At 34.8% G+C, this 72,089-nt stretch overlaps 5 protein-coding genes and 2 long non-coding RNA genes across 7 annotated transcripts; 5 read left to right on the top strand and 2 right to left on the bottom strand.

The window, feature by feature from the left end:
• Window positions 1-19,903: 19,903 nt before the first annotated feature.
• LOC110898819 lies at window positions 19,904-20,683 on the top strand. Its single transcript, XM_022145661.2, has one exon. The coding sequence runs from the start codon at window positions 20,201-20,203 to the stop codon at window positions 20,537-20,539; it is 339 nt and encodes a 112-aa protein (XP_022001353.1). The 5' UTR covers window positions 19,904-20,200; the 3' UTR covers window positions 20,540-20,683.
• A 3,801-nt stretch (window positions 20,684-24,484) lies between these two features.
• Window positions 24,485-26,156, top strand: LOC110903047. Its single transcript, XM_022149262.2, has one exon. The coding sequence runs from the start codon at window positions 24,627-24,629 to the stop codon at window positions 24,963-24,965; it is 339 nt and encodes a 112-aa protein (XP_022004954.1). The 5' UTR covers window positions 24,485-24,626; the 3' UTR covers window positions 24,966-26,156.
• Window positions 26,157-30,202: 4,046 nt separating this feature from the next.
• On the top strand, window positions 30,203-30,791 carry LOC110903049. Its single transcript, XM_022149263.2, has one exon. It carries the CDS (start codon window positions 30,237-30,239, stop codon window positions 30,552-30,554), a length of 318 nt encoding a protein of 105 aa, XP_022004955.1. The 5' UTR covers window positions 30,203-30,236; the 3' UTR covers window positions 30,555-30,791.
• A 4,373-nt stretch (window positions 30,792-35,164) lies between these two features.
• On the top strand, window positions 35,165-36,904 carry LOC118485825. Its single transcript, XM_035982303.1, has 9 exons — window positions 35,165-35,177; window positions 35,235-35,371; window positions 35,483-35,698; window positions 35,741-35,809; window positions 35,889-35,945; window positions 36,068-36,139; window positions 36,204-36,332; window positions 36,442-36,573; window positions 36,653-36,904. Exons 1-9 carry the CDS (start codon window positions 35,165-35,167, stop codon window positions 36,902-36,904), a joined length of 1,077 nt encoding a protein of 358 aa, XP_035838196.1.
• A 526-nt stretch (window positions 36,905-37,430) lies between these two features.
• LOC110903050 lies at window positions 37,431-39,225 on the bottom strand. The gene is made up of 3 exons (XR_002571626.2): window positions 38,918-39,225; window positions 38,044-38,124; window positions 37,431-37,579 (listed from the first exon to the last, which is right to left on the bottom strand). It is a non-coding gene; the product is annotated as an uncharacterized LOC110903050 (long non-coding RNA).
• A 2,040-nt stretch (window positions 39,226-41,265) lies between these two features.
• LOC110903051 lies at window positions 41,266-43,088 on the bottom strand. Its single transcript, XR_002571627.2, has 3 exons — window positions 42,756-43,088; window positions 41,879-41,959; window positions 41,266-41,414 (listed from the first exon to the last, which is right to left on the bottom strand). It is a non-coding gene; the product is annotated as an uncharacterized LOC110903051 (long non-coding RNA).
• Window positions 43,089-60,947: 17,859 nt separating this feature from the next.
• On the top strand, window positions 60,948-61,271 carry LOC110901403. The gene has a single exon (XM_022148234.1). It carries the CDS (start codon window positions 60,948-60,950, stop codon window positions 61,269-61,271), a length of 324 nt encoding a protein of 107 aa, XP_022003926.1.
• Window positions 61,272-72,089: the final 10,818 nt, after the last annotated feature.

Genomic DNA, 72,089 nt, shown 5'->3' on the forward strand with positions numbered 1-72,089 from the left:
GCAGATGACAAAACATCTGCTGTAATGACAACAGTGGTTGAAACACCAGTTGTTTCAACAGCTGTTAGTCAAACACAAACCACTGATCCACCTAAAACAGCATCTGCCCTTCCTAAAATAAAAAGGAAAAGGGTTGTCATATCAGATGATGATTCTCCATCTCCACCACCAAAAGCTTCAAAATCCCAAGCACTTGTCACAGTTTCAAAACCCATTTCTCTCTCTTCGGCTCAACTATACAAACCCTTACCTCCTGCAGGTGTTCAATTTCCTCTTGAACTTGTAACAGTCAGAGAAGAGATTAAGTCCTTCTACTATGAGGATGACCCTGCCAAAAGGAGTTTGCCATCGATTGAAGGATATCCCAGGCCAACCAATATTGAAGAATACTTGAAAATCAAGGCCAAGCAAGCAGAGGATATCTCAATCAAAACCAAACAAGGGAAATCTGATAGAGAGTATCAACAAAACTATCAGTTTCTACTTACACAGGTCAAAGCTTTGGAACAGTTTGCAAAGAATGTATGTCAGCAAATCTCAGAAAAGGCAGATGAGTCCTTGAGAAAAGACTACATTGAAAACATCATGACCTACAAGACATACAAGGGGGAGAAGCACATGTTCAGAAACTGGACTATTCCTGAGCTTGAAAAGGAAGTAGCCAGGATTCATGAAATGATCAAAAATAAAGTCAAGCAGACTCCCCTAGAAAAATTCAAAAGGGTTGAAGCTGATAAAGCTTTAGAGCTGAAGAGAATGAAAGAGGAGCTGATAATTGCTGAATATGGGTCAAAGAACTCTGTGTCTAAGTGGGGAGAAGCGAGGGTCAGGGCCACCTACAAGAGTTTGGAAGAGCTAAGGAAGAAAGATCCAAAAGCTCCACAAAAGCCTGACTACTCCAAAGCAGAGGTTTCGAAAGGATCATCAAAGCCACATCTCAAAAGAACCACTGCTCCTGCTGGTACTGCCATCTACAAAAGAAGGAGACAAAGCCAGTTAGGTTATGAAACAGTTCAAGAAATTCTTACTGGAAAAGCCATTATGCAAACGGGCGCGTTGGTAATGTTGAAAGAAGAATTTGTACTGGAAAAATCTGCACATACTGCTCAGCCAGTTATGAATAGGCCAGCCTCACCAAACTCCTCAACATATAAAAATCTCCCAAGAAACCCATCTCGCCTAAAAATACAAGAGTGGAAAACTGACAAACAGAACCACGTATTGACTATGGTCAGGGCAGATGGCGAAGTGAAGAAGGGAACAAGCTCTTGGCCTAAGACTTGAAGATTTGCAGGATCTCCTTGATCTTCCACTTAGCAGGGATGAAGATGATACAGATTCCTTAACCTTCGAACTACAATTCAAAGGGCAAATAAGGGAACTGTTGTTGAAGCAATAAAAATCTACAATAATGGAGAGTTTTGGCATTGTCTGTTCCAGGGGGAGATTGTTGGGATTGAACCCTACCAAAGGAACAGATAATAAAAGCCAAAATTGGATCACAACAGTAGATTCAAAATAAGCAGATGTTTGGTTGCAAGTCTCTCCCCTTGAAAGTGGTTTCAACATCTGCTGACCTTCTATCCGCTGATCATGCAATCTGCTGACCTACAACTACTGACCAAGACAAAGTCTGATAGAAGAACTAAAGCTCTGCTGCTCAATCTACTGCCTTGGATCAAGCACTGCTGATCATGACAACATCTGCTGGGCTTACAGCAGTGGAAGGATGCAGCAGCAGTTTATATTTGGTTTATGCATTATAATGTAATATCAGTAGTTAGCATAAGCAGTATTTGTATAGATCAGTTGTTAGAGTTTGTTAGGAGGTTAAATGTCACTTTCATGGTGACGTCAGCTTAGATGCTCAGAGGTTTGCAAGTGCCTATAAATAGAACAGTACTCTATACTGTTCTGTTTAGCTCATTCACCATCTTCTTTCTGCACGAACAAACACTGAGCTCAGGCTGAGGGGGAGTTTGCATATCATACACACATTGTAATCAGAGTTTAAAAATAAATTTAATCATTTGATTCAGTGTTAGAAAATGTATGATTGATAGCATTTCTTCTGTTTGATTGTGAAAAGTTTGGTTCCATTAAATTCCGCTGCACTACTCTTTCATTTGTCCATCTAAATTCAAACACAAATCACAATCAATCCAAACTCAGATCCTAACAAGTTGCTCAAGATAATCAGTCGGATCAGAATGATAATCAAGAATATGAGAATATGCCGATATTTGATTGTAGTGATTCAGATTCTGAAGGGGAGCAGATTCATGATTCAAGTCAAACAAACCAAATTAGTGAACAAGGTGCAAATCAAAATGTTACTAATCTGGAAGGCGATGTGGATGTTCTGTAACACCCCAAAATTCGAATTATTAAATTCGTTAGCATGTTGCCATGTTTAATAAAACAAGATACAATAACTAGGTTAATAAACCTAGTTAAATGCCTATTAGATAAGCTAAATGATGAAACTTGTGGCATATATGATAGTAAGTTAAACTTGAGGGACTTGGAGTGCCAAACTTGGAAGTTTGGTTTACTAAAACAAAAATCACACACACACCCACACAAGGGTGCGTGAGATCGAGCAGGAGAAAAGAAAAAGGGGTGAAACCCTAGTTCTCAAGAAAGCTTCAAATTGACAAGGAAATTAGGCTCAAATCCGATGCATGAACTCGTTTTCTTGATGATCTAGCCCTAACAAACATGTGGTAAGTTGTATTTTATGATTTGATGATCTTGCTATGAAGTGGGTTATGGTCAATCCATGAAATTGTATGAAATTGATCATGTAGATGTGTTAGAATCACATTATAGAACATGAACTATGCAAGATTCTAAGTAATTTGATGGTTTTGGATGAAACCCACTTGTGGTAGTGAAGATGATGATATGGATAATCATGCATGTTCATTTGTTGTGTAAGATTGATGTATGATGTTGTATGTAATGAGTGATGGTCAGTTAATTTGGGTATAGTATGAAAATTACATGATTCTAGTGGAATTTGATGATCTTGATATGAGTTAGTAAGAATTTGCAAAGAATGCTTGTACATAATGTTTTGTTAGTAGTACATCCGCCAAGTGTTCGATGAAATGCCTAAGAGAGCAAAATTTGTGAAATTGTATGAAAGTTATGGGTAATTATGTATAGAAGGTGCTTATGGTGTAGCCATTAGCAAAATAATAAGTTAAGTATGCTTAAGGTGGAGTCATTATGAGAATCCGGATTTGAATGTATGGTTTGGTAAAATTATGCATTAGGAACTTGTACCTTATGTCCCAATGAGGTAATGCTCGCCATATACTTTATGCATTTGATTCATGGTGATTGAGAGCAAATGTGTACGAATATGTGATGCGTAGTTTATTGATAAGTGATAATGTTGGAATTATGTCGTGTACATATGTAAGATGATAAATTGATTGTGCGAATGTCGAACAATGCGGTTGTCGAATGTAGAGTTAAGAAAGCATAAGTATGTGTATATTGTGTAAGCGACTAGGCGATCATATAGTTGTATGAGTTATACGACATTATGTATGAAAATTAATATGATGCCATTAATATGATCTAAGTGGTTGACAAATCATGTCGTATGCGTGTTAGTGGAAGTCAATGTAAATAAGAGTTGGAAAAAAAAATGGATGTTAATATGAATAAGTATAAATACTAACATTATTATGGCATGACGGCATGAAAGAATAGGAACCACACTAGCATGGACCAAGCATGGAAGGCTAACGGGTCAAGATGAGGCAAGGAAGCGGTTATGAACACGGATGCACAAGGTAAGTGATTTCCGTAATCACTTCGTAGTACAAGTAAGTAATAAAGTGTTGTAATGAATTAAATATGATGTTTGAGGTCAAATATGTGTTAAAGTCTTTCGTCGTAAATGATGGGTTTAAGGTTGACCAAAATGCCCATGATGGGTATTTTGGGGTAAACGAACTTAAAAGTGGTTTAGAAGCAAGTTATTCGATTAGAGTAATGTTTTGGACAAGTATGGAAGTGGGGATGATGGTTTGGTCAGTCATAGACCAATTAATGCGCGAATACCCTTAACGGGTCAAATAGTTAGAAAATAGTTAAGTCGAATGTATGTAAGTTAAGGATTTCCGTAATCCGGAGGTAAGATTTTAAGTTCATATGATAGAATGTGAATTTACAAGCATGTAGGAAGAAACGGGAGGTCAAACGGGTAAACGGTTCAAAAGTTACGTGCGTTTTAGTGCGTACGGACGACGAAACGAACCTGCAGAAAACTGCAAAAACTAGAGGGCGTCGCCGACGGGTAGGGGGCCTAAAGGTGGGATCCTAAAGAATATGTAGTAATATGGTACCCAAAGGTGGGATCCTAAAGAATATGTAGTAATATGGTACCCAAAGGTGGGATCCTAAAGAATATGTAGTAATATGGTACCTAAATGTGGGATTCTAAGTTAAGAATTTCCTTAAGTAGATACGTATGAAGGTATGTATGTATGTATGTGTGAATATAAGTGGTATGTATGAATGAATGTATGTATGTATGTATATAGGTGTGTATGTAGGTAGTATGTGTATGTGTATATATATATCCAAGTGAGTATGTACGAAAGTGTGTGCACGTATGTAGGGTTGTGAGAAGGCATGTAATAGGTATGTATGTAGACATGTATGCATGTATGTATGTAGGTATGCACGTATGTAGGAACGTACGTATGAATGTAGGTACGTAGGTTTGTAAATAGTTATGTGTGAACGGATGCACATATGTAAGTATGTATGAAAGTATATACGCATGTATTCAATGAAATTGAGTATTGACGATAATAATAGTGTGCCTTGTGAACGAAGTGTAACGCAGGTACAATGAGAAAGTCTCACCACGGAATGTACGATCAGATGGAAAGCTGGGATGTAAAGAATTAACGGAACAAAAGTAAACGTGAATAAATCTTGTATGTTTATAATGCGTACTAATGTTATGAATTTATTGTGGTGAGCGCAGGTAGTACGAGTCATGAGGATCATCAAGGAACAGAGATCGAGGATCGAGTCACTAGTGAGATTGTACGGGAATGTTGATGTATATAATGTAGTAAACATAAGCTATGTTTTTACTTAGTAAATAAGTCGAATGATGGATTTATGTGAAAGAGTTATGTTAAAGTAAATTTTTAAATAAGTTAAGGTGTTTATAATGAAAGAAAGTTTATGACTTGAACTTCCGCTGCGACTTATAGTCAAATACGTATTAGGGTCTTACAAGTTGGTATCAGAGCCCTGGTTTGAGGGAATCAAGTACGAGAAGGTAGGTACTTGAACTCAAACCTATGTGCTCTTGTGATAAGGAACCTGTACAATCCATGACTCGATCAAGATCCAAAGGTAGAAATGGAATGAAAACGTGTAAGTATGTATTCATATGAAGAAGCTAACGGTTTGCTATGTGCAAGGTAAGCTTAAAAGTTTGGAGAGGATGATCCGTGAATGCAGTCTAAGGTGGATGCTAAGGCAGGCAAGGATGCGAATGGACAGACGGACCCCAGGTACACAATGTTGACATGTATGGGTACCGTTGTTAAAAGAAAAAGGAAGAAGTCTCCTTGGGAGGGTAAGTACTAAACGGAAGACAACGATATTGTCTTGGTAAAATTGTAAAAATGTAGCACGAACTGAGACCCACTAATGCGGACATAAGGCGATGATTACCTGAAGGCACGGAATTAGTATGTGAATTGCGCACCTGGCCAGTACGCAAGAAGCATATGACGTTCGTGAGACCGTGGTAATTATCGCAGGTATATCTGTAGAATTGGGTAGCAGGTGGGCGTGCGGGTGAAGTGGGTAGTAAGGCTCTCGGGAAATTGAGAGTACTATGTAGGAATGAAATGCAGAAAATGATATGTTTGAATCTGTGAGACGGATTCAGCACATGTAATGAATGAAAGATGTGAATGGGTAATGTAAATGAAATGTTTGAATCCGCGAAAAGGATTCAAAGCACGAAAGGAAGAAAATGTATGAATAGTGTGTTTGGAACCGCTAGACGGATTCAAAACATGAAAGCAATGAAAGGCATGAATGTGACGTTTGAGTTCGCGGGACGGATTTAAAATATAAAAAGGGATGAAATTAATCCACATCACAATGTGTCGACAGTTTGACCATGGTTGTGTCAAACGAGTCATACGGGTAAATGTAAAGTAATAAACAAAAGAATGATCGTAATGGGCATGCAAACCTAAATTTTAAAGCGAAAGAAAGAAGTTCGAACAAGTTATGTGTTAAATGTGTTAGTAATGGACTCTTAGGAGTCATAATGAATGACGGGCTACGACCCGGACAATGATTTAAATACGAACAGGTAAGTTTTGTTAAGAATACCGAAATGATGTAATGAATGTCTTTGCAAGTAAGCATGAATGGAAAGAAGTACGAAGAGTACCTCAATACATCTATGGTAAGTAAGAAATGACAGTCTGACCTGGAAAGGTCCAACTGCAAAGATTGATGAAATGAGGAACTAGAATAAAAGAATTGCAGGTAAGGAATGAAATGCGGAATGTGTTAAAGTTTGTACGCAGGACGTTGAAAAAGGAAATATAGGTGAGTAATCACCTAGTATAATGAATGCTTGAATGAAATGTGCTAACCGCTAAAATTGTAGATTGTAATGTTAGGAACTCTTGATGTGATGAAACCAAACGAATTGGTGGAAGGATGTGCACGAGCGAAAGCGCATTACGCGGATGAATGAAATCTAGCCTGGTATGGCTAGTACTCGTGAAGAATGCGGATCGATCTGGGTTGCGGATCGTCGATTGATGATATGAGATGAGGTCAGTAAAAAGTTTAACTTATGTTAGATGAGTATGAATTGGTTAATTGGGTACGACCTACGAAATGAATGATGGGATGGGTATGGTATAATATGGGAAGTTTGATTTTTTTTTAGTTGACATAAGAAGAAAACTATGTCATCAAGAAGCGAATCTCAAAGGTTTTGAGTGAAAAGTTCGAGTATTGGTTAAACTCTCATGAAATAAATTGCACGACACGTATGCTTATGCAAAATAAGTAAGACCCGAAATAAGAGGTTAGTAATGTGAAACAAATGAGGTAAGTTGAAGGTAAAGTATGAGAAATATGGACTTACTAGTAGAGAATGGTGTTGAGATTATGTCAAATTTCTAGTTGTTGAATATGATTGTCAACTATAGTGTTTCGAATATGTTAGTATGAGTTGAAATGGTGATACATGTGCATATATGTAATTAGTTGATCATGTACTTATGTATATGAATGTCTTTCACCATGATAATGAAATGTAAATGGTATCATTGGTATGGCCGACTAGGTTTTGATGAGCACATGATCATATGACGAAAGTATGTAGGTAAGCTGATTGACTTTCTGAAAGTCAACAATGTATGAACAGCACGACTAGGTCTTTGGATGCACTTTCGAGAATAGAGACGACAAGTATAGTTAAGAAATACTAACCATGATGCTCGGCTTGTTGGCCATGTTCATTTGAACAAGACATTGTAGAAAAGATACGCATGGCATCAATAACAAAAGTGACCATGGAATTAATGCCTAATTTTCGTGTTAAGTATGGATAAGTGGGTTTAAGAAGGGTGATTATAAGTAAGAATTGGTATATCGAAAGTCTATGATATGCGTATAATGATACGTCGACCTTTTATGAATATGAACGTAAGTAGAAGAAACGTTAGTGATGATATGTGTTAAGAGCTAGTATTATAAAGTAAAAGACACTAATAAGAGCTCTGGAGCAGAGTCTAACATAAGTATAACTATGAAAGTAATATAAGTAATATGAGGGCATAGGAGCGATGTGTACAATTACGTTCATGTATGAATAACACCTTTGCCAAGATCCCGAATGCGTTTAGGTGGTAGTAAGTTTTGTGAATGAAGCAACCTGAAAGGGGTAAGAGTAGAATCGGTCTAGTTTGAATGAGAAAGGTTTCGGGGACGAAACCTTCTTTAAGGGGGGTAGACTTGTAACACCCCAAAATTCGAATTATTAAATTCGTTAGCATGTTGCCATGTTTAATAAAACAAGATACAATAACTAGGTTAATAAACCTAGTTAAATGCCTATTAGATAAGCTAAATGATGAAACTTGTGGCATATATGATAGTAAGTTAAACTTGAGGGACTTGGAGTGCCAAACTTGGAAGTTTGGTTTACTAAAACAAAAATCACACACACACCCACACAAGGGTGCGTGAGATCGAGCAGGAGAAAAGAAAAAGGGGTGAAACCCTAGTTCTCAAGAAAGCTTCAAATTGACAAGGAAATTAGGCTCAAATCCGATGCATGAACTCGTTTTCTTGATGATCTAGCCCTAACAAACATGTGGTAAGTTGTATTTTATGATTTGATGATCTTGCTATGAAGTGGGTTATGGTCAATCCATGAAATTGTATGAAATTGATCATGTAGATGTGTTAGAATCACATTATAGAACATGAACTATGCAAGATTCTAAGTAATTTGATGGTTTTGGATGAAACCCACTTGTGGTAGTGAAGATGATGATATGGATAATCATGCATGTTCATTTGTTGTGTAAGATTGATGTATGATGTTGTATGTAATGAGTGATGGTCAGTTAATTTGGGTATAGTATGAAAATTACATGATTCTAGTGGAATTTGATGATCTTGATATGAGTTAGTAAGAATTTGCAAAGAATGCTTGTACATAATGTTTTGTTAGTAGTACATCCGCCAAGTGTTCGATGAAATGCCTAAGAGAGCAAAATTTGTGAAATTGTATGAAAGTTATGGGTAATTATGTATAGAAGGTGCTTATGGTGTAGCCATTAGCAAAATAATAAGTTAAGTATGCTTAAGGTGGAGTCATTATGAGAATCCGGATTTGAATGTATGGTTTGGTAAAATTATGCATTAGGAACTTGTACCTTATGTCCCAATGAGGTAATGCTCGCCATATACTTTATGCATTTGATTCATGGTGATTGAGAGCAAATGTGTACGAATATGTGATGCGTAGTTTATTGATAAGTGATAATGTTGGAATTATGTCGTGTACATATGTAAGATGATAAATTGATTGTGCGAATGTCGAACAATGCGGTTGTCGAATGTAGAGTTAAGAAAGCATAAGTATGTGTATATTGTGTAAGCGACTAGGCGATCATATAGTTGTATGAGTTATACGACATTATGTATGAAAATTAATATGATGTCATTAATATGATCTAAGTGGTTGACAAATCATGTCGTATGCGTGTTAGTGGAAGTCAATGTAAATAAGAGTTGGAAAAAAAAATGGATGTTAATATGAATAAGTATAAATACTAACATTATTATGGCATGACGGCATGAAAGAATAGGAACCACACTAGCATGGACCAAGCATGGAAGGCTAACGGGTCAAGATGAGGCAAGGAAGCGGTTATGAACACGGATGCACAAGGTAAGTGATTTCCGTAATCACTTCGTAGTACAAGTAAGTAATAAAGTGTTGTAATGAATTAAATATGATGTTTGAGGTCAAATATGTGTTAAAGTCTTTCGTCGTAAATGATGGGTTTAAGGTTGACCAAAATGCCCATGATGGGTATTTTGGGGTAAACGAACTTAAAAGTGGTTTAGAAGCAAGTTATTCGATTAGAGTAATGTTTTGGACAAGTATGGAAGTGGGGATGATGGTTTGGTCAGTCATAGACCAATTAATGCGCGAATACCCTTAACGGGTCAAATAGTTAGAAAATAGTTAAGTCGAATGTATGTAAGTTAAGGATTTCCGTAATCCGGAGGTAAGATTTTAAGTTCATATGATAGAATGTGAATTTACAAGCATGTAGGAAGAAACGGGAGGTCAAACGGGTAAACGGTTCAAAAGTTACGTGCGTTTTAGTGCGTACGGACGACGAAACGAACCTGCAGAAAACTGCAAAAACTAGAGGGCGTCGCCGACGGGTAGGGGGCCTAAAGGTGGGATCCTAAAGAATATGTAGTAATATGGTACCCAAAGGTGGGATCCTAAAGAATATGTAGTAATATGGTACCCAAAGGTGGGATCCTAAAGAATATGTAGTAATATGGTACCTAAATGTGGGATTCTAAGTTAAGAATTTCCTTAAGTAGATACGTATGAAGGTATGTATGTATGTATGTGTGAATATAAGTGGTATGTATGAATGAATGTATGTATGTATGTATGTAGGTGTGTATGTAGGTAGTATGTGTATGTGTATATATATATATCCAAGTGAGTATGTACGAAAGTGTGTGCACGTATGTAGGGTTGTGAGAAGGCATGTAATAGGTATGTATGTAGACATGTATGCATGTATGTATGTAGGTATGCACGTATGTAGGAACGTACGTATGAATGTAGGTACGTAGGTTTGTAAGTAGTTATGTGTGAACGGATGCACATATGTAAGTATGTATGAAAGTATATACGCATGTATTCAATGAAATTGAGTATTGACGATAATAATAGTGTGCCTTGTGAACGAAGTGTAACGCAGGTACAATGAGAAAGTCTCACCACGGAATGTACGATCAGATGGAAAGCTGGGATGTAAAGAATTAACGGAACAAAAGTAAACGTGAATAAATCTTGTATGTTTATAATGCGTACTAATGTTATGAATTTATTGTGGTGAGCGCAGGTAGTACGAGTCATGAGGATCATCAAGGAACAGAGATCGAGGATCGAGTCACTAGTGAGATTGTACGGGAATGTTGATGTATATAATGTAGTAAACATAAGCTATGTTTTTACTTAGTAAATAAGTCGAATGATGGATTTATGTGAAAGAGTTATGTTAAAGTAAATTTTTAAATAAGTTAAGGTGTTTATAATGAAAGAAAGTTTATGACTTGAACTTCCGCTGCGACTTATAGTCAAATACGTATTAGGGTCTTACATGTTCCAAGCGAAGTAATGCCACGAACTCTTTCATACCATCCAGAGGAGTTGATCATTGGAGAGTTACAATCGGGCGTTCGCACGAGACGTCAAATTGACCAGGGCCTTACATGTTTTTACTCTACAGTAGCACCTCTACAAACTGAATTTTCATTAAGTTGTTTTATTTCGCAGATCGAACCAAGAACTTACAAAGAGGCGCTTACTGAAGATTCTTGGGTTAACGCGATGCAAGAAGAGTTGAGTCAGTTTGAGAAATTAGGAGTGTGGAAGCTAGTGGATTTGCCAGATGGTCACAGGAAAATCAATACGAAATGGGTATTTAAATGTAAGAGAGACGACAGAGGAGTTGTTGTACGGAACAAAGCTCGACTCGTTGTTCAGGGCTTTAGTCAACAGGAGGGGATTGATTTTACTGAAGTCTATGCTCCTGTGGCACGACTAGAAGCAATCAGAATTTTCCTCGCGTTTGCATCTTGGAAGAACTTTAAAGTATATCAGTTAGATGTAAAATCGGCGTTTCTTTATGGGAAGGTTAAAGAGGAGGTTTATGTCGGACAGCCGTCGGGCTTTACCGATCCGATCCACAAGAATAAGGTCTACTTGCTGGACAAAGCGCTGTATGGTTTACACTAGGCCCCGAGAGCTTGGTACGAGACTTTGTCTCAACACCTACTAGCCAACAGCTTCATTCGTGGAAAAGTGGATGCCACTTTCTTCACTAAAGAGGTCGACGGACATCTTCTGATCGTACAGATTTATGAGGATGATATAATTTTAGGGTCAACAAATGAGAAATTGTGCAAAGATTTCGAATCAGTGATGAAGCAAAAATTCGAAATGTCATCAATGGGGAAGATGAAATTCTTTTTGGGACTACAAGTTGAACAACTACCTGAGGGAATTTTCATTCACCAGACGAAGTACGTTCGTGATATTCTAGAGAAATTTGGGATGTGAAGTTCTACTCCAGCTGCTACCCCTTTAGCAACAAATCATGGGATTCACCCAGATCTCACCGGAGACAGGGCTGATGAGACGTTCTATCGTGAGGTTCATTGATGTATTTAACTGCTTTGAGACCTGATATAATGTACCCAACGTGCCTCGCAGCAAGATATCAATCAAACCCGAGAGCTTCGCACATGATTATTGTGAAGAGGATATTACGCTACCTGAAGGGAACTCCTACATTGGGGTTGTGGTATCCTAGAAAAGGCGACTTTATGCTCGAAGGGTATTCCGACTCGGATTTCGGATGCTGCAAAGTCAATGCAAAATCAACAACTGCAGGATGCCAGTTCTTTGGACCTCGCTTGGTTACCTGGCAGTGTAAGAAACAAACGTCTGTGGCGCTATCCACATGTGAAGCGGAGTACGTGTCTGCTAGCAGTTGCTGCTCTCAGATCCTGTGGATACAGGAACAGATGCGCGACTACGGTTTGCAGTTTCTTAACACACCTCTTTTTGTTGATAATGAGGCCGCAATAAATATAACAAAGAATCCAGTACATCACGCTAAAACTAAACATATAGAAATTCGACATCACTTCATCCGAGATTGCTTCGAGAAGAAGTTGATTCGAATAGAGAAAATCCACACTGACAATCAGAAAGCTGATTTGCATACCAAAGCTTTTGACAAAACACGTTTTAAATTTCTTTTAAAACTAAATGGTATGAAGCTTTTCTCGGTGTCGGATGGCATTATTGGCGTTGATGAGAGTACTGTTGTAGATGAAGATGAGAAACAATCTGCAATGGTTTGTCGATTTTTTACTTGTTTTGGTATTTAGGGGGAGTAAATATTTTCAGAAAATACAAAAACAGTAAAAATTCAAAAATTCAAAAACATGATAAAATTTCAAAATCCAAAAACAATAGAAAATGAAAATGAGCTTGTGTAAAAAGGGAAAATGATAGTACATCAGTTTGACAGTTACTGTACGCTAAAGATTTGTAAAGAATTAAATGCGTTAAACAGTCTCACTGATGATGTGTCGATAGGTTTTCGCACATTTAGTAGATTTATTCGAGATATAAACCTAAAAATTCAAACTTACTTATTTCGTGGGGAACACTACTTGGATATATAGGTAACCCCTGAAATCTCGCTTGAAAGGTCCCTCTTTCTGAGATACTAGGTCTTTATACTCAGTGATATCTGGGGTATTATTCCGGGATTTATGCTAAATGGAAGTTCTGACCTAGTCCCCGAATAATACTTTCCGCATTGCTTGAAACATAGCACCACCCTCAGCATAAAAAACGATGAAACATTGCAAAATGTTAATCGTGTGCTGTTGAAATTAAAAGATCCTCTAAAGGGGACACACCGAAAAGTCGAAGCCGTCATCTCTCTGCGTATACGGAAGTATCGACCTGAGCTCTCACGGCCCTCGCATTTAACCCCTTACAGATATCATCTGTGGTATACTCACCTGTAAGACTGAATATTGGGATTCTGGATACGGGAGTATATTCAAGAGGTGGGACACATGAATGAGTTTAAGTTCATTAAGACATCTAATTCATATCCTGAATAGATTGAAAATTGTGTGAGAATTTAAGTGGACCAGTATATCGACAGTCGAGGTGAATTGTTTAATTCTGGGTATGAAATTGAGCTTAACGGTACTAGTGACTTGTCTGATAACTGATATGATTCCCTAACACGCTCACCAAAAATATGTTTGTATATAGTTAGTTTACTTTCTTTACATTCTACAATTTAAGTTTCTGTATTTCATTTCTAGTTTAGAAACTTTATCAAAAATCCAAAAAGATTTTTCATTTCTGCTTTATTTTCTGACAAACCAAAGTGGAGAGTTGATCGTTGGATTCTTGAAAGATTGAAGCAGATGCAGGAAAAGTTCTGGACTGGAGAATGAGGAGAGCTTATCTTAATGAAGATTGAGTTGTTGAAGAAGTCAAAACAAGTTCATTAACTTGATACTTGTTATTTTCAGAAAATGTTTGAAAATGTTAATCAAAAATCAGTTTGTTTGTCAAAAAGATCAACCAAGGTCATTAACTTGAACTTGGTAGATTAATTGAGTAATCAGGGTTATTAACTTGGACCTGAATACTTGAGTGGATTTCTAAACTGATAAAGTTTGTGATTTATTGTTAAAATCAATAGATTGTAATGTTATTTGGTTGAGTAACAGGTTGTGGATTTCATTATCCCCATGGCTCATAAAGTTAAAGTTTGAACCAGACCAAGATCCTAGATCCCAGCATACCGAGAGGGGGAGTCTGTGAAAGGGGGAGTCTAGAGTTCTGGATCAACAGTCAAAGGGGAGACTAAAGATGGAGCTAGGTTGAGTTCCTGAACCTGTGAAGATAGAGTTTTTACAATGAGAAGACAAAGTTGGAGAAGAGACCAAGACTGAAGACTTCGTCAACATCCAAGGGGGAGTCTGTTGGTGCACTGAATGTCTGTCAACTACGTCTTTATCGAGTCTTAGGTCTAGATAGGTTAGATTGGAGCATGGAAATCAAGAATAGGGTTTTAGTTTGTAATTCCGCTCCAAATGACATTCATGTCATTTGAAGCAAAATCAGGATTCATTGTAATTCCGCTCCAAAAGTACCTAGTGATTCCGCCCGAAATCACATGGGGTTCCACTCGAACCGTTTCGAGCAGAATCAGCTGCCTATATATATGTGTGTGTGATTTCGCATCTGTAAGAGTTGGAGCGGAATTAGAGTCGAGGTGCTGCCGGATTTTTGTCAGAAATCATTGTAATCGACTCAGAAAGCATTAATAGAGAAGAAATTAAAAGGATATAGCTATTGTGACTTTGTTTACTTTGATTCCGCCTCTGTATTCAAAGGTGAACTGCCTTATACTGACTATTTAGGGTCGCACACGGTCCAACAAAGTTTCCAATTAATCCCCAACCTTCCATGTTTAACCTAGTCTAAGTTTCCCAAAACAAACCTCACAGTGATATCATAACAAACAATTAATCCCCAACCGGCCATTTTCAACCCAATTTCCGGTCAAACACTTTCACAATTTCATCAATCTCCAATTTCCCCCAATTTTCATCAATCTCCAATTTTATCGTTTAACCGAAACCACCATCTAATGTTCCACCCTTCATCGTTTAAATCAGATTCAAAGCATCTAAGGCTTTTCCCTATTAAGTAATAGCATGTGAGAGAAAAAAGGATTTGAAGATCAGATTCAAGATTTAAACGTGACTAGCACGCTTCATCGTTTAAATCAGAAGACCAGATGTTCCACCCTACGGTGGCCGCCGCACCTGAAGACCAGAAACAACGACGGCAGTTCACCACCATCTTCACCGCCTTAGCGCCGCCACAGCAACCACCCACTACCCCTCCGTTCACCTCCACCCGAGCCGCACCTGAAGACCCATCCTTCATCCTTATTTACAGAAAATCATCATAATGTTCCACCCTTCATCGTTTAAATCAGATTCAAAGCTTTCGATCTCATATTCAAAACCATCTAATTTGTGGGTTTTCGATCTCAGATTCATAGCTTTAAATCAGATTCAAAGGATTTGAAGATTGAAAAAAAAACGGGCTTCTAGATTCGAGGGTGATGATGAACAATCAATGGGCATGAATTTGTGGGCATGAATCGATGGTGATGATGAACAATCAGGGGAAGGAGATATAACAGAGAAAGAGATGGAGAAGAGTGAAGGAAATTAGGGTTTCTGGGGGATTATAAAAGTGGGGAAATGAAGTGGTGGGGTGGAAAAGACATAATTACCCTCATGTGCTTATCATGTGCCACAAATTAACTTAGTTTTTTAACTGAGTTGGGTGTAAATGACAAAACTTGCAAGAAAATACATACTAAATGACACCGCCTGTCAACATTTGAAAAAAAAGGACACCGCCTGTAAAGTACTACAAAGATAAAGGACAAAACTTGTAATTTTTCTTAAAACTTAAAAGAACTTTATTAGAATAACTAACAAAGTTGTCAGTTTTATCAACAAACTAATATATATCTGTAATAAATATTTTGAATTTAAGATCAAAAAATCAAACATACAAACCATACAAAATCGTATATTGTAATCATTTTACATAAGCGTTCATCAAACCAAAAAACGAACCCTTGTGCTGAAAATAAAAGATAGGACGACTAAAGAAATCAAACCACATACAAATAAAAGAGAAAAATAAAAATTTAATAAACCAAAATTAATTGTTATGAAATCGATTCACACAATAAAAGAAATTACGTTGTCATATTGCCTCTCAAATTACACCGTAGAGATAGGGTTGTTGAAATTGCTTGTCGGTCGCTCGAAAAATACCCGTTCAATTTTTGGCTCGATTGTAAAAAAGCCGATTGGCTTGGTTTGGTTTGTAAACTAACAAAGTACGGGCATAGGTATGCTCGACTTGAATTATTTTTTAATTTATTATACACCCACACAATTAAATTTATAGTCTTATACATAACACTCTATTGGATTTTGCTCGTTATCCACAAATATAAAGTTATATATATACATACTACCCTATTGAAAAACACTCTATTGTATTTTTTTTTTTTAATGAATGACGATTTGTATTTTTTTTTTTAAACTTAACTTGTGCTTTATGTTTGTATTTTTGAATCAATGACAATTTATATTTCTTTGACTTAATTTGTGCTTCATATATGTATATTATGTTTAGCTTATTTTGTATCTTGAATGAATGACAATTGTGACACTTAACACTGATTACTTTGTATTAATATTTAGTTTGAAAATTGAAACTGAGCGAAAAAGAGCAAAACTAAGTTGTTCGATTATAAAACACGCGACGTCAACTTGCTGTTTGCTTTCATAAATTTGATCCGGGCCAAGCCTGTTTGAATTCGTGCATCAACTTTTTATTGACGACAAAACCTTCGTCCAGTCGGAGTCAAGTGTCAACTTTGTTTGTGGGCCTCATGATTAACTAATTCCCAGCCCAATAGCCTTTTAAAATTAATATGAGCTCAATTAAGTTTAGGTTTATCCACTGGTCCATTAATACTTTCTTGCCCATGATTGCAATCCAACATCAACATCAAATTGCCGAATACTATACCTTTTTCTTATTTTTTAACTAGGTTATAACCCCGTGTGTTACACGGGTTGAATAAATAAATTATATATACTAAATAATAAAACAATATATCTTTAAAAACCTCCTTTATTACGGGTTGAATAAATATAATTTTATGTATTAAATAATAAAAAGTTATATCTATAAGAACCATATTGTACGGATTGAATAAATGTAATTTTATATACCAAATAAAAAAAGTTATATCTTTAAAACCACGTATTTATATGGGTTGAATAAATGTAATATTTTTTACTAAATAATAAAATAATACATCCTAAAAACTCATTTATTACACGGGTTGAATAAATGTGATTTTATATACCAAATAATAAAAAAATTACATCTTTAAAAATATGCGTATTACACGGTTTGAATAAATGTAATTTTCTGTACTAAATAATAAAAAATATATATCCTTAAAAAACCCCGTGTATTGTACGAATTGAATAAATCTAACTTTATATATTAAATAATAAAAAGTTATATATTAAAACACCTCATATATTACATGAGTCGAGTAAATGTAATTTTGTATAGTGAAAATGAAAATATTTAATATATTAATTAATACAAAGTTTGGTTTTCGTGATAAAAATAGATTATTCTGTTGTTGCAAAATTTGTTAACGAAGTCTCAATAAATGTAACCCTTTATTTAAAACTCCGTAAATATATAAATGATAAATAATATTAGTTAATTTTATTTCAAGTTTCGTAAAATCTATTTGATACCAAACTAAACAGAACGTTCAAATATATAGTTAAGATCAAATTAGATAACTAAGTTTGAATTTGAAGTAAATAGATAAATATAAAAGTAATAATTAATTGGGTTAATTACTGTTTTCGTCCATGTGGTTTGTCAAAAATCACTATTTCAGTTTATTAGTTTAAAAATTGCGATTTCAGTCCCTGTGGTTTCACTTTCGCAACCATTTTTGTCCCTATGGTTTCAATTTCATAACAATTTCAATCCATTATTCTATTAATTACAGGGACTGAAATGGTTACAATGTGGACTGAAATAGTTACGAAAGTGAAACCATAGGGACTGAAATCGCAATTTTTAAACTAATTGACTGAATAGTGATTTTTGACAAATCACAGGGACGAAAATAGTAATTAACTCTAGTTAATTCAAATAAATAATATTATAAATGATAAGGAGAATAAACTAAATAATAATTATCTATAATTATTAAACTAAATAATAGTTAATAGGAGGATTATCTACAATTAATTAGAAGAGATCAAACTAAAATAATAATTATTTATAAGAGATGACCTAATATGATGACAAGTGTCCCTAAAGTAGTTTCTTTTATTATATAGTATAGATAGATTCACTTTAGGAGATTATGATTTAATTCCCAAACTTGTTTTAGTTTGTTCCCTTCATAATAGATCAATCTCATTAATGCCTATTATCACCCTTACATTTGTTTCGCACCTATGAAAACAATTAAAAAAACATTGTAAAGTAGATTTGTTGCACCAAAACAAGTGTTGTATAAATAATGAAATATGGATATGATGTGAAAATTGAATGTTTAAAGTGTAATACACGTGCTTAAAAATGTGACTAACATAGTGGAGACAAACAATGGTGATGGTGATGTTAACCCATGTGGATATGTTTAAGTTAACAACTTTGATATAAGTGACTCATTTTTATCTGATGTATAATTTGAGAAAACCAAAATTGACCCTTTGTCTAATTTGAGTTGATCAACGAATCCATGTATTATTTGAAAAATGAATCATAATTAACATTTCTAAATTGTCACTAGCAAGATATCAAGTTTGTCTAGAGTGTACAATAGGTGGGATGTGTGACCGATATTTGTTAATCTTGGTTCCATGCCCAATTAGAAAACCAAAATACATATTTGGCCTCATACACATTGTGTACCCCTTAATACCTACAAGGTCTAAGAATATTAGGTATAGCCAAACATGCAGGAGGTGGTGATAGTGGCAGACGATGCGATTTAGCCACTTAATCGACCGCCAGTGTCTCAATCTGCCGCCAAATTCGTTGTAAGGTTTGTGGTGGTGTAACAGATGAACAGTGTATGGTTTGTTTATGTAAAAGGTTACACAGATCGGTGATTAGATGAACGGTGTTTGGTTTTGTTGTAGGAGTGAGTTTTAGTTTGCAGGTGGATGAATGGGGTTATGGTTGTCGACTATTATGCGAAGAATTAGAGGAGGGATAGGGGTAGGTTTTTATATTTAAATATAATGGTGGGCAATTTAGTAACTTTATATCAAGTTAACTGACCATCAACTCAAGGCACTATCTGAGTAACAAACAATCAAACCATAGGAAACATGCATGTAATTTTAGAAAGTTGGAGATGAAACGTGAAAAAATGGCAAATCATAGGACCATCCGGGAAATTAACTCTTTAAAAGTAGATTTAAGAGTTAACTTCCGTTTTGCTCCCTATGGTTTGGTCACTTTAACGGTTTTGCTTCAATCATTTAAAAACGGTCATTTTCTTCCTTGATGTTTCGATCTTGTTGCCAGTTTGCTCCCCGGCTCTAACTCCATCCATATTGTATGTTAACTGGAAGAGTATTTTGGTGATTTCAAGTATAACGTAAGGGTACTTGGATCTTGTATGTTAACTTGAAATTACAAAAATACCATTTCAGTTAACACACAATATGGATGGAGTTAGAGCTAGGGAGCAAGCAGGCGATAAGATCGAAACATTAAAGAGGAAAATGACCGTTTTTAAATAATTAGGACAAAACCGTTAAAGTAACAAACAGCAAAACGATAATTAATTCTTAAGAGCAAGAACAAGAATACAAATGTGTTGAGAAAAGTTAAAAGAAAACGCAATAAGTCTAAATTCTATCCCCAAACTCCCCCAATAATTGGCTGGTGTAAAAACTGAGGTTTCAATTGGCCAAAACCGATCACCACCACCAAACACTTTCGATAATCACTACACCCTTCTCCAAGATTTCTTCACTCATCATCACTCGCAAACCCTTTTCCCCCAAATTCCTCTCTACACCTATAAAAAGTCAACCTTGAAAACCCTAACAAAATTCCCAAAATCTTGAACCTTTCCTCCAAAATTAGCGATCTTTTACCACTTTACCCTCGATTTCCGATCTGGGTTTTGATCCAAAGATCATGAATTTCAGAAACATGGAAGAATTCTGGCCTTTTTACGTGAACCAACACTCAAAACCCGCAACAAGAAGATGGCATTTTGCCGGTACACTTTCGAGTATTTTGTGTTTGATTTATGCAGTTTTGTTCAACTGGTGGTTCTTGTTGTTTGTGCCTTTGTTGGGTTATGGTATGGCTTGGTATAGCCACTTTTATGTTGAGGGAAACATACCTGCAACTTTTGGTCATCCTGTTTGGTCACTTTTGTGTGATTACAAGATGTTTGGTTTAATGCTTACTGGTCAGATGGATAGAGAGATCAAAAGGTTAGGTAAAAGACCTGTGTTGCAACCCTATTGATTTCTGGTTTTGTGTTTTTTTTTATACTTGTAATAATGACATGTTTGGTTTGGTCATGTGGTTGAACACTTTGTTTTGCTGTGTATTTTGTGTATATATTAAAGAATCTATTGGTTTTAATGTCATTGTTGATTGTGGTTTGGATGAGTTTGAATTTGTGATTGGGCTTCTTGATTAGTACAACACAAACCTGCAAATCCTTGTTTATTATTCGTATCCTAGGCAGTCGAAGACGCTAGACTAGACGTACTCAAGGGGCAAAGTGTGAGTCTGCCGTCTAGGTGCAAAGCGCTTAAAACAAACCATTTTTAGTTGTTTTAGACATGTTTTAGGTTGGTTTAGGCTGTTTTAGAGTGTTCTTTTGGTTTGTTTAGATTAGTTTAGGCCGGTTCAGACAAGTTTTTTTTTTTTTTTCTTTTCAGATTTTGGCATGTTTTCCAGGTTTTTTGCTCCTAGCTACACGCAGAGCGCTGTTTCTGCGATAGCTGCCCCTAGGCATGCGCCAAACCTTTGACTACTATGTTCTTATGTTAACTAATTTCATTGAAATATAACAGGTGATGTAAGGCTGATCTACCTTATGATAAGGGGTAGCCTCCGCTAGCCCTTGGCACTCCGGCGGTACTGCGGTAGTGTAAAATTTGGAAACATTTGACGTTTTTTCGATTTCGTTACCTTTTTTTTTAAAACGTTACCCCTACGAAGATTTTCTAGATCCACCACTGGTAACCAATATAACTGTAAAGATATAGATGTATAATTTATGTATCTTTTTGTTTATATAACTGAAAGACAGTCAATTTTTAATAAAACTCATGCAGTCATGCCCATGGTATATCAGCTGAGTTTGTTTGGATTTGACATTTATGCCAGGATCAATAATCTTTTTATATATTACGGACCTAAGTGTCATAATTTTCAAAGAAAGCTTATATTTCCCTTACCACTAGGGCTATTAGTTATAGTTCAACTAAACCCGGTCCCTAGCTAGTCTTAAACTGCTTCATGTGTTAAACCAGGACCAATGCACCATCCTTGACTATGACCTAGCCGGTCTCAGTCAACCGCTCAATTTAGCCACCTCTACTTTGTAGTTTGAAGTTTGTACCACCACTTTAATTGAGCATAAGAAGCAAACTTTATTTATTTATTTATTTTTTTAGCGGCAACATCACACGCCCATTAATCATACTTCTAAATTTACACCTTTTGTCCAGTATATTGGTAAGCAAACTTTAGTATTGAAACTGCATCCTTGACCATGAGCAGCATAACTTAAAAATTGGTGGAGATGAATTGTCTCCAACTTTCAATGTGAAAAATGGATCAAGAATTGTCTTAGGGGCTGTTTGGCAACATCTGAATGGTTAAATGCTGAACCAGTAAGAGGTCTGAACCATTAAGTGCTGAACCAGTAAGAGGTCTGAACCATTACGAGCCTGTATAATGCTTAACCGTTCAGAGGCAAATGTCTGACCAATTCAGGTTAGAGGTCTTAACCATTCAGTCTTTGTATAAATCTTAACCATTCAGAGACAAATGTCTGAACCATTCAGCCATTTGCTCGTGAAACAAACAGTTTGAATCATTAAATGCTGAACCAGTAAGAGGTCTGAACCATTAAGAGCCTCATTAAGAGATAAACAAACAGCCCCTTAGTCAACCGCTCAATTTAGCCACCTCTACTTTGTAGTTTGAAGTTTGTACCAACACTTTAATTGAGCATAAGAAGCAAACTTCAGTTTTTTTTTTCTTTTTTTTAGCGGCAACATCACACGCCCACTAATCATACTTCTAAATTTACACATTTTGTCCAGTATATTGGTAAGCAAACTTTAGTATTGAAACTGCATCCTTGACTATGAGCAGCATAACATGGCTATGAAACTGTCTATCATCTTGGACTATAATCCCATTGTTTTGATTTATTTACTTATAAATTGGTGGAGATGAATTGTCTCCAACTTTCAATGTGAAAAATGGATTCAATTATTCATTATGCAAAATTATTCCCTCTTTAACTTTAACAGAAACATACCCTCTCATCATTTTCCTCTAAAACTTTCATCTTGATCACCATCTCTCACAAATGTCCTATCCTTGTAGGTAATATCATATGAATCTATGTTTTGGAAGAAAATATACATAATACAAAATATAGTATATGTTCATTTCATCAATAGAAGACAACTTATCTTTTCTTTGATAGGGTAGGTTCCCATTAAGATTGATCACAATTTTTTTCCCCATAAAACATTCTAAACCATAGCATCAAAAGCTTTGTTACAAACAAAATATATGGAACCTTTAATGACTTTGTATGGATTTCAAGATTGGGAGTTATTCAAAAATGGGAGCAAACAAACTTTCTTTCACGCGTCTTATTTCAGACAGTTCTATGCGTCTAACGAACTTCTTAAGAGTAACTAAATTGGTTCCAGATATGAAGGGTAACACCCCAAAATCGAAGGCGTAATGCATCGGGTCAAGTAAAGACTATGTAAGATATGGTCACTTTTCCTAACAAACATGGGGACAACCTGTCATAAAATAACCAATTGATAGTGATGTGAGAAGGATACTTGGTTCGGATTGGGGACCATATGCCATGCCATCATGATCCTAAGGTATGTATAGACCATCCAGGGTATGTATATGGTAAGATAATAACTTGTTACTTGGTCACATACTTACACTTTGATAAACGACCAATACTGATTCTCACGTTGGAGGATGACCACACAAGGATCCCTCTATCTAGCAAGGCTAAGGGGCTATTTGACAACTTCTGAATGGGTAAGTGCTGAACTAGTAAAATGTCTGAACCATTAAGTGCTGGTTAGTATAATGCTTCACCATTCAGAGATAAATGTCTGACCAATTCAGATAAGAAGTCTTAACCATTCAGAAATAGTCTGAACCTTTAAGTGTTGAACCAGTCAGAGGTCTGAGGTCTGAACCATTAAGAACCTCATTAAGAGCTAAACAAACAGCCCCTAAGCAACTTTTGAATGATTAAGTCCTGAACCAGTAAGAGATCTAGAGATCTGAACCATTAAGTGCTAAAACAGTAAGAGGTGTGAACCATTAAGAGCCAGTATAATTCTTAACCGTTCAGAGGCAAATGTCTAACCAATTCAGATTAGATGTCTTAACCATTCAGACTCGGTATAACACTTAATCATTCAGAGGCAAATGTCTGAACCATTCAGACATCTTCTCGCGAAACAAACAGTCTGAACTATTAAGTGCTAAATCAGTAAGAGGTCTGAACCATTAAGATCCCCATTAAGAGGTAAAAAAAAACAGCCCCTAAGTCGCTAACTAGGATTTGATTGGGAAGACATTGTCCTATGTTATCGGAGCTAAAGGAAGTCAACAATTGGTATCACTAATGGGGCATTTCATGTGCAACGCATTGCAAATGACTAGAAATAACAAAAAAAAAAAAAAAAAAAAAAAAAAGTTAACGCGAGTTAGTTAAAATGATGTAATGTGTTACAACTTTTCAAATAAAGGATGCATTTTATAATTAGCTTAGTTTAAGAACACAACCTGCAAGTGGGTGTATGCCTAAATGACGAATTGTGTAACTTAATCTAGTTATATACATATAATTTTATTCAAAAGTAGGTTTGCTAGGTACCTAAAAACGCTTTCTAACACATACGTAACAAATTTTAACCAACAACACATGTCTTTTTTTGTTCGTTTAGGTTCCGATGAAACCCCAGAAAGAAAAAACATCTCCTGTCACCTAAAGTTCAATGCTTATGATCTTCACAACAACGTCATTTTGACTCTCAACTTTATGTTTGTGCTTGCATAACTTTTTTCGTAATTTAGTCTGTTACTAGTATTAATAGTAATTTGATCAGGTTTTTGTATTTATATATATCTTTTATTTATTTATTTATTTATTTTGTTTTTAATTATAGGTGTAAAACTGCTTAGACCTCGATAATCACAAGACTAGACCCTTGTCCTAGTTAGTTTCATCCTTCTTGTCTACAAATAGAAAACGTCAACCATTCCATTTCCTAACAAACTTTTCAGAATATTGATATCTTTCTCCAAAATAAAGATAATGAGTTTCAAGAGCATGGAGGAATTCTGGCCATTTTACTTGAAACAACACTCAAAACCGGCGACACGAAGATGGCATTTTGCCAGTACCCTTACTAGCATTTTGTGCTTGATTTATGCAGTTTGGTTCAAATGGTGGTTCGTGTTCCTCGTGCCTTTGCTTGGTTATGGTATGGCATGGTATAGCCACTTTTATGTAGAAGGAAACAAACCTGCAACTTTCGGTCATCCGGTTTGGTCCCTCTTGTGTGATTACAAGATGTTTGGTTTGATGCTCACCGGTCAGATGGATAGAGAAATCAAAAGGCTTGGTAAAAGACATGGCATGCAACTCAACTAATTTGTGTTTCATATGCTTATAATAATATGTTTGGTTTGGTTTAGTTTGGTCATCTGTTTGAATAATTTGTCTTGCTGTGTTTATAAATATCAAAGAATCTATTGTTTTCAAAGTCATTCTTCACTATGCTTTGGATGAGATTGAATTTGCAATGGGACTTCTGGATTGGTACTACATAAACTGACAGACTCTTGTTGATTATTCCTATGTTAACTAATTTCATTAAACTATAACCTGTGATGTAACCAATATATCAAGAGATAAAGATATCATTTCTGTATATTTTTGTTTACATGACCTTGCTTTTAAAATACACGTGTCAGGTGCACATAATGCATGATGTGTTGGAAATTTGAGAAAATAGCAACTTTCACAAATATAGGAAATTCATTTTTTCTAATTTTGTATTAGAAATAAACTAGAAGATGACCCCCCGTGGTGCGGCGGGATGTTTTGTATTTATTATGCTCGTCCGACCCGTTGTCCAAAATATAGGCAAATATATATAGATGATTCGAAATATAATTCACTGCCATTAGCATTCAACATTCAAGACCATTTTATCACCAATTTTTTTCTTATATGTATATGACCTTGTACTGATTGTCATTTAACTACTTTTTACCAATTTAGTAACAAACTAAATCCTACGGCAGATTTCTAACACCATTTTCACAGCAACTTTTGACAAAATTTCACAGCAAACAAAACAATTTTAAGCACAGTTTCACAACAAATCGCAACATTATTCTCGTGTAACATCTACCTAAATATGTATGCAAAAGAAATGGCATGTGTTTATCTATTAGTGTTGCTGTAGATTACAACTTAGGAACATAGCGTTAAAGAACAAAAATTACAACTTTTCAATCACCAGTTTGAACCATTTGATCAAATAACTACCAGAAAAGTTCATGTGTTCCAGACATACTCATCATACACTAAATTCAACTAAAAAGGTGAATTCATCAATTAATATGAATGTGAAATGTGAAGAAACCCAGATCCATAAAAGAAAACAAAACCTACTTACAATATCAAATTGGCTTTGAGAAACAATTCTAATACTATTTCTGTTCACTAACAGATCAACATCCATAAAAGTCGCATATTCAGTTTTGCAATATGCATTCAAGATCACCACACCAACATAAAGATTAAAGATTTACAACTCACCTAGATGAACATAAATCCCAAAAAAGTTATTTCTGTAAGCAGATAATTTTGAATAATAAGAATGTAGAAGAAACTGTAAGTAAGAAGCCTACCGCGTTAGGTATAAAACTGAATAGCAACTGAAGTTGAGAAAGGTATGGCATCGGTGACGGTGGCCGTGACATTTGCGGTGGCGGTCGGAAGTTGACAGTCAGACTTTCTTTAAGCCCGGCGTACTCCGCCATCGCCTCTATTCATCAAACGCGAGGATGATTTTGATTTTCATCAATCGGTGGCAGAACTGAAGAAGTATCCGACACCGGAAGTTGGGGTCTGGTTAGGGAGATTGATTTACAGGTTTTGCATACTGTAGTCGAATTAGGGTTATAATTAGGCGGAAGATCTAGTTCCAGTTTCTGTCGCCGCCTCCCGTCGACCTCGTACACCACCTGGACCATGGGAGTAGAACCACCGTTACCACCAAACTGACATCACTGATGGAACCCTCGACTCCGGTTAGCGAGTTGCTGTAGTATACAAGCTACGTTGTGATGTGACTGCCTGTGCGTCACCGTGAATCCGCAGCAAGGATCGGTGGCCGGCCCCTAGCTCTCTCTATCTTCATCGTATTCTCTCTCTTTTACTCTCTTTCCTCAGGCTCTCTCTTCCTTATTCAAAGAGATGGCACAATCGTAATTAACTTTATATTTTTGTCCAATGTATACACTGTTCCTAAGCCCTACGTGAATTGTATATATATAATAATATAAGAAAATGAGGTGTTTTATATATTTATTTGTGGGTTTGCGTTCTATGTTGGAAGAGCTTCGCAATGAATTAAACCGCATCCAAAACGGAGCTAAGATGAATGAGATATCGATACTCAAAGTTTGGTGTTTCAAACATTGAATGCTGAAAAATTGGGAAAGTGGCACCTTGTCCCACATAGGAGGAGAGATGAAACTTAAGTGGGAACACTCATTCCTTATTGTTACATGGAAGCACACATTAGTGTACTCGCGAAGGGTGCTCTAACTCACACTCGCACACGCGCTTGGCCTGGGCGATAGGCGCAATGTGGCGGCGCTTTGATGGCGCACTTTGCAATTCGCATGCTCGCAAAGACGCGAGCCGCTTGAGAGCCACCTTTGTGTTTTTTACCGCGTGCGCGTGGTGAAGCACAGGGGCTGCAAGGACCAGGTGGATGGTGACGTGGCAGCAAGCGCACTGGTGCATTGATGTAGACTAGAAAACAGGATAGAAAATCGGACCTGTTGATTCTCACAGAATACCAGGAACGATTCTTCCAAAATTCGTTGATTCACAAAGAATACCGAAAATTGGGATTTTCACACACAAAACACACACTAGTGATTTGGGAGAGAAAAATGACTTTTCATATATTTCAAAACTGATTAGCTTCCTCCCATTACATCCATATAAATAACAACGTAAATTGAAAAAGGACGTAAAGCTAGAATGGAATAAAAGTCCACCAAAAGCAATAAAAAACATAAAACGATATATAAATCATAGAAATAAGCATTTTTGGGCCGAAACGATGACCCAAACCGCCATAGGCATTTGTAGAAAGATGGAGCTCATTCTCACGATCGTTTCTCCTGGTCGCACCCCCAAAACGGACCCCCGTAGCCCAAGTTAGAGCCCTTTTAGCGAAGCCCCTTTTTCACCCGATCTTGGGCCTCCAAATACAAGATGGCCCGCTCCTCCACACTTGGGCCCATATCATGCATGGAGCATGACCAGGCTGGTCTGCGCGCTGGCGCATGGACGTGGCGCACCAAAGTGAGCCAATACGACGCGACTGTGTGCACTATCGTATAGGTTCACTGATGACGTGGCGCACGCGCGCATGAGCATGCAGACCTGCGCGCGCGTGAAATTGAGCCAAAATGGCGCTCGCGCACCAGTCTGTCTTGCGCGTGCAGAAGCTTCCAGACATTAATGACTGGGCTGTTTTATTTTAGCATTTGAACAGACGAGTCAACGGTTTTGACTGAGAATTAAATGACGAATTAAAGTGCATTGAAGACGTTTAATGCAATTTAATTCTCCTATTTAATTCGTTTTTTCTGTTTCATCCAGACCTATAGTATAAATAGGAGGCCACCCTACTGCAGAATACACACTGAAATTCACTGCTTATGCAACTTCCTTTCCACAAAATCTTCATCTTCTTCCTTCTTGTTTCGGGTACACCTTCGGGTTTCGTCAAGTCCAGCAGTACAACTGTTGAGGTTGTTGTATCCTGGAAACAAACGAGTTCTCCTGGTAGACTTGAAATTTGTTTTAAGGGACCCGTGTCTAACATGATCCTCAGCCAAGAACTTCTTTCTGTTTGTAATTTGTTCTTGTTTTTCATTTTATTTTAATTGTAACTTGTATGGTAATTTAATGATTTCCTTATTTCAGTTGTAATTCAAGTTAATAAAAGGTTTTTATTTATTTTATACGAACGGATTCCTACATGATGCACATATATAATAAAATATGTATCCTTTTGTTTATCTAATCTTGTTTTTAAGATGTGTGCGTTAGGTGCACATAATGCGTGATGAGCATATATAATAAGAGATAAATATGTAATTTATAAAAGGAGCAACCCTTAAAATAAGAAAGCTACAACTATTAAGTAACATATCCTCACTTCTTTTAATTTGTAGATGTTTATAATATAAAAAACATCATAGATCTGAACTGTTTAGAACGCATTCAAAGTGAAAGAGGAAGAGATTGAGAAGAAATCGGACTTAGAGAACGTGTTCAAGCTCAATTACGACGAATTGAGGAGGAAATGATAGGTTTAGCGACGATTTGTGAGGTTTGACTTGTGTTTTGAAGTGTTAATTGGTTGAATCTGGTGAAGATTTGTTTGAATTTTAGGGTTTTATTGAGATGTGAAATGAGGTTTTTTGTGCGCGAAAGATAACAGAAAATGTGAAACTGTGTGTAGACCAAAATACCCATGCGTGTCTAAATTAAAAAATCACACAGTGTCTACCCATGTACCGTAAATAAAAAAACATTAAGATTCTCCTAAGGATTATAAGGTGGCAAACAAGGGGTGACTATGATTCACATGGTTGATTTAATATCCTCAACTTGATAACTACTTCCTACCCTTTTTAACAAGATCAAACTTGTTATTTGATTCTTACCCTAATAGATTTAACAGTATGAGTTAAAGGAGTTAAAAAGAAAAGAATGTAATGTGTCAAAACTTTTCAAATAAAAAATGTGTATAATACTATTAGCTTTTTATTAAAAGACATTATCATATAACTTAAATTACAAAAAGTCGGTGGCTTTTACGTTATCGCCATCCCAATTTTCCCATTTTGTTATAATGACCCTTTTATTTTGAATTTTCCTACCCACACCCTCATCTTTCAACTTTGCCAACACCACCCTTATACTTTGCTTTTCCACCATCACCCTCAGCTTTTATACATTAACGTTACCACCCCTTTACTTTTACATTTCCACCATGACTCTCATCTTTTACACATTTTCTCCATCACCCCTTTACTTTTACACTTTGTCTCATTTAACTTTGCCTTTTTAGACTTTGCGTTTTTACCCCTTGCACTATTACTCCATTTTTACACTTATACCCGCTCAACTTTAAAAAAATGCAATTGTAACCCCTAGACTACTACACCTACATTTGCAAATGTCATTGCATTGTGTCTTACGAAATGTTTTAAACATTGTGTTTTACACTTCGTGTCTACCTTTGTGTTTTGCACTTTTTTGTGATTGTCTTTTACGCATTGTGTTTTGCTTTTTTTTTTTTTTGTAATTGTCGTTTTACGAATCATGTGTTGTCCCGTCGCACGGCGGGCAAAATACTAGTTAGTACTTAATAAAAAAAAACCCCCTCTACCCGGTGTCTTTTCTCCTTTCTCCTTGGTCGCTAACACCAACTAACGGGTGTTTTGTATATATATATGTTCTATATTTTTGTTTTAATTATAAGGGTAAAATAGACTTTTTAACATTGTATTTAGATATAAGATTGTAGTTGCTGAGGCCTCAATAAATCAATAATCACTAGACCTTCTCCTAGTTTCACCTTTGCGTTTCCCAAAGATCATGAGTTTCAGGAGCATGGAGGAATTCTGGCTTTTTTACATGAAACAACACTCGAAACCGGCGACAAGAAGATGGCATTTTGCCGGTACACTTTCTAGTATCTTATGCTTGATTTATGCAGTTTTGTTCAACTGGTGGTTCGTGTTCCTCGTGCCTTTGGTTGGTTATGGAATGGCTTGGTATAGCCACTTTTACGTGGAAGGAAACATTCCTGCGACTTTTGGTCATCCGGTTTGGTCCCTTTTGTGCGATTACAAGATGTTTGGGTTAATGCTCACCGGCCAGATGGATAAAGAAATCAAAAGACTTGGCATGTAACTCTACTGATTTCTGTTTCATATACTTAATTGTAATGATAACATGTTTGGTCTGTTCATCTGTTTGAATAATCTGTCTGTGATAAATCAAGTCATTGTTCAATCTTCACTATACTTTGGATGGGATTGAACTTGCAAATTTGCAATTAGACTTCTTGATTGGTACAACATAAACTGACAAATTCATGTTGGTTATTAATGTGTCAACTTATTTTATTAAACTATTATTAAACTATTACATGTGATGCATTCAATATAACAATATATAAATATATAATTTCAATTCTATATATATTTTTGTTAACGTAACCTTGGTTTTAAAATGCGTGTGTGAGGTGGACATGATGTGTGATGGGCAAATATATATAATAAGAGATTAATATATGATTTCTCTATCATTCTGTTTACATAATCTTGGTTTTAAAATGCGCAAATATAAAAAAAGACTAATATATGATTTTTATATCTTTTTGGATACAAAATCTTGGTTTTAAAATGTGCGGATAGAAGCGCATAATACAGGATGCGTTGATGAAATCACATAAACTGTAGCGATGTGATGCCATAATGCGAGTGTGATGCCACGATATCACAAGATGTGGCCCCTCACACGATGCATTCTAATGCATACATATTTGAGTAAACAGAAAGAGAAGGAGAATGTTGAGGGAGATGAGGGAGAATGTTGAACTCATCTATCTATACTTTCTATAAAAAGAGAAATCCAAGTGACATAAGAAAAGCTGATGTGTCAGCAGGAGAGGGTGTCCAACAAGGCTTTTCTTATCTCATTATTACATCATAAAGCCTAATATTAAAAGACTTTAAAATTCAAAGTTGGCTCACATTTAGATTCCAAAGGTCTGCCCATTCAAAATCTCTGTTATAATACGAACCACTGTCCATTCAAGCCACTGTAATCAAAACCATTGTCCATTCAAAGGTCTGCCCATTCAAAAGAATGTAATCAAACCACTCTAACCAAACCACTGATGATTAAAAATTCAAACTTCAAAACCTCTGACGATTCAATATTATGGCTCCAAATTCAAAATTCAAAATTACAGTGGCTCCAGATATATAACATATCAATTACTCTCTCTAATCAACATCTGTCCTCAACATTTTATAATCAAACATCTGTTCTCAATTCAAATTCTGGTTCCACATTCAAAATTCAAAATTCAATTCAAACCATATTCAAAATTCAAAATTCTATAAATAAGACATAATTATCTGATTGCACATTCAAATCTCTCTCGCTGATATCTGCAAGCGTGTCTCTCTCTCTCTCTTTCTCTCTCTTTCTCTCTCTTTCTCTCTCTCTCTCTCTCAAATGCATCTTTCTCGACTCTCGTGATTCAGCCGCTATTCTCCGATTACACAATTTTGTTCGAATGTTTGATGATTCTGTTTACATGTTATCGTTCCGGTATCATTGTTCCAACATCGTCGTTTCAATGATGTTGGCCATCACACATCAACCTTTCAATGTCGATGTTGCAATATAATTGTTGCAACATCGTGAAAAGTTGCATGCGTTACAATCTTTGATGGGAGAGTTGCAACTTCAACCGACGATATGTATCTTCTATCGTGAAAAAGTCAGTTGTGCTACACCAGTTGAGAAGAGACCTTTGCATTTTAGGTTTGTTTCTTATTTTTTATTAACTGTTAAGATGCATGTTTATATTATTAAAATGAACTACTACAGAGAAAAATAGGAATTTAATGAAATATTTATAAAGTATTACACGCTAGGGTTAACACTTGCTAAGATTTCGTAGACTCTAGCCTTTCTCCATGTGATTTCATGCTCTCTTTTTAATTTCAAGTCAGTTAGCATGTTGCAGATTTTCTGATCCTGTTCTAGAAGTTGTGTAAGAAACTCTTCTGCATTCTTCTGGAAGTCTGATGGAGGAGAGTGGAGGACTTCATCGAGCAATGCTATGCTGTTCCAGGTTTTGTTGTTATTGGTGTTGTTGATTATGCCGACTTTCCTGTTTACTTCTTGGTTTGTTCTTTGTTCTTTGAGTGACCACATCGAGAATTGTGCTTTAAGATCGCTGGTGTCTGACCAGTGGTAGAAACTGAACTTTGCCATGTAGATTTTTTGTAGGTTTTCTGATTTGGAACTATTTTTGACAGAAAGTTATTTGTAGGACGAGTTGTTGATGTTTTGAATCAAAACTAATCATCGGTTTTTTATAGAGTTTAAAAAACGCGTTTACATGGAAAATGAATCGTTTAATTGTAATTTTCATAATCTGCTTTTGTTCTTTGAATGTCGATATTTTGCCCCTTGGGTTTCTTGGTATTTAATTTTACGTTTTTCCCATAAAAGTTGGGGTTTTGAAAAGGTTTTTGCATTAAAAGACTGTTGTTTTGAATTTTACATTAATATGTTTATATATATATATATATATATATATATATATTAAATCTACACGTTTTCATAATTACAAAGTTCAGTATATAAACTCATAGTCACTTCACTTGTTTTTCATCACGTTTTCCTAAGAAGATATCATACTTTCAGGAAAGTAGAGTAATATAGTTTATTCAAATGGCCTCATTCACAGATGCAAAATCGAATGATTTCAAGCAGCGTTTTGTCGGGTAAATCGTGGAACAGGTGTATGAAGACAAGGCTACTCTTCAAGAGTTGAAGAGATGTTTTGATGGATTGCAGGTTGGCCTGTTCACTAGAGAGCAGGTTTCCATAGATCTTATGCGCATGCCTTCAACTTCCGTTTGTGAGCTTTGTGTTGTTAGTAATATAGAGTGCGGTGAAAGAGACGTGGAGTTCATGGCGATGCTTAAGGACATACATCGAGAGGTTCAGCAATCGATGGAGTTGAAGCTAAAGTTTCTTCATTCTTGCTGTTATTGTTAGATTTGAACTTTAATATTGTTCAGTATGTGATGTAATTATTGGACTTTTAATGTCATGAATAAATGAATAAATTTTAAACTTATGAATCTATGTTGCCTTTTAGTTTTACTTATTTAGTTTTTTAGTTTGATTTAGTTTAATTATTGGCAAGTCAACAGTTAATAAAAAATAATATGAAGGGTTGGTTTGATGGCGAAGAGATAATGTTGATGTTGAATTGTGTCTGAACATCTGTTTGGCAAGTCAACAGAGGTTTAATAGTATCAACGGTTGGTTTGATGGTTAACAAATTATTTTGATGTTGAATTCTGTCTGAACATCTACTTGGTAAGTCAACAGAGGTTTAATAGCATTAGGGGTTGGTTTGATGGTAAACAGATGAGTGCAAAGCTAAAACAAATGTTCAGAATTTGATCATTGATAGTAGTTTTTTGAAGAATCTGCTGATGATGAAACAACTGTGTATGCTAACGACTGTTTGATTTACCACTGTTGACTAAATGACATAAATTTAAATAGTATTAATCTTTGTTATCGCATCTTCATTTTAATTATTTCAGTCATTCCTAACAGTGGTTGGGCTAATAGCAGATGTTAGACTTACCACTGTTGAGTTACACTGATTGAAAACAACTGTTTTTGAAACTTATGCTTGCCTAAAAACACATCCACTGCTAAATGGTACCGTCTGTTATCATAATTTCTGTTTTTCCTAATGACTGTTCATTTACTATAGTGCTGACTGCTGACTGTCATGCATTTTGATAACAGAGGTTCTGACGTGGACAGACGTTAGCTAAAAATAAAACAACTGCTGAAAGTTATCATCTGTTGTCATAATTTCTGTTTATCTAACAAGTGTTTGACTTACACTGTTTCCAACGACCAACAGAGGTTTCCAAACACATTTTGTTAGACATCTTTTATTAAGTTTGTAAATGTAAATAACAAATTCAATAAGGGGTCTATGTGTAAATATTTTTTATTTGTTGAAAATATGGGAAAACGAAAACACAACTGTCATTATTTCTTTAGCATTATTACACATCAAACATCTATCATCTGACTTCTTTCAAAAATCTCTTCTTCCCAGTCATTTTCTAGGGTTTCAACTTTCTTATTCTTCGTCTTCTACACTTGAATCACTGGAGGTTTTGTTGTTTTTTCTTCAACAACTGGTATGTAAATTCATATTGTAATACTTTATATTGTTTAACCGATTTTAATTCAAAAAAAAAAATTCAAATCCTATCTTGCTACAAATACGATTTTAAGTTTATTGCTATACATTCAAGAAGGGTTTAGTTAGGTGTTTGAATCATTTGAACATATTAAAATAGTTATTATTTGCAGAAAATTTTTAACTCATACTCTGTTTCTATGATTAATTTCAGTAGATACTCTGTTAATACAAAAAGTTAATGTTCATCTTCGAAGCCAACTGTTTAATTTCAATGTTTTAACATCTTTATTGATTCAGGTTTTGTCATGTATACTACATTTGTCAAGTTTCTTGTTAACCTAGAATCTTTGAAACTGGTATGACCACATAATTTATTTTTATTGAGATATATATTTAACAGTTGTTATGGTTTATATTTTCTTACACTACTTAAAAATTATATACATGATGTACCTATAGCCTTTGCTAATCAAAAGTGGGGAGATTGTTGGCAAAAAAATAAGTTGCGAATCTATCATAAGTCTGGTAAAAAATGGGTTATGAGGGTCAGAACAGAAAATTCAACACCAATAATAACTGACGGTTGGACAATGTTGTTAAAGATCTCAATCTGCCGAGGGATACTTTGTTGGTTTTCAAAGCGTTAGGTGATTTTGAATTTGAACTTTCATGTTTTGTTGATGGGATGTGTGGTGAATCTTATTTCACGTTTAATCGTTATGCAAGATTTGGTTTTACGGTATGACTATTGATCTTAACTTCAATCCTTTTACATCTTAAACGTGTCAACACTTATTCTCATAAGTTACATACTTCACATATAGTATTCATTATTTTTAATTTTATGCAGGTAATTGAAGACTGCTTCATTAAACAATTTTATGTAAACAACGCACCAAGTGGCAAATTTCAAATCTGTTATAAGGGTTCCTATTGGAATGTTGAGGTGTCTAAGGTTGATACAATCTTTGTATTTGCTAGAGGATGGCGTGAAATGTGCAAGGATGTTGGGATACTTGAGGATGATTTGCTTGTGTTTAGCAGAATTGATGATGTTGTTTTTGAGGTAGTAGTTTATAGAGATTAGACAGAGACTTGCTTTTCGAAGAAAGCTGAATCTGACGATGATAGTGTACTTGAGATATCGAAGACTGATTATGTTGAGAATGCATTCAAGGTACGTATGTATTTAGCATTAGCAGTAAAAGTTTTAATTATTTTTGTATTATATTAATTATTTCATTAATGTTGACCAGGACATCTATGAGGATGAAGAAGTTGTGTCTGTAGGTGAAGGAAGAACCGTTACTCAGGTAGTTACTAAATTATTAAAATTATTTATTATTAATTTAACACATATAAGAATTTAATGTTTTTACAACTATTAATAATGCTGTTTACTGATGTTACATTTATCCAATAATGTACTATTTAGAAGAAGTTACAAACGAATGCCGAATGCACGTCGAAGAGACGCATGTCTTCACGATTGAATAACACACAAGATGTAAGTTTACCGTGTTAAAGATTGTTATATTACTATGGTTATTAAAGTTACTCTATGACAACAGGTTAAGAAGAAAGGTAAAGTTACTTCTGAGAGAAAGGAGACGGTCAAGAATATGACTAAGGGAAATGCTGCCTTACCTGTCGACACAAGTGATCATATTGGATGTTCTTCATCTGCTCACAAAGTTAAGGTATCTATACTCGCCACTTAATCAGTATATCTTATATAAACTGTTTTTTTTTTGTTCATATATTCAACATTCCTTTAATTAACATGTATATGTTTACTTTTTCATCAAGGGGAAGAGAGCCGCCAACGTTCAGAAAAAGCTTATCTATAGAAATAAGATTATAAAGACTGCAAAAAAACATTCTGGACATCTTCTCGACCCTGAGTTCTTTCATTTTAATCGCAAAGGAGACTATAGGCTGGTATACCGTTTTTTTATAACAAACTAATGATTTATGTTTATTTGTCTGACTATTATTTTTTTCCACACAATACATGTAGCGTCTTCCTGTTGAAGTTGCCAGACGAGCAGGTCTTTCTGTTGATCTTCATCCTTTGAAATTTCAAAACATGGTTGGAGTTGTGGAGGTTTATGATGTTAAGTTGGAGTTAAATGATTTGAAGCCACGTTATGCGCTGGACGGTTGGCGAAAGTTTATGACTGAGAATAAGTTGAGATTTGGTGATATGTTGCACTTCACATACGTGTCTTCAGAACAGAAGATCATATTAAATCAAGTTACCTCAGTTTAATAACGACATTTAAGTATGTTCTGATATCAGATATTATAATTATGAATTTTTTGATGGTGAAATTGTATGTTTTTTTTTTTAAATTATTAACTTGATGTTTTGCTGCTATGTATAGCTAACATGATAAAACACTGTTATTAGCACTTTATGTTTTATATATAGATGATATCATGCTTCTTTTTGCTAATAGTAACTGCAATTAGTAGAAACTTGGTTTATTAATCGCAAATGTGACATTCTTCAGCATTTATGGGTTTATGAATTCAGAATAAAGGATGGATGTATATGACTGTATTTGGCATGATGATGTTGTGTTTCATGTTGTCAAAACCAGGGTTTGAACATCTGTTTGACTTTTGGTCAATAGTTAATGGAAATACAATAACAAACAGTGGTTTGAACATCCGTTTGACTTTTGGTCAATAGTTAATGGAAACCTATGTTGTCACACCCCAACCGATGGCGGAAACATCGGGATGAGACGAACAAATTGCTCAAAAGCATCATAACACTAATTGTGACAATATAGATTAAATCAAATTTCATAAATGACTAAATTCCGTACATTGTTTCCAAATAAGACAAATTGCAATAAAATAATTCAAACATTGCTTATTCTAAGATGGGTATCTAGGTTCATCCTAGCTTGTTTTCTTTATCACTTCGTCTACCAACCTGCAACATGTATTAAAATAAAATCAACAAAAATGCTGGCGAGTATACAAGTTTGATACATAGCGTAGTAGAATAAAATGTTTAAATGTGCTCATATCCAACATGAAAACATATAACAAGTTTCACCATGCTAGCTAACGCAGTCCAAGTGATAGCCCAAGTTTCCAATGCGTTAAGTGCCTTTCCCAAAGTTTAACGGGAGGTTATATGTCTCATCCTAACAATACCCCAAAGACTAACGGGGAGGTGCATTACTCCTATAGCGCTACCATTGTTAAGGCGGAACTACACACAGGGATTAAACGTTCACATAGCATAAAAGTCTCAAGTATCACAAGTTTCATGTTTCATGCTTAAATGGATAGAGTATGTTTCAAATAAGTTTCAAGTGTTGTGTAATTTGAATATGGAATACATGTTGCACCCAAAGTGTTTAAAACGAAAATGGGATCGAGTATACTCACATTCGTAGCGTTGCGATTTCTTGTAATAACGCACTATTAAAGATTGGGAAAAATCCAAGAGAACGAGCAAGAGCAATTAACCTATGTATTATCATAACACGATCAACTTGATATTTACACATTAGATATAAATCCTAATATATATGGTTTACAATTTATTAAATATTGTAATTGTAATTTATCTAATTAACATTTAATGTAATAAAAGAGATAAGTTATTAAGAGTTAATAAATTTAGAGGTTTGATTATATAAGAAAATGAGTTAATGAAAATTGAAATTATTTATTTTATTAACCGATATTAAGGGTTTTGATATAAAAGAAAGAAGTAATATAAAAGAAAACTATTGATTTAAAAGGTTTTGGAAATTACTGAAATCAATTGTTAAATCAATATTGAGATGGACACTTTTGTTTCTTTAAAAGAAAAATGAATTAAAAGAAATCCCAAAAATGTTGATCAACCCATTCCTATATTTGATGTTTGTTAAACAGTGGCTAGAAAGTTCAATATATTTGATGTTCAAACCCGTGACCTTATGTAGACAAGCCAACTGGGCTGCATTATTGTATTTGATCTTTATTTCATTTATAAACTAACAGTTTGTCATCTTTTAAATATGCAAACTGTTATGGCTACCATGTGTTCCATAAAAAAAAAATAATTAAGAACTATTTCTTGAAAGATATAAGAGAAAGGGACCCACTGTTAGTTTACAAGTTAATCGAACAAAAGGAACCCACTATTAGTAATTTTATTTGACTAAACACCATTTTGATAAAACATATGATTTGATGATTTGCAATATGGCGTATCATAATTACGTGTAATGTAATATAACTAACAGAAGTAAAAGACGTATTAAAGGTATACCGAAACGGAAGAACACTCGCGGGTTTCCGATTTCCCCTCCGGCCGCGACTGGTTCTCTGGTGAACTCCGTGTTACGGCCACTCCGATTTCCGGCGAAAGCTTGCACTCCGGTGAGTTGCGGGTCTCCGGCAAGGTTACAAAAATATTCGAAACGAATATGGAGGTGTGAGGGTGTCGAACAAGGATGATGGACTTTGAAAGGGTTGATAGTGTTGGATTTATAGTGCTCATAAGTCTCGTTAATTATGGAAAAGGATTGATTTAATACACTAATGGTTACAATAGTTAATTGTGACAACACTTTTATTTTTTTTTTCTTTGAAACCGAAGAGTCACCCATAAAAATGCACGAAGAAGAACTACATCCTGATTCAATGGAAGTTGCTATTTAATTAACATTTACAAACTACACCCTTTAGGTTTTAAATGTTTTCCAAACTAGAATCAACTTTATAGAACATATTTAAAATCGAAGATTTTATATTTTACTAATCTTTAATCACATGTTTCAAATGTGAGGTCTTTTAAACAGATTTTTTTTTCTTTAGAATTGAAAAAGAAAACTTAATAAAATTAATATTTATAACCCGAATATGATTATATTATTTAATTTAGTGCATGATAATAACAATAATAAAAAAATTAAAATTTGCATTCTTATTTATTTCGGTTCGGATCCGATTTACAATCTGAGTCGGGTTTCTGAGATCCGTGTTTTGACGAATGTTACAGTCTCCCCTACTTTAGAAGATTTCGTCCTCGAAATCTAAGAAGAAGACTTCTAAAGATTCAAAAGAAAGTATATGTGAGAGACTAGATCGTAACGTTTTGTTTTAAGGAAAATTGTTTTCATGAATGCGTCACATAGCATATAGTTTCACATAGCATACAAAAGGTTCAATTAGTTTCACATAGCAAAATCAAGAATTTCACGTAGTGTAGCATAGATAATTATTTGTTCAATAGAGATTATTATTATTTGTTTTAGATTGCGAAGATAGTGCGAGTTGTGTCTCCAAGCTTGAAATGAAAGTAATGTTCAAATATAAAGTTTCATTGAAAGCGAGAGAAAAAAAAATCGGCAACCACCTCTGAGGTAAGGAAATCACCCCTAGCTCATTAGTGAAGTTGAAAAGTGAGGGGAGCTAATCGTCAAGGTAAGGAAATCACTCCTATCTTGATGATAAGGATCCATTTTTGAGAATATGAGTATAAGCATAAAAAATATATATAAAGACATACTTAGTTAACAAGATTAACGTATCATTGGCATGTGATTAAACATGTCAACCCATCGTGTACCGCAATTGAATAACTTAACATGACCATTAGAATACGGGCGGGCGCTACTCCTATAGCACTACGCATAGTGCTATACATGTTAAGGTGTGGGTTCAAGGACAAGTTCATCACATAAGAATAACCCAATAATCACGAATCCAGTGTAACATATTAGTATGCATGTATTAAATTGAAATGATATAACGTACAAATGTAAAACACATGAAAATTGAGATAGCATAAAAAGATTTAACGTAAAACATGGATTGTCACGGAACGTAACATATGACTATTCCAAAGTAAATCGAAGTCCTTTTCAAATTAAGGAAGCGTGCTTTGGCCTAATAGACAAATACTCTCATCGAGAAGCGATTAACGATATTTGTCCTTCCAGTTACTACACGTCCTTAATCGATTGGGAAAATTGGTACTTTGGCGAGAATGAAAATCGAGGAGTGAGACTAGTTAAACAAGATGCGAGATTCACCTCTAACTTGATAACATCGTACCCTAATGTGGTTGGTACTTATCAAAAGATAAGGGTCCACTAGAGTATGAAATGGAAACTCCCTTCAAGATTTGGATATCACTCCTAACTTGAGGGTAGATTCCGTGCAAAAAAACAAAGTATAGCTGAGTGAAAGTCATCACCAAATGTGGGAATCGCCCCTATTTTGACGAATCCTTTCGATTGTGTTATTTGAGTGTCTTCAAAGCCTCCAAGTGTATTGTGTTAGCCTTAGGAAAGGCATGTATATTAAGAGTCCAAGAAAGTAGAGGGAAGCAAAAAAAAAGATAGAAAGGAAGTTGTTTTAAGCAACACATAGTGAATAAGCTCTTAAACTATAGACTAGGCAAGGCATTCCTAATTCCCTATAGTTATGGCTCTGATACCAATCTGGTATCAGAGTACTCCTACTATAGGCTAGGAAAAAGTAAGGCAATCCTACCTAATTCCCTATAGTTATGACTCTGATACCAATCTGTCACACCCCAACCGATGGCGGAAACATCGGGATGAGACGAACAAATTGCTCAAAAGCATCATAACACTAATTGTGACAATATAGATTAAATCAAATTTCATAAATGACTAAATTCCGTACATTGTTTCCAAATAAGACAAATTGCAATAAAATAATTCAAACATTGCTTATTCTAAGATGGGTATCTAGGTTCATCCTAGCTTGTTTTCTTTATCACTTCGTCTACCAACCTGCAACATGTATTAAAATAAAATCAACAAAAATGCTGGCGAGTATACAAGTTTGATACATAGTGTAGTAGAATAAAATGTTTAAATGTGCTCATATCCAACATGAAAACATATAACAAGTTTCACCATGCTAGCTAACGCAGTCCAAGTGATAGCCCAAGTTTCCAATGCGTTAAGTGCCTTTCCCAAAGTTTAACGGGAGGTTATATGTCTCATCCTAACAATACCCCAAAGACTAACGGGGAGGTGCATTACTCCTATAGCGCTACCATTGTTAAGGCGGAACTACACACAGGGATTAAACGTTCACATAGCATAAAAGTCTCAAGTATCACAAGTTTCATGTTTCATGCTTAAAAGGATAGAGTATGTTTCAAATAAGTTTCAAGTGTTGTGTAATTTGAATATGGAATACATGTTGCACCCAAAGTGTTTAAAACGAAAATGGGATCGAGTATACTCACATTCGTAGCGTTGCGATTTCTTGTAATAACGCACTAGTAAAGATTGGGAAAAATCCAAGAGAACGAGCAAGAGCGATTAACCTAGGTATTATCATAACACGATCAACTTGATATTTACACATTAGATATAAATCCTAATATATATGGTTTACAATTTATTAAATATTGTAATTGTAATTTATCTAATTAACATTTAATGTCAAAAAAAGAGATAAGTTATTAAGAGTTTATAAATTTAGAGGTTTGATTATATAAGAAAATGAGTTAATGAAAATTGAAATTATTTATTTTATTAACCGATATTAAGGGTTTTGATATAAAAGAAAGAAGTAATATAAAAGAAAACTATTGATTTAAAAGGTTTTGGAAATTACTGAAATCAATTGTTAAATCAATATTGAGATGGACACTTTTGTTTCTTTAAAAGAAAAATGAATTAAAAGAAATCCCAAAAATGTTGACCAACCCATTCCTATATTTGATGTTTGTTAAACAGTGGCTAGAAAGTTCAATATATTTGATGTTCAAACCCGTGACCTTATGTAGACAAGCCAACTGGGCTGCATTATTGTATTTGATCTTTATTTCATTTATAAACTAACAGTTTGTCATCTTTTAAATATGCAAACTGTTATGGCTACCATGTGTTCCATAAAAAAAAATAATAATTAAGAACTATTTCTTGAAAGATATAAGAGAAAGGAACCCACTATTAGTTTACAAGTTAATCGAACAAAAGGAACCCACTATTAGTAATTTTATTTGACTAAACACCATTTTGATAAAACATATGATTTGATGATTTGCAATATGGCGTATCATAATTACGTGTAATGTAATATAACTAACAGAAGTAAAAGACGTATTAAAGGTATACCGAAACGGAAGAACACTCGCGGGTTTCCGATTTCCCCTCCGGCCGCGACTGGTTCTCCGGTGAACTTCGTGTTACGGCCACTCCGATTTCCGGCGAAAGCTTGCACTCCGGTGAGTTGCGGGTCTCCGGCAAGGTTACAAAAATATTCGAAACGAATATGGAGGTGTGAGGGTGTCGAACAAGGATGATGGACTTTGAAAGGGTTGATAGTGTTGGATTTATAGTGCTCATAAGTCTCGTTAATTATGGAAAAGGATTGATTTAATACACTAATGGTTACAATAGTTAATTGTGACAACACTTTTATTTTTTTTTTCTTTGAAACCGGAGAGTCACCCATAAAAATGCACGAAGAAGAACTACATCCTGATTCAATGGAAGTTGCTATTTAATTAACATTTACAAACTACACCCTTTAGGTTTTAAATGTTTTCCAAACTAGAATCAACTTTATAGAACATATTTAAAATCGAAGATTTTATATTTTATTAATCTTTAATCACATGTTTCAAATGTGAGGTCTTTTAAACAGATTTTTTTTTCTTTAGAATTGAAAAAGAAAACTTAATAAAATTAATATTTATAACCCGAATATGATTATATTATTTAATTTAGTGCATGATAATAACAATAATAAAAAATTAAAATTTGCATTCTTATTTATTTCGGTTCGGATCCGATTTACAATCTGAGTCGGGTTTCGGAGATCCGTGTTTTGACGAATGTTACATATGTTACGTTCAACAGTGTTTTGAAGAGGAAAACAGTGTGAGAAGACAGTAGATCTGATTATGTTAAACATCTGTTCAGATTTAAACAGATGTTTGGCTTTAAACAGATGTTTGGCCTTTAACAGATGTTTGGCCTTTTATATCAGAGGTTTGGACTTAAATAGATGTTTGTGCTTAAACAGATGTTTGGTCATAAACAGATGTTTCACCTTAAACAGATGTTTTGCCTTAAACAAATGTTTGGCCTTCTATATCAGATATTTGGACTTAAACAGATGTTTGGCCATAAACAGATCTGTGGCGTTAAACCAAACATCTGTTTAAGGTCAACATCTGATTGGCTTTTGGTCAACAACTGTTTTAATTTTGGTCAACATCTCATTTAGTATTCAACAGAACTTTGAATAACTCAATATCTGTTTAATTTGTTGTTTCGTTTTCTTGAATTCTATGTAATTTTGTAAAGTAGTACAAAAACAAACATTTTTACAAAATCCCAAGTCACCCTATCATTAAAGTAATTTTGTAAAGTAGTTTGCTCTCAACACAATTGAATTGTTGTTGAATAAAGCTATTAATCATTAATTAATTTATATCAATTTTGTAAGTATGCAGTAATTATTTTTTTACTCTCTATCAATATATGTTATGTATGGTTTTCTAAGAAACGACCCGTGTTTGCACACGGGTCTTACCGCTAGTACTATATAATAAAACAAACCACTTTTGGGACACTTGTCATATTAGAGCATCTCTTATAGATAATTATTATTTTAATTTAATCTTTTCTAATTAATTATAGATAATCCTTCTACTAAATATTATTTAGTTTAATATCTTATGGATAATTATTATTTAATTTAATCTTCTTCTCATTTATAATATTATTTAGAGTAAATTACGATTTTGGCCCATGTGGTTATATCACTTTTACCCTTTTAGCTCAAAAAATAATTTTTTAACATCTAAGCCCCCAACGTCTTCTTTTCTAACCCTTTTGGCCCCTAACACTAACCTCATCCATTAAATGTTATTTTTAACATTTGAGCCCCCAACGTCATCTTTTTTAACCCTTTTGACCCCTAATACTAATCCCATCCATTAAATGTCAGGGGCCAAGAGGGTTAGAAAAAAAGACGTTAGGGGCTAAAAACGTTGGAAAGAAAGACATTGGGGGTTTAGATGTTAAAAACATATTTTTTGGGCTAAAAGAGTAAAAGTGATATAACCACGGGGGCCAAGATCGTAATTTACTCTATTATTTATTTGAATTAATTATTACTTTTATATTTATGAGTAAATTACGTTTTTTACTCATATACGGCTCGTATAGAATGTTTTTGAATAGGAAAATGCGTAGAGAATGTTTTTTTTGATTTTACTATATACGCCCCGTATATAGTTATACGAGCCGTACACATGTTTATACGATTTGTAAAATGTATACGGCTCAATGGAATTATTTTGGTAGGTTTTTGATGTTACCAAATGTATACGGGCCGTATAACTGTATACGGGCCGTATATAAGGATGTTTTTTCAAGTATCACGTTTTTTCCAGTAAAAACACAGTCATTCTAGGGTTTCTAAACTCTTCATCGCCTTTAACAACGTTGATCGAAACACTCCGCTTAAATCGGAGCACAAGTAGAGTAACATTACTAATCAGTCTGTTGATCGAGTAACTAGCAGAAGAACCCGACACATACAAGTTCTCTACAGTTTGTTATTCAGATCTCTATTCGGTCATCTTTCCAAACTACAACACACGATAACTTTAAACTTTATTGTCAAATTCGATTTCAACAAATGTTTTCCTTTTCCTTCAATTTCTAGAACATTCTCCGTAACATGAAGACGTGTCGGGTTCTTATACTAGTGGTATTTAATGAAGTATTGAAGATTGAATGTGCAAACCCAACCGTTTTTTACTACGGAAACGGTGGCTATGCGAAATACGAACCGCAATCTTTTGTGACTATGGGAAACACAAGTTTTCCTTTTGAGCTTGATGGATGTCCGTTATCTCAGTTGAGGCGGGCATTGTTTAAATCTCAATATAAGTAGATGATACGTGTAACTTCATTAAACCAAAAACAAAGCCTATTTCGAAACACATGTGTTCGTATCAGCGTTGTTTATCACCCTGTGTGAGCATTGGAAACCCGACAAACAGTCTTGACAACTGTGACAGCTTATCTATCTGTGTGTGTCACATCCATCCTGTTATAGCAATCGATATGATTAATTTTACAGATTTTTTTCTAATTAGTATTGTTAACTACCAAAAGAATGTATACGCAAATAGTTCTGTGGACGAAGCAAAGAGACCGTTGTGTATATGAATCACGTTTTTTTCTAATTAGCGTTGTTAACTACCTAGAAATTGATATGGTGAGTTAGTAATCAAAATCAAGATGTCAGACAACGTGCCTTTCGAGATCCAAGAGGAAATAATCAAACGGCTTCCAGTAAAATCACTGATTCGATTCCGATCAGTCTCCAAATCATGGAAAGCTGTTGTTGTTATTGTGCCTATCTCGGTTGTTCAGTACTTTCGTGATAATAAAACAAGCAGACATTGATTTTGCCAAGATTGAAGGAAAGAATCTGGCCATAAGCGTTGTGGATTCTCAGCGTTATTCGAATGTAAGTGGATCGAGTGATACGCTTATCTATTCTGGTCAAGGTGGGCATGGTTTGTTCGGGAGTAAATCACCACCCAAAGATCAACAACTCATGAGTGGGAATATGGCTATGAAGACGTGTCAGGTTCTGCTAGTTATTCGGAATGTTTTGAATCATAACAGAAGACGGATGCGGTTTGCATATTCAATCTTCGTTGCTTTATTAAAATTAAAAAACACGATAAAATGTTTGGAATCAATTCAAAACCCTCACCCTGAAAATCAACCAGAAACCAAAGGAAAAAGGGCAGATAATGGCTGATGATTCTTCGTTGAGGAAACCAAACGTAGACGGAGATGATAGGTCTGGTAACCGGAAGAGAAAAAACCCTAGTGACGTCGTCGACAATTATGAATTGTTTCTTACTACGGAAACGGTGGCTATGCGAAATACAAACTGCAATCTTTTGTGACTATGGGAAACACAAGTTTTCTTTTTGAGCTTGATGGATGTCCGTTATCTCAGTTGAGGCGGGCATTGTTTAAATCTGAATATAACTAGATGTTACGTGAAACTTCATTAAACCAAGAACAAATCCTATTTCGAAACACATGTGTTCGTATCAGCGTTGTTTATCACCCTGTGTGAGCATTGAAAACCCAACAAACAGTCTTGACAACTGTGACAGCTTATCTATCTGTGTATGTGTAACATCCATCCTGTTATAGCAATCGAATCATGGAAATCTCTGATCGATAGCTCCAATTTCATCACTCATTACAGGTCCAATTTCATCATAGCATTCCAAATAATGGTGTTTTCCCGTAAAAACACCATAACGGAGCTGTTATCTCGGTTGTTCAGTTCTTTCGTGATAATAAAACAAGCAGGCATTGATTTTGCCAAGATTGAAGGAAAGAATCTAGCCATAAGCATTGTGGATTCTCAGTGTTATTCGAATGTAAGTGGATCGAGTAAATCACCACCCAAAGATGTGTCGGGTTCTGCTAGTTATTCGGAATGTTTCGAATCATCACAGAAGACGTGTCGGGTTCTGCTAGTTAATCGGAATGTTTCGAATCATAACAGAAGACTTATGCGGTTTGCATCAACTCTCCTATATCAACATACTCTTCTCCAGACGCTTAGTTGTTATGAATGACAACTTGAGGGGTTTAGTTAACTTTCAGATTCAGATTCAGGAAACAGATGATTTGTCAAAAAACCGATTGATGAAACCGAAGCTGTTATTTCTGTTGTTCAGTACTTCCGAGATCTGAACCAACCGAAATCCACAAATTACAACAAATTGCATCAGGAAGCTCAACTTGAACGGACGATATGTGTCTTCTATCATGCAATATACCCAATTCTTACAAGTTAAATCCACAATCAACGTATACAGGTGCAAGAGAATGGCGAGTTATTTCAGTTATTTCTATTGATCTTCATCTTCATCTTCATATTCAAATAAACCATATTTCAGGTGCATAGATTGGCACCAAAGGATCGTTCTAATAGATTAAAGAGAGAATAAACCAATTTTTACCATTTTTTACCCATAGTATACGAGCCGTATAACAATATACGGCCCGTATACTGTCATCGTATACATAGTATATGATCGGTAAAAATATTTTTACCAATCGTATACGGCCGTATAAACCGTATACGACCCGTATACATATGGTAAAAAATGGTAAAAAACCTCTTTAATCTATTAGAACGATCCATCAGACGTAAATCTTGATTCAGATCTCTATTCGGTCATCTTTCCAAACTACAACACACGATAAGTTTACACTTTATATAATGTGTGATTTGACCGGTTGTATTCAGTTATTTCTGTTGATCCACAAATTCCAACAAATATTTCACTCCATTAGTTGAAACTTGAGCGCATGAATCAATTCAAAACCCTCACCCTGAAAATCAACCAGAAACCAAAGGAAAAAGGGCTGATCGTTGAGGAAACCAAACGTACACGGAGATGATAGGCCTGGTAACCGGAAGAGAAATCAATTGTATTTTTTTAGTTGCTTCTCTTGTTAAGTTTCTGAACCAACCGAAATCCACAAATTCCAACAGTTTCTTCATAGATTCCGTCCGGTTTCCAAACTCTTTCACTCAAAGTTAATATTCACTTTGGTGGATGCAAGCATAAAGTTAGAAAAATACTCAAGAAGATTGAAGGGTACACAACTGAAGGTTCAATGCACGAAAAGTTTCTTACGAACGATATGTATCAGGAAGCTTAACTTGAACGGACGACGTGTCGGGTTCTTCTGCTAGTAGTATGAGTCTGAGTCCATTGTGGTTCGTGAACGTATACAGGTGCAAGAGAATGGCGAGTTATTTTCAGTTATTTCTGTTGATCCACAAATTCCATTGTGGTTCGTGAATGTTTTGAATCATCACAGAAGACCTGTCGGGTTCTTCTGCTAGTAGTATGAGTCTGAGTCCATTGTGGTTCGTGAACGTATACAGGTGCAAGAGAATGGCGAGTTATTTTCAGTTATTTCTGTTGATCCACAAATTCCATTGTTTAAATCAGAATCAGGTTCTCAAGACAAGGATCGTTCTAATAGATTAAAGAGAGAATAAACCAATTTTTACCATTTTTTACCCATAGTATACGGGCCGTATAACAATATACGGCCCGTATAAACCGTATACGACCCGTATACATATGGTAAAAAATGGTAAAAACCTCTTTAATCTATTAGAACGATCCAATAAACGAAGAACAAAGCCTATTTTCAAAACACAGGTTCATACAGTGCTGTAATAGGTTGTGGTTCAGCCAAAATGACATCTAGCATTACTAACGGTTCAAGTAAGTGTCTAAAATTTTGAAAATTCGGGTTTACCTTGTTAGTTTCTCAAACACTACTAAACATCTGCTTCCTGAATCTGAATCTGAATGTTAACTCTTTCACTCATAACCCGTTAATCCCAACGCTTCTCTAAAAATATTTTCTTTCTTTCCTTTTCATGAGGTAAAACCGGTATCAACATCAAGGGTTGTATCGGAATCAGGTGTTGGAAGGATTGTAGTAGTAGGACATTGGTACCACTGTGAAAATTGCATCAGGAAGCTCAACTTGAACGGATCCGTTATTCGACCGAGTAATCAATTGTATTTTTTTAGTTGCTTCTCTTGTTAAGTTTTTCTGACCCAACCGAAATCCATAATTCAAGTCAAGGATCGTTCTAATAGAGAGAAAAGGAGGGGAGAGAGTCTGATACAATAAGGATGTTGGGAATTAAACGCATGTACGTGACAAAATAAGGATCGTTCTAATATATTAAAGAGAATAAAGCAACCGAACTGACAAAGAGCCTGTATTAGAAACCATCCTATGTCTTTTACCAACCGAAGAGGCAGCAAGGACAGATAATACTTCATTTTTTGAGAAACCATACTGTCAAGAAACTAACATCTTTTACTCATAAACCCTTGAATCGCAACGCTTCTCTAAAAGAGCCTGTATTAGAAACCATCCTATGTCTTTTACCAACCGAAGAGGCAGCAAGGACATATAATACTTCATTTGTCGAGAAACCATATTGTCAAGAAACTAACATCTTTTAATACTTCATTTGTAATCGTAAGGATGATGCAAATTTGTACGTAAAGATCTCTACACAAACTCTTCTACATCTTTTAACCAATTGTCCATCACTTAAGACCTTGAAAGATTTATTGAAATCGAAGAAAAAAGTAACTAGCAGAAGACGTGTCGGGTTCTTCCAACAAATTGTGTATGTGCTTGTGCTGTAGAAACCGGTGATGAATTTGTGTATCTAAATCAGGTTCTCTGCCTTAGATCGGTCATTCCTTGTGATACATGAACGTTGTATTCTTGACTTTCAGAAGAGTTGGTATTGAACCAAGAATACTTCAAACATTCTAAACCCTACCTGGAAACAAACCAACAAAATCCTGATACTCTTCTAGCAGAACCCGACACGTCTTCTATGATGATTCGAAACATTCACGAACCACAATGGACTCAGACTCATACTACTCACCCTCCCATAAGGAAAAAGTTTTCCTGACGACTCAAGACAAAGCAGTTGGTTTGTGTTCATATCAGCGTTGTTTATCACCCTGTGTAAGCATTAGAAGCCCGACCACTAGCAGAATCATTGCATTACATCCCCGTCGAAAACAAGTGATTAAAAAGTTTATCCTTACAACTCTCATCAAATGCCTCACCCTTCCTTTTTATTACAGTCATACGACACATTTTTTTGTTATTCAATCTTTGTTACTTGTTAATATTTTATTTTTTTCTACTTTTAGAAATATTTGACCACCTAACGACTGTAAAATGTCTCGTTTGATTGACACCTTAAATCCCTTAAATAATTTGGGTAAAATCTAATTTTCGTTTCATACGGGTCGTATACAATTATATGGCCCGTATACATCGTTCGTATACATTGTATACGACCAGGCAAATTATTTACACGTGGTGTATACGGGCCGTATGGAATGTAAAAAACTGACAAAGTCTGCTGGCACAGACTTTGTTAGTTTTATTTCATTCTATACGGGCCGTATAACTGTATACGGCCCATATACACCATGTGTAAATAAGTTTTTGCCATATATTAATATTAGGACCCTTAATTAAATGCATCGGAGCACGTTAAAACAAAGTGCAATATTGAAAACACAAATGTTTTTGTTTTGTTCTTACTTTACAAAAACACTCATGGCCAGGCCATGGTATATGAGTCAGTGATTTTGTTTGCATTAGACCAATTATCAACAGTCTTTTTTTTTATAGATTTTTGTGTTAACTTTAATTTTGCTTCATATGGTTTTAGCTATTTTAACACTTTATCTCAATAGTTTAATAACTGTTATTTTCCTCCTTGGTGTTTCTACTTTTATTTTAATATACTCCTCGACCCTAACTCCATCCAAAGTGTTTGTTAACTCAGAGGTATTTTGATAATTTAATATATAAAAAGTATTTATTTGTTATTAATTCATTAAACTCATGATTTATACATACAAAAAAAGTAAAACTTCATTCACTATTTTCACTCTTTCTCACAACCACCGTGAACCACCACCTTCCTCCAGCTCCAATGCACCACCACCACCACTTTGCACTACCCCCTCACCCACCACCTCCAGCGGCCCTCACCCAACCCCTCTAATATTCCTGAAAATAGATCTTAAACCAAATCCCGCCCTCACCAAACCCCTCAAGATTTCTGAAACAGATCGGAAAACATATATCTGAAATAGATCTGAAACAACGGGTAAGGTGGTTTGGGTTTAAACCATCTAAAATCTAGTCCAACGAGTACGATTGAAGGGGTTTCAATTCGAAGCCCCTAAAATCTCGTGGAAGGGCGGCGACCCTAAATCTAAGCCCTACACATGCATAATATGGTGGTCTGAGCTTTCAATCGAAGCCCTAAATGCGTTGAACGACGCCGACAGTCGAATTTCGGGGCAGACCAGGTTAGTAGTAGTGAATGGTGATATTGCCGAATTTGGTTTGAGGCGAGTTTAAACCCTAACCACTTGCGAGAATTGGTTTGAGATGGTTGTGTTCTTGTGTGTGTGTGTGAAAGAGAGAGATAGAGAGATAGATATTTAGAGAGAAAACCCAGGTGGTGATAGTGGCGGTTGTGGCAGGCGGTGGGGGTTGCTGATGGAACATGGTGGCGGTGGTGTGGCTAATGATGGTGATGGTTGCTGATGGGTGGCGGTGGTGGTTGCTGATGGGTGGTGGTGTTATGATTTATTGTTTCTATTTTTATATAGTTATAATTATTTATAAAGTTACGAAAATACCCTTCTCATTACATGTATAATTACCAAAATGCCTATAATATTAACAGAGATTTTGGATGGAGTTAAACCTAGGGAGCATATTAAAGAAAAAGTAGAAACTTCAGAGAGGAAAATGACTGTTTTTAAACTATTTGAGCAAAAGTGTTAAATAGGTCAAACCACAGGGAGTAAGAGCGAAGTTTACTCTAGATTTTTGGACCTAAATATCACCATTTTCAGAATGAGATTGTTAGTTATAATAGAACGGTGACGCACTCATACATTTTTTTTTCAATGAGCTCCAAATTTCCGATGTTTAAATTTTTCACAACCAAACATTAAAATTTTCGGGTCGATCGCCGTTCAGGTCGGGTCGGGTCGAAGTGACGAACATATAACAAAAAATATATAATCATTACCCATGAGAAAACACATAGTATAAAAATACGATGACATTCGAAACAAAAAAAAAACATTGCAATTTTTGAAGTTCAAATTTATAACATACAAGTTTTCGATCCTTGCATCATTAGCCCTAGAATTCAAGTTTTTAGAAACTAGCTCACAAATTAATAGAATCATAGCATACATTGATATACAGATTTACGTGTTATTCTAATTTTCAAATTTTATATTCATAGCAATAAATCCTTAAACAACTAGACAACTAAGGCTAAAGGGTGTGGGAATCATAGTTGGGACATGATTTGCCATTTAGGAACATGAATGAAAGGCTACACCATTCACATGCCTGGTCCATCATGATTTGCATGGATTAAACCATGGCAACCATGGTCCTTCTTTCCATTTTTCAAGAAATCATTTTCTTTTCCTTTAGATAAAGATAAATTAAAATAAATAAGGGAATAGTGGTTTGGGTCATGACCACACCCTTAAGGTAGTGATTTTGAATAATAGATTAAAGGTGGGTGACATAACACTGATATAGAGGGTCATGGTATCATAACCACACCCTATAGCGTAACAAAATGTTTGCATTTGTTTGTATTTTGCTTTTGTGTTCGATATAAGCAGTTTGCATATGCTTGTTTAGGAAGCAATAGTTTAAATTAGATTAGGGAAAAAAACAAAAATAACAAGTTGCACAAAGATCGAACACATGGCTTCTTGTTTTATGGTTTTTATTAATAAAAAAGATACAGAGATAAGGTTTTTTTGAGTTATTTTATGTCTATTCTTTAACTAAAATATTAATTATTTTTAGTTGTCTTTATGTAAAGGTGAAGTTTTTTTTTTTTATTTGATAAGTTTGAAATGCAAGACATGTTGGATTTGAGTGAAGCTCTCAATAAGTATTAGTTAACAAAAGTCCTTTTCCCCCCTTATAAGACAATATATTATTTTTAAATAAAAGAGTAAAACCCCACATGCTTTAATCACAAACAAATCTTAGCCTTACATCAATTGGATATCAAATGCTAGGATGAGTTCTTATGATTCTTTTAACTAAAGGTAGTTCTTATTTTACCCATTCAAAATATATATATATATATATATATATATGTGTATGATGAGTTCTAGAATGAACACTAGTATATTTATAAACTAATTGAATAAATCCTGACCATTGATTTACACTTGTGTATTGATAATCAAGGACTAGGATTAGTTTACTAGTGTTCACAATCAAGGGGGTTGTTCACAAATTAACCTGACCCTATCTATATATATAGGGGACCGCTAAAATGAGAACCACCTCGAGTTGTAAGAACCGTGAGAACTACACCGTACGGGACGAGGTGGACCAAAATTTTTTTCATAAACGTAGATGCGTGTATTATAAACACATTTGTAAAAAAAAAATTCAAAAAAATGTCGTGTGTGTAGTTTTGAGCACCACAAGTTTGTGTTTACGGGTACCGTAAATCCTACCGGAAAATTTACGGTACCCGTAAACACACACTTGTGGTGCTCAAAAACTTTTTTTTTACAAATGTATTTATAATACACGCATTGTGAAAAAAAATTTGGTCCACCTCGCCCCGTACGGTATAGTTCTCACGGTTCTTACAACTCGAGTTGGTTCTCATTTTAGCAGACCCCTACATATATATATATATATATATATATATATATATATATATATATATATATATATATATATATATATATATATATATAGGGGATGGAACATGAGAAACTAGTTTAAACGAGAAAACCAAAAAAACTAACTAAAAAAGCTTTAAAAACATACATATTTTTTTTTACAATTTTTTATAAAAAAATCGCTACTTTTTGTGAATGAAAAAAATTTCAATTAAAAAAATTATACTACATATGTGCACTAATACGAAAAGAATAAACCACTTAACCCACCCCCCACCGACACCCCCCCCCCCAAAAAAAAAAAAAAAAACCTAAACCCCCCACCTCCACCCCAAAAATCTAAATTCACCATCCCACTAAAAGCCTAATCCCCCACCCCCAAAAACCTAAACCCCCCTCCTCCCGAAAACCTAAAACTAACCCTAAACATAAACCCGAAAAAAAACCTAACCCCCCCACCACCACCCCCAAAAACCTAAACCCCCTCCCCCCCCCCCCCCCAAAAAACCTAATCCTAATCCTAAACCTTCAAAAAAACCTAACCCTAAAAGCTAAACTAAACTTAAAATCTAATTTTAAGCATGTAATACAGATGTGTAGTATACATATAATGCACATGTGCACTACAAGTTTTTTGTATATATATAAAATAACGATTTTTTTATAAAAAATTGTAAAAAAAATAATTTTGTTATGTTTTTTAGGTTTTTTTAAGCTTTTTTTAGTTAGTTTTCTGGTTTTCTCATTTACATGTAGTTTTCTCATGATCCTATCGCCATATATATATATATATATATATATATATATATATATATATATATAGAGAGAGAGAGAGAGTAGGGTTCGCACGGAAAGTGTGTTTTTCCTAGAAAGTCTAGGAAGCGATCTGCTCCATCCGATTGGTGTGTTTAAGGGTTGAGATTAAATCAGTGGCAATCTTGTAATATTTGAGTTTAATTAATTGATTGTTTTAAATGAATAGGGGCAATTTTGTCAAATGGCCGTTTTTTTAAATCAATTAGATAACTGCAATCCCTACTTTCATGGGATTTTCCCTCTCTCTCTCCATTATTGATTTGATTTTCTCTCTTTCTCTCTCCAATCCAACCCTAAACATAATAAAACCTGCGATCTCTACTCCCCCTTGCTGTTGGCGACGCAAAACAGGACCCCAAAAGCATTCAGATTTCGGTTCCAAGGCTTGTTGATACCCCTTTTCTTCACTAGGTATTCATATATTGTGTTGTGATTAACGTTCTTGAAGTGCATATACGTTTTCGGTCTTAATCTGCTTGTAACTTGGCGGTGTTTTTTCTATTTTAATTGATGATTGTAGAGAGGCATGTAAAACACAGCGTCAAGAATCTGCTTGCTGTTAAAACAAAGCGTCAAGAATCTGCTTGCTGTTAAAACACAGCGTCAAGAATCTGCTTGCTGTTAAAACACAGCTGTATGAATCTGAATGATAAAACACATTTGTATGAATCTGCTTGCTGTTAAAACACAGCTGTATGAATCTGAATTGCTGTTAGAACACAGTTGTATAAATCTGAATGATAAAACACATTTGTATGAATCTGCTTGCTGTTAAAACACAGTTGTATGAATCTGAATGCTAAAACACAACTGTATGAATCTGCTTGCTGTTAAAACACAACTGTATGAATCTGAATGCTAAAACACAACTGTATGCGTCTGCTTGCTGTTAAAACACAACTGTTTGAATCTGAATGCTAAAACACAACTGTATGAATCTGCTTGCTGTTAAAACACAGCTGTATGAATCTGAATGTTAAAGCACAGTACCAAGAACATGCTGATAGATTCCAGCAAGAAAACGAAGGAATGATTGATATTAAGTGAGATCAAAAATCGAAAATAAAAAATTCCAAAATTTATGGATAGTTAGTTGTTTTGGTCAAAAATCTAATGAGGATAATGCAACCAAACTCTTAGTTACGGGGAATGATGCTTGAAATGAAGAACAATAATAAGGATCACTTCGATGTAAATTGCATAAACAACACAAGGATTTATACGAGGAAAAAGCCCTTGATCTTTAGAAGATCTCCGGCATAAAAAACCTCGGGTGATGGAAACTACCGATCACCAAGCTCAAATAAATCAATAAAAGTTTACAACTTCGGATAGTGACGAGCTAAGTACAAGGATCACTATGGTTAATCGTGTAAAAGTGTGAAATTTGTTAAGTGTTCGCTGAGAGCTTTGAGACTGCAATTGCACGAGAGTGTGTGTGTAACTGAAAATGGCTAAGTGTTCTAAATTTAGCTCGTCACCCCTTTAAAAATGAAAGCTAACTAAGCTAACTAACTGTCCGACTTTTGTGCCATGCTCCCACGTTCTCCACAACATCCATTTCTATTCAAATGTGTGCGAAATACCCGTGGAATATTCCATAGTAACGTTGCCAAGACCAAGTCAAACTCAATGCTCCTGCAAAACAATACGAAACACAAACAGCCAATCGTTAGTATGAGGATCCTTAGGGTGATCCATGATCCTGATCCTGAAGCTCTTCTGAGGATCACTATCTGTCACAGAAGTAAGGATCATTAATTGTTAGAAAATCCTCCCCTAACATTAGTTATTGAAGATAATTTCCTAAAATAACAATAGATTGTGAAAGTACATAAATGCCCTTTTAGATAAAATCCTTCAATGCCACATGTCGCGTTCTTATTGCTTCCTAGAATTTCTAGGAAAAACACACTTTCCACCCAACTCCTACTCTACATATATATATATATATATATATATATATATATATATATATATATATATATATATATATATATATATATATATATATATATATATATATATATATATATATATATATATATATATATATATATATATATATATATATATATATGGGGACCGCAAAAATGAAAACTACCTCTAGTTGTAAGAACCGCGAGAACCACTCTCAACCAATCAGGTTATGCCAACATAAAGGGTATGTTGGTCATTTACCCCAAATGTCAAATCTTCCATCTCTCCACAATTAAAGCTACTGACTTTTTATATACTCCCTCCTCTCTTATAATCCACCATTTTTCATCTACCTCCAAAATCCTCTGCACTCTAAGAAACCCAAATCATAATCCACCGTCGGTAACCACTCTTTACCCATCTTCTTCTCCACCTCCGATTCACCATATCCACCACCGTACATCCATCACGACAACCACCCTGCTCACCTCTGATTACCTCCGGCAAACAAGACCGATCACCGTCTACCACCATTCTGCCACTCCATCACCACGGTCGACCATCTCTTCTTTTGTCGCCGACACCCACCGGCGAACGACCACCCTACCCACCAACAGCCGAGGTCTGATATCGCCACTGCTGTCAAATCTCTGGCAGACCACTGATAACCAACCTCTACCTCCGATTACAATCACATCGGTGACCACCGAGTAACCACCGGCGACTGCCGATTAGCATCAAGTTTTCAAGTTGTTCTTATACCCAGTGTCCAGTCGCAATTCAGGTATGTAAGTTTGGATTGTTATATGTTCTGAGCATATTTTATGTGAATTGATTCTTGAATTAATTGAAGCATATAGCTTATGAGAAAATGGGTGTTGAAGGTGATCAGTGGAAATGGATTTGAACACGGAGAAGATGCAATAGATATATTGAGATAGGTTGGTTTGGGTCCAAACGATGTTAAAATCGGTGTTTATTTTGAATTCATGTAATTTTTTTGGAGGTTTTGAGTGAATGAAAGTGTTAACTGTATCAGTGATGTTTAACTAGGTACTCATGGCCAAGTGTTTGTTTGATTGTGAAATTTATATGCACACTTGGTGGTCGATTTGTTGATTTGTCGAAATGGGGTTTTTGTATGTAGCATGACTGTAGAGGTTTAATTGGGGATAGATTGTGTAAAGTGTTAAAAAAAACAGTTGCATACCTTGTTACAGCAGAGTATGTATAAATATGACCCGTAAATTTTTTAACGTAAAACTGTATCGCTGACCCGTAAATTTTTTAACATAAAAACGTAAACTTTTTAATGTAAAAACGTAAAGTTTTTAACATAAAACGTAAAATTTTTTTACGTAAAACGTAAAAAGTATAACGTAAAACGTAAAACGTAAAAATGTAAAACGTAAAACGTAAAAACGTAAAACATAAAACGTAAACTTTTTAACGAAAAACGTAAACTGTTTAACGTAGAACGTAAATTTTTTAACGTAGAACGTAAACTTTTTAAGGTAAAACGTAAACTTTTTAATGTAAAAACGTAAAGTTTTTAACGTAAAACGTAATTTTTTAACGTAAAACGTTTGACGTAAAACGTAAATCGTAAACTTTTTAACGTAAAACGTAAACTTTTTAACATAAAACGTAAATTTTTTAACGTAAAGCGTAAACTTTTTAATGTAAAACGTAAACTTTTTAACCTAAAACGTAACATTTTTAACGTAAAATGTAAAACTTTTTTATGTAAATTGTAAAACGTAAAAACGGCGCGTAAAAAACGGGGCGTTAAAAAAACGACGCGTGAAAGAGTCGGGCGTAAAAACGGCACGTTAAAAAGCGACGCGAGAAAAAGCCGGGTGTAAAAACGCAAAACGTAAAAAGTTTAACGTAAAACATAAAAAGTTTAACGTAAAACGTAAAAATTTTAACGTAAAACGTAAAATATTTTTCGTAAAACTTAAAAAGTTTAATGTAAAACGTAAAAAGTTTAACGCAAAACATAAACTTTTTAACGTAAAACATAAACTTTTATCTAAAACGTAAAACTTTTTCTACGTAAATTGTAAAACGTGAAAAACCGTGTGATAAAACGGCGTCGGCGCAAGGGGCGTGAATACGGGGCATAAACCCGCCGCGAAAAAAAGGGACGTGAAAAACGTCCCGTTAAAATGGGTCGTAAAAAACGGCGCTTTAAAAAAACGTCGCTTGAAAAAGCCTAGCGTAAAAAACGACGTTCAAAAACGACGCGTTAAAAATCGATGCGTGAAAAAGTCGGGCGTATAAACGGCGTACAAAAACCGACGCGCAAAAAAAATCGTTTCGTTAAAAAAATTTGAATTAAAAAATGATTTTAATAAAAAAATTATGTTGAAAAAATAAAAAGTAATATAATAAAACAAAAAAGTAATAAAAAAATAATAAAGACTAAAAGACAAATAATAGTATTTTATTAAACTACCATTTTCAATTAAAATATTAAATACATAATAAGACAAAATGTATTTAATATTAATTTTAGTTACTTTTAGACCATAGGTAATGGTTAATGCCCACTAAGGGGCATTTTTCACCACATCATCATCATAATGCCTTTTTAAAAAAAGTGTAATGGTTAATGCTCATTTCATTTATTACTTTCCATTATTTTTCTTCTCTTTGGGCATTATTATAGAAATGCCCCTCACTCTTCATGTCCCTATAATGCCCATGAGTAATGGTGTAAGGGCATTATCAAAATCTTTCATGCCCTTATAAAGCCCATTACATATGGTCTTAATCTCATCCATCCATTTTGTTGATCTAGTGGCTAGAAAGTGGTTCTCTCGGTTCTTACAACTGTAGGTGGTTTTCATTTTAACGGTCCCCTATATATATTATATATATAGGGTAAGGTTCATGCAAGAACCACCTTTATTGCGAGAACCGCAAGAACCAATCTGAACACAACCTAAAATAGCTAAAAAACCAGTTGAATTAAAAAAATAACATTAATAAACTAACAAATCATCAATTTAATAACATTAAATGTCTTTAAGAAAATAAAATATGATACATAGTTGAATTAAAAAATAACATTAATAAACTAACAAATCATTTAATAACATTAAATGTCTTTAAAAAATAAAATATGATATCTCTGATTCTCTGGATATGTGCCATTCAAATGTTCAAAGAATAAAGTAGCTATTTTTGATCGCTTTCACATTGGTTCTCGCGATTCTTACAATAAAGGGTGGTTTCTAATCGATCCTTATCCTATATCTATATAGGAGACCGCTAAAATGAGAACCGCCTCGAGTTGTAAGAACCGTGAGAACTACACCGTGCGGGGTGAGGTAGACCAATTTTTTTTTTTTCAAAAACGTAGTTGCGTGTATTATAAACACATTTGTAAAAGAAAAATTCAAAAAAAAAATGTCGTGTGTGTAGTTTTGAGCACCACAAGTTTGTGTTTACGGGTACCGTAAATCTAACCGGAAAATTTACGGGTACCGTAAACACAAACTTGTGGTGCTCAAAACTACACACACGACATTTTTTTTTTGAATTTTTTTTACAAATGTGTTTATAATACATGCATCTACGTTTATGAAAAAAAAATTGGTTCACCTCGGTCCGGATCAAAAAGTTCTCGCGGTTCTTACAACTCGAAGTGGTTCTTATTTTAGCGCAATTCTATATATATATATATATATATATATATATATATATATATTAAAAATCATAAAAATTTGATTTTTGGAATGGTTTAATTAAAAATATTATTATCATTATAAATTCTAAACTAAAGATATATTTGAAGTAAGAACGGAATTTGTGGGACGTTTTAACTGATTTAATCTAACAAACAATGGCCAACTTAAAGATATGTTTAACGTGTTGTCACATAATAAGGTAAAGATTTTAAAAATAAGCAACGTTGTCATTCTATAATAATTAACCCGATTTAAAAAAAATAAAAAATCTTTTTTATTTAAAAACATTTTTTTAAGGATGATATGATATGATATAATATGTGATAAGATAAGATAAGATAACGTACAATTAAGATTATGATTATGATTAAGATTAAGATAAAAACAAAAATAAAGATAAGTCCTAGTTTCATCCTTTTGGTCTAAATCCATCTCTACAAATAGGTAAAGCCAACCTTCCGTTTCCTAACAAACTTGGTATTTTCCTCCAAATTAGTGTTCTTGTACCAAAGATCATGAGTTTCAAGAACATGGAGGAATTCTGGCCATTTTACTTGAAACAACACTCAAAACCAGCGACAAAAAGATGGCATTTCATGGCTACGCTTTCTTGCATTCTGTGCTTGCTTTATGCAGTTGCGTTCAACGGGTGGTTCGTGTTCCTCATGCCTGTGCTTGCTTATAGTATGGCTTGGTATAGCCACTTTTTTGTGGAAGGAAACGTTCCTTTGACTTTTGGTAATCCGGTTTGGGCCTTGAGGGGCGATTTAAAGATGTTTGGGTTGATGCTCACCGGTCAGATGGATAAAGAGCTCAAAAGGGTTGCTAAAAAACATGGCAAGCAAGTCAACTGATTAATGTTCCATAAACTTTTTATAATAATGACATGTTTGGTATGGTCATCTATTTGAATAATTTGTGTTGTGTTTATATCAAACAATCTATTGTTTTAAAGTCATTGTCCACTATGCTTTGGATGTGGCTGAATTTGCAATGGGACTTTTGGATTGATACAACATAAACTTTAATTGACAAACTCTTGTTGATTATTTCTGTGTTTATTAATTTCATTAAACTATAACAGGTGATGTAAAACAACAGAATAATATATAATTTTTTTTATGTATCTTTTTTGTTTACATAATTTCGGCTTTTAATGCGTATGTGAGGTGGACATATAGTATGTGATGGATAAATATAACTAGTAATAAGAACCGCGCGCTTTGCGGCGCGGGTACCTCGCAAATATTGAACGGATTAGTCCAAGCGGTATGTGATGTGTTAACCATATGGAAACGCACGTTTTGACGTATCCGATTGAACTCAATGTATCCTATAGTTGCATTGTGATTGGATCAAAACGTAACGTAAATCCAATTTATATCGTACAATCATAACGTATTATACACGACCCGACTAACTTGAATTTATATCGTCAAGACAAAAACTCTCGAGGGGGTCAAAGTGACATTTACAAAGTTGATAAAAAGTTAAGTGGTTAAAAATTGCATTTTATAAATTTAAGGGCTAAGAAATGCTAAAGATAAAATTTGATAAAGTTTTGAGGTAAGAAGGAAACTATATCAAAGTTGGGGCTGAAAAGGAAATTACCACAAAGCTGTGGTGTCAAAAGCAAACTCTTTGTAAAATGGAGTAGTACTTTAGGGACTAAATTTGTCATTTTATGAAACTTTGAAGATACCAAAGTCAATGGGCTAAAATTGAAACATCCATGAAAGTATGGGGGGAGGAAGGCAAAGCCGGTGTCGTTAAGACAAAAACTCTTAAGGGGGTGAAAGTGTCATTTACAAAGTTCATAAAAAGATAAGTGGTTAAAAATTGGATTTTCTAAACCTAAGGGCTAAGAAAGGGTAAAGATAAAATTTGATAAAGTTTTGGGGTAAGAAGGAAACTATAACAAAGTTGTGGCTAAAAAGAAAACTACCACAAAATTGAGGTGACAAAGCAAACTATTTATAAAATGAAGTAGTAATTTAGGGATTAAATTTGGTACATTATAAAGATGAAGGGCCTAAAACTGCAATATCCATAAAAGCAAAGGGGAGGAAGACAAAGTCGGTTTTTAAGATGTTGTATAATATGAGATAAATAAATGATTTCTATATTTTTCGGTTCAAATAATCTTGGTTTTAACATCTAATCTAAAATGTAACTTATAGTAAATAATTCCAGTTAATGTCATATGACGCTTCTCCTTCCATTTATTGATAATCTTCTATACCATCATATAACAAAGCAAATCAATGTGAGACATATGTCAATTAATAAGGCTATCAAAAATTGGGTTTTCCGACCTAATGGGTCCTAATCTGATAAAAAAAAAATTAAATATTATTTGAGTGTGATAATATCTTTTGTTAAAAATAACTTAATCCATTAAAAAAACTTAATGTCTAAATCCATTAAAATAGGGAAATTGACTTGTAATAATCCCACCTAGACCTTTTTGGCCATTAATAATCCCACCTCAGAATATTCCCCCCTCCAGTCCCACCTATCACATATTTTTCCTACAATGGTCCCCCGTTAAAAAAAACTTAACGGAGTTAAGCTTTTTTTCCAAATTACAAACAGATTTTTTAGGGCTTTTAATCAGAACGATGATACGAGTCCATTGATGTAAAACTTACTTCGAAATGGTGCTTCAAGTGACTTGATTTTGGTTAATTGAAAATTTAAACACCCGAATTGAAGCGCCGTTTTTATCGTTTTGAGCACCGTTTCGAGGCAAGTTTTACATCAATGGACTCGTATCGTCGTTCTAATCAAAAGCCCTAAAAAATCGGTTTGTATTTTGGAAAAAAGCTTAACTCCATTAAGTTTTTTTTAACGGGGACCATTGTAGGAAAAATATGTGAAAGGTGGGACTGGTGGGGGGAATATTCTGAGGTGGGATTATTAATGGCCAATAAGATCTTGCTGAAATTATTACAGGCCAATTTCCCATTAAAATATGAATACAACGCCAAGAAAAGTGGGAAAAACAAACTTTTTAATTTGATAAAATCAAACTTTTTAATTTGAGTTAATTGCCAAAATCGTCCCTGAGGTTTGGGCACATTTGCCATTTTCGTCCAAAATGACAGTTTGGTATTATTTAGCCCCCCACGTTTGCAACTTTTTGCCATTTTCATCCAAATCCCTAACCAAGTTACCAAAATACCCAACCAGGTTACTTTTTACCCACTTTAGGGTATTTTTGAAATTTGAAAATAATAAGGGGGTAAATTGTAAAGTGGTCAATGCATACATACCTTATATACGAGTATTCAGTTGTTCACAGATCATTCACCTCCCCCACCCCCACCCCCACCCCCACCCCCACTGCACCACTACCGCCACCACACCACTACCGCCACCATCCCCACCACCATACCTCCACCGCCCCCACTACACCGCCACCACCACTACCCCCACCCCCACCCCCACCGTACCACCCTGACTAGATCAACGAACTAGGGTTTAATTTTGGTAACTTAGGAGGTCTCCCACCTACACCATGAGTATTCCGGCAACACCAGGTGCAATCACCGGCCTAGGTCCCTCGTCAATCCTCGAACTTAAGGCCCAATTATACAAGAGCCGATCTGGAATCCAAGCGGCTATGGAGTCACACTCGAGTCAGAACTGGTGGTGGTGGAAGCGATTGAGCGGCGGCCGAAAGCTTGTGGTGGCGATTGAGCGGCGGCGGCCGGAATATCGAAGTTCTGTGGGTGAAGTCGCCATAGTGGGTGAAATCGAAGTTCTGTGGGTTTTTGGAAGCCTACCACCAGCTTTCGGTGTCGTCGGTTGTATTTTTGGGGCTTTTGCACAAGTATAAATCTGCGTATATATAAATTTTTGGGGCTTTTTTATGTCTGTAAATGTAAATGGGTTTTTATAAAGGAATGTTATAAAAGACTGGATGATGATCGGGTTTGGATGTTGTTTCTGCGTATATATAAATTTGTGGCGATGATCGGTTGCAGCCGTGGCTGCATCTGAGCCTCTTTATTTTGCAAGACGTTGATGATTATAAATCTGAGTCGGATGTTTATTTTTTCATTTTTTTTTTTGTAAATTTGATGATGATGGTTGCTGGGTTTTATAGAAAGATAAACACTAGGTTTTATGAAGGAAATAGGAATGTTATAAAAGAGTGAGATAAACACAAGTTACCCCCTTATAATTGAGAAATTTCAAAAACACCCCAACAGACTGTATAAAGTAACTTGGTTAGGGATTTGGATGAAAATAGCAAAAAGTTGCAAACGTGGGGGGCTAAATAATACCAAACTGTCATTTTGAACGAAAATGACAAAAGTGCCCAAACCTCAGGGATGATTTTGACAATTAACTCTTTTAATTTGATGAAATAAATGAATTTGTTAATGTAGTCACCAAAATCAATTTTCATTTTTTTTTCTTCTATTTTTTTAACTTAATTTCATTTCTTTTTGTTTAATTCATTCTATTCTAAATTTTAATGAGGAACTTTTAATGACGAATGTTATAATAACCTACTATTAAATTATGCCAAATAAATCCTAAACTATGCTATGCCAGAATTTGAACCCTAATATTCTCCTCAAAAGACAAAAGTCTCTACCACCCAGCTAAAGACCTCTTTATTAATTTAAATCTATCGCATACTTATTTTTTATAATTAAAGATATTAATAATATATAGATATTAATAAATGATAAGACTAGAACAAACCATATATTTAATAACTATTTAATATTTCATTGATTCAACCACATGTAATACACAAGTTTTTAACCTATTAATACACATGTTTATTCAACTCATGCAATACATGAGTTTTTAAAAATGTAACTTTTTAATTACCTAATTTATTACTTAATTTACAAAAATATATTCAATGAATCCGGGTAATATACGGGGTTCTAACCTAGTTATGAATATTTAATATCTGATATTATTAATATATATATATATATAGGGCTGTAAACGAACCGAACGAACACGAACAAGACCTTGTTCGTGTTCGTTCGTTAAGGAAATAAATGTGTTCACGAACGGTTCATGAACACTTACCGAACGAGATTTTATGTTCGTGTTCGTTCATTAAGTAAATGAGTGTGTTCGCGAACGGTTCACGAACAAAAAGGAACACAAATAAATTTGGCTAATGCGACAAAGGATAAAGATAGATGGCCCAGATAGTAGCACTCGAACTTGAATCCCTTATTGTGGAACGAATGTCGATTGAGAGAAATGAAAAGAAAATGATGTATAAACAAGGTGAAAGTGGGTTTCCTAGTTTAATTGTTAGCGAAATAAAATAAATAAAAGTTTAATAATATAAAAAGTACAAATAAAATATTAGAAGGTACAAAGATCTTCAATTAAAACACAAACATACGAACATAAACGAACGCAAATCAACGAATGTTCACGAACACCTTACCGAACGTTCACGAACACAATCGAACGAACGAGACCTTTGTTCATGTTCGTTCATTTAACTAATCGAACGAAATTTCTTGTTCGTGTTCGTTCGTTTATTAAACGAACGAACATAAACGAACTTCCCGCCGAACGGTTCACGAACTGTTCGCTGAACGTTCGGTTCGTTTACAGCCCTATATATATATATATATATATATATATATATATATATATATATATATATATATATATATCTTACTTCTAATAAATGATTCAAATTTATAATATAATTAATATCGCCTTCATTTTGTTAATAAATTATTAATACATAATATCTAATATTGTTAATGTATAATATCTAAATATCTAATATTATTTAATATCTGATATTATTATATCTTACTTCTAGTAAATGATTCAAATTAATAATATTATAAATATCGCCTTCATTACCTATATATTAAATTTAGAAGTTAATGAACAGTTTATATATAATATATTAAATTTTGAACTCAACACATCACTCAGGAATGAAGAAATAGTTTTGGGTATTGATACCCACTTTTACCAAATCGGGTGTACTTTTGGTACTGATTCGGCACCGGTATTCATCGATTTTTACCCTCAAATACCGGTGTCGTACCAGTAACATCACTAAGGACTGAAGAAATAGTATCCGGTACCGGTACCGGTACCCACTTTTACCAAATCGGGTGTATTTTCGGTACCGGTTCGGCACCGGTATTCACCAATTTTTACCTTCAAATACCGGTGTCGGACCAGTACCGACCAGTACGGAACCGTACCGTACCAAGTATATTCGGTACCGGTACACACTTTTGGGGATTTCGGTAACGGTATTTTCGGTACCGGTTGGTACCGAGCTCATCAAATCCTGTAGCAATGCAAGTAATTGCACCGTTTAGATTACTTTTCATACACACAGTAAGTAAACTGTATTTCGTTTGAATGAGGTTTTATATACACAACTTATTTTGTTTTCTTTTTTGTCTTTTTTGATGAGCAAATCGTATCAAATCCTGTAATCAAACCGGTATCGTATCGGTACCAAATTTACTATACCAAATCATTTTCGGAACTAATTTGATACCCACCTTTTGGTGTTTTCATAATCGTTACTTTCGGTTCGACACCGGTCTAGCACCATACCTGTATTTATTGATTTTTACCTTCAAACACCATACTGTATTGTACCGACCATCTTCGGTGTCGGTACCTAATTTCGATGATTTTTCGGATCGGTGCTTTCGGTGCTGTTACCAATACCGAGCCCATCCATATTTTAACGTGTTAGCACCGTAATCACTAAATTGAAAACAATCGAATTTTCAACGTGTAGGACATGTGGGTCCTATTATTATATATTAGGTTATTTAAAATTGTTTTTTTAGGACGAAGTGACCATCCTTACCACGTCATTTTTATTTATGTTTTGATATTCGGTATCTGCTGCTAATATGCATTTTGCAGACATTAGGTCCCCACCGCAACGCGGGGGCAAAAAATCAACTAGTTTTGTTAATAAATTATTAATACTTAATTAATATCTAATTGTTAATATATAATATCTAAATATCTAATATTGTCTATATCAAATATTATTGATATATACTATTCAAATTTCAACAAAACAAAAGTTTTTCAAATTTCAATTTCAACAAGTTTAGTTGTGTATCACCGATGTGTATAACCCATTTATTGAACACAACAAATGATCTATGGGTTATGTAGTTGCGGACACATCTGCAGACATCTGTAGAAAAAGAGGTGGACCAAACCTCTACGGTCTGCAAAAAGAAGACTGTTTGTTTTTAACGTATGTAGACTTCTAAAATAAACTGGTCGTGGTGTACGGACGGTAGTAGTGGATGATGGTGGATAGTGGTGGACAGTGGTGGTGGTGATGGATGGTGGTAGGTGGTGGTGGTGGTGATGGACGGTGGTGGGTGGTGGACGGTGTTGGTATGTGGTGGTGTTTAACAATCTGCAGACCTTACAAGATCTTAGAAGTGGCCAAGCCAAGTCTGCACCAAAAAGCGCTCGCGCAAATGTTTTTTTAATGAAACGTCTTCGGAAAAACAAATAGTCTGCAGACGGCAATGTCTGCGCGTGGTTTGCACGGCACAGGCAGAAGAGCCTGCACTTATCTTTTTTAGAAAAACAAACACCACCTAAACAAATGTTGATACGCAATATATACACGATAATATCCGTTTTAGACTTACTCTTGAATATACTTCATTTCTGTTTTAAGCCATTATATTATATATATTATATTATTATATTATATTATAGAGTAGGGTTCGCACGGAAAGTGTGTTTTTCCTAGAAAGTCTAGGAAGCGATCTGGTCCATCCGATTGGTGTGTTTAAGGGTTAAGATTAAATCAATGGCAATCTTGTAATATTTGAGTTTAATTAATTGATTGTTTTAAATGAATAGGGGCAATTTTGTCAAATGGCCGTTTTTTTAAATCAATTAGATAACTGCAATCCCTACTTTCATGGGATTTTCCATCTCTCTCTCCATTATTGATTTGATTTTCTCTCTTTCTCTCTCCAATCCAACCCTAAACATAATAAAACCTGTGATCTCTACTCCCCCTTGCTGTTGGCGACGCAAAACAGGACCCCAAAAGCATTCAAATTTCGGTTCCAAGGCTTGTTGATACCCATTTTCTTCACTAGGTATTCATATCTTGTGTTGTGATTAACGTTCTTGAAGTGCGTATACGTTTTCGGTCTTAATCTGCTTGTAACTTGGCTGTGTTTTTTCTGTTTTAATTGATGATTGTAGAGAGGCATGTAAAACACAGCGTCAAGAATCTGCTTGCTGTTAAAACACAACGTCAAGAATTTGCTTGCTGTTAAAACACAGCTGTATGAATCTGAAGGATAAAACACATTTGTATGAATCTGCTTGCTGTTAAAACACAGCTGTATGAATCTGAATTGCTGTTAAAACACAGTTGTATGAATCTGAATGATAAAACACATTTGTATGAATCTGCTTGCTGTTAAAACACAGTTGTATGAATCTGAATGCTAAAACACAACTGTATGAATCTGCTTGCTGTTAAAACACAACTGTATGAATCTGAATGCTAAAACACAACTGTATGCATCTGCTTGTTGTTAAAACACAATTGTTTGAATCTGAATGCTAAAACACAACTGTATGAATCTGCTTGCTGTTAAAACACAGTTGTATGAATCTGAATGTTAAAACACAGTACCAAGAACATGCTAATAGATTCCAGCAAGAAAACGAAGGAACGATTGATATTAAGTGAGATCAAAAATCGAAAACAAAAAATTCTGAAATTTATGGATAGTTAGTTATTGAAGATAATTTCCTAAAATAAAAATAGATTGTGAAAGTACATAAATGCCCTTTTAGATAAAATCCTTCAATGTCACATGTCGCGTACTTATTGCTTTAGACTTTCTAGGAAAAACACACTTTTCACCCAACTCCTACTCTTATATTATATTATTATATTATATTTTATATTATATATATTAACACAAAGTGTTGATGAACAGTGTTTTCAAATATTTATAGTATTGTTTGATTTTAGGTTATATGATTATTTTATTAATTCCATGAGTAGTGTATTCAGATTTTTATAGTATTGTTTGATTCTAAGTAATAATATAGTATTAATTTCATGAACAGTGTTTGAATCAACTATATACATATTTATTATATAACTCTTAAAGACAAATGTCGGTGCACCGATATATTTACACAAATGCCCTCCTTGCAAATTACAATCATCTCCCTGTTGCTGGTCACTGGTGGTTGTTGCTCTCTCATCCTTCGATCGAAAGCAGCAGAAGAAATCTCGATTATTCTCAAGTTCTCTATCAGAATTAACCAGGTAACATCACTCAGATTCAACTGATTCATCACGTTTACGCTTTTAATTTTCTTCAGTCGAATCTAGGGTTTCATACGCACAGATCCGAAGCATAATGGTAGAGGAAGTGTAGCTCTTTTGATTGCATATTTGACTTTCATTTACAATTGTTGTTCATTCTTAAATCCTAATTCAGATCGGTAGTTTCAACTTTCAACTCATTGTATGTGATTTTCTTACAGGATTACAAACACCGGCGGTTTCATCCACCAGAGTTATCAATACTCGAAGGTTGTTGTTCTTCTGTATCTCGATTTAGTTTCAGATTATTTGTATTTTTGTATGATTTCATGCTTATTAGATTAGTAAGTTGTTGATAGGGAACTGCTAGCTAGGGTTTCGTTTTTAGATCTTGCTTATAGGAATTAAACATGATTTTATTCGATTCGTTATCGAGCTTCGAATATGCTTTTGATTTAGTTCAGGTTGCTTAATGATTTGACATTGGGATTAAGTTAGTAGGTTAGGTTACAGATTTGGTGATGTTGTTTATTGGAGATGATTTAATATTCGCTATCAAATTCTGTTTGTTTGTTTGTGTGGTATGCACCTTAGATCAGTAGATTCTCGATACGCGACTTCTAGGATAGGCCTTTCTTTTTAACAGTCTTGGGACTATTCTTCTCGAGGATACGGTACTGAAGTGTTATTTTTAAACCTTGCCGGTTTAGGCTTGCCGACGCCAGTGACAGACTTGAGTACCACCGTAGGGGTGGCGTCGATGTTGTATCGCGTAGAGGGCTAGATAGCATATACGTGAATCCTCAGGTTCACTTTACATACCCAATCTATATATGGAGCGGATTGGAAGACGACGCTCTGTGTAGAGAACCATGAGTTTGATGACGTACTCACCGGAAATTCGATCCATTGTTGCATGTCATCCAGATCACTATGCCCATCCCAATCGGTTAACCATGAGCCAGATCTAGACTAGCCGACGCCGTAAAACCCCAATTGGTGGATGCCTTACTACATGTTTCCACCCGCCGCTTGCCGCCGCAACGCGCGGCGGGCAAAAATACTAGTATACTCTTAAAATGCATGGTCGGTGACCATGCATTTTAAAATCACATATATAAAGTTAAAGTGGTTGTTAATGGGCTCATGTCACCTCTGACATTTAGTTTGAAATCTATGCAAGTCATAGGTAAAATTTATAAACTTGGGACGATGCTGCATATATTTTTTAATATACATTTTTCTTTAAGTTTATAATAATTCATAAATAAATATAACCAAAATCAGCATGGTTTGCTTCACAATATTTGTGAATTGAAATCTGAATAATTAATATCATGTTTGGTTAAAGAAATAGAAATCATGTTTAGTTAAAAAAAATAGAATGACTCTTTTGTAGGTATCGTTGTCGGTATTACTAGGACCGATAGCGGTATTTAATTTTATTATATTATATATAATCTTAAAGACAAATGTTGGTGGCAAAACCCATTCTATTCCCAAATCTTGCTATAATGTCAAAAGGAACCCTCTAACTTTGTAAATGTCACTTTGACTGCCTCAAGTTTTCTAAAGTTTTGAGTTTACCATAAAATTAATTTCTTACGTTTTTATTTTTATGTACGTTTCGTATAAATTCAAGTTCGTCAGCGCTTCAATGTAATTTTGTTTGGAAATGAGTTGGGTCAATTATAAATATTTATTTTTATGTGCGTTTTGACGAAAACTTTGTTTGAAACAAATCGGGTCAAATATAATACATTCTCATTCGATAGTATAAATTTGAGTTACTATACATTTCAACGTAAATTTAGTTCGGAAACGAGTCGGGTAGGGTTGATTGTAGTCTACAATTTTTCACGCCGCGTATGACGCCACTGCATGTGTTTATTTTATGTATGTTTTGACTTGGTCGACGTTTTAACGTAAATTTTATTTGAAAATAAGTCAGGGTCAATATAATATATTTTCATTCAACAATATGAATTCGAATTCGGATTACTCTACATTTCAACGTAAATTTTGTTCGAAAACGAGTAGGGTTGATTGTATAGTCTTTAAATTATCACGGCGCTTAAGGTGCCGCCGCAACGCGCGGCAGGTAAAAGAACTAGTATATATATATATACAAAGAGGTAATGAATAGTGTTTGATTTTTATCGTACATAACCTAATAAGATGAGATAAAGAAAGCTAAATCCACAAAACCAATTTGATTGTGATTGATGTTAATGATATCAAGCAATATATTTTCAGGTTTATTTTGTGACATTTTTTCTTACATGTTAATAAAACTCATTAATATATTATTCTACTCACATACTTAATATTCCTCACAATGGATAAATATTTT

Source organism: Helianthus annuus, chromosome 13 (genome assembly GCF_002127325.2).
Source record: "Helianthus annuus cultivar XRQ/B chromosome 13, HanXRQr2.0-SUNRISE, whole genome shotgun sequence".
NCBI lineage: Eukaryota > Viridiplantae > Streptophyta > Magnoliopsida > Asterales > Asteraceae > Helianthus > Helianthus annuus.

Excerpts from the sequence above, each read along its gene's own strand:
- LOC110898819 (XM_022145661.2), top strand. The coding sequence starts at position 20,201 with ATGAATTTCAGAAACATGGAAGAATTCTGGCCTTTTTACGTGAACCAA.
- LOC110903047 (XM_022149262.2), top strand. The coding sequence starts at position 24,627 with ATGAGTTTCAAGAGCATGGAGGAATTCTGGCCATTTTACTTGAAACAA.
- LOC110903049 (XM_022149263.2), top strand. The coding sequence starts at position 30,237 with ATGAGTTTCAGGAGCATGGAGGAATTCTGGCTTTTTTACATGAAACAA.
- LOC118485825 (XM_035982303.1), top strand. Across the intron at positions 35,699-35,740 it reads TTGATGATGTTGTTTTTGAG|AAAGCTGAATCTGACGATGA; the intron begins GTAGTAGTTTAT and ends TGCTTTTCGAAG. Across the intron at positions 35,810-35,888 it reads ATGTTGAGAATGCATTCAAG|GACATCTATGAGGATGAAGA; the intron begins GTACGTATGTAT and ends AATGTTGACCAG.
- LOC110901403 (XM_022148234.1), top strand. The coding sequence starts at position 60,948 with ATGGAGGAATTCTGGCCATTTTACTTGAAACAACACTCAAAACCAGCG.